Source organism: Bidens hawaiensis, unplaced genomic scaffold, assembly GCF_021521415.1.
Source record: "Bidens hawaiensis isolate Kalapana, Puna unplaced genomic scaffold, B.hawaiensis_p1.1 tig00022892_1, whole genome shotgun sequence".
NCBI classification, from domain to species: Eukaryota; Viridiplantae; Streptophyta; class Magnoliopsida; order Asterales; family Asteraceae; genus Bidens; species Bidens hawaiensis.
The window spans coordinates 24,778-96,866 of record NW_027505029.1 but is presented as its reverse complement, the minus strand read 5'-3'; the positions used below and the strand labels follow the sequence as shown (position 1 = coordinate 96,866).

Sequence of the window (72,089 nt, the reverse complement as noted above, 5' to 3'; positions counted from 1 at the left end):
ATATTAAATTTTACTCCAATTACACCTCTTGTACACCATACTGCGCCAAATCTTACACACTTAGAATCCTGAAAATTATAGCAACCTAAATAAGAGCTAATCCATAAAAGTGAGACTTTTAAAATTACCCAATAATCAACTTAGGAGGCCATCTCGGTTTTAAAACCTACTAAATTTGATGCTTATGTAACCTCCCTAACTAAAGTTGAATTGGATGTTGGAAAGTTTAATGATCATACCCCTTATAATTAAACCATTATCATCAATCATAATTGACTCCTTAAGTCGCTAACATTTTGAGATTTGGTTGAATCACCTAAAGGTGTTCATAACTAAACTAAATCCTAACACAAACGTTAAGACACTAAGAAGCATAATTGATTATTAAAGGTTAGATTCAAAAGAGAATAAATCATCAAAGAATCTTATAACCTATATTATAAAACATTTCTTTGAGGATCATCACTGTTCAAGTAGCTTATAATAGTTAAAGAGATACGTTAGAATAACATTAAAACAACTTTCCCTAATAACTAACTTACATATCTACATGCTCATAAAACAACCTAAATGTTATAAACTGAAGGTTAATGAATATTTAGTCAATAAAATCCATATATGGGTTAATGCAAACATCAAAATTTGATGAAATATTTATACAATTATTTTCATCAAAAACCAAGTGGATTAATGTACCTACCTAAAGATGAGTGGGAGCAACTAAAAACAAACTTGTCCTTATATAGATGACATTCTTCTGACAAGTATATGTTACATAAGTCAAAGCATTGTTCACACACTTTGATATGAAATATCTTAAAGATATCCCTTACATAATCGATATCACAACATTCTGAGATAGACCCAAAGGGACATTAGTTTTGTTCTATAAGTTTTATCTTAAATGGCTCCTTATACATGTAACAAACAATATTTCTCTATTTAGAGGATAATAGAATCATTAAGATTATTACCTTATGCTTCATTAAGTAGAAGCCTTATGTAGGTTCAAATATATACTCGTTCAGATATTACTTAAAATTGTAACACACTAGATATGCCTAGATTAATGTGAAACATCTAAAAGAGTATTAAATTATCTTTAAAATAAACGAAAGACTATAATTTAAAAGAAGAAGTGAGAATTGAAACCGGTATAGTACTCTAAACTTTGTCATATTCAGAGATAAGAAAATATAATTTTCGGGATATATTCTTATGTCAGTAGATAAATATATCTCATGGAGGAGTCATAATGAGCTGATAACAACAACCTAAGTCATAACAACATAATATGTTGATTAATTACAACGTTGTTGTCAATAAATGTTGTTGAATATTTATTAGTGGACTCATAAGTTTTATTAAACTCCAAATAACTTATATATTGAAGACTAATTGTGATAACGTCAGCTACCATGTTTTCTCAAACAGTAACAGTTTGATAGGTGCTGCATTAAATTTTGATATGAAATTAATTATTCGTTTATGAACGACTTTAGGAATCTAAATTTTCATATCGAATACATTCATGATATGCTTAAGGATCTTATAACTAAAGGTTTATTACCCATAAGTATTATGAAAGCGCTTATAATCATGATGGGTTTATTAATGACCACGTACAACTGCATATCGTACTATGAATAATTAACTATTAAATTTCCTCATCAGTTTTGATTTTGTACGTCTCTTAATATGTTCTGCATGCATAATGACGTATAGACGAATTTAATATACAAATTAAACATTCTGAAGGGCTTACTTGAAAATTTTGATCATAACTACTTAGGTTTTAAATAAGGACTGCAGTATGATTAATGGGGGTCTTGAGTTGATGTTCAATTTAATGACTGTATTTATTTGCTCCAGTTTGAGTTTAAAGCTAAAATGAGTGTTAACTCCTGATCAGGCTTATCTAATACTCATAATAAATGATTACTCGGCCAAGTGGGAGAATGTAATAATAAATATATTTTATATATTTATTTATATGGCAATCATTATCATTTATATAATAATATATCAAAATAATTAATTATACCTTATTATATATTAGCTTGGTAATTGTTGATGGACCCTATTACTCTTAATAGCTAATAAAGGGTTTCTCCTTGGGTGTAATATAGAGAGAATAAATTAACATCATAACCTAATCTCACACACATAAGTAAATCATGTGTCTCCTCTCTCTTCTAAACCGGGTTCCTCTCAAGAACCCTAACCATCCTTAACTATACATCCAAAAGTGAACTCGATCAAGATGACAAGCATGTCGACTACATCATACCCTGTTGCGGTTACTACTCTTCATGCTGTAACATGTTCATAGGTTTAATATATATAATGTTTTATATTACTTACATGAAGAACTGATCAACATAAAAAACCCGATTTGTGCACCTCTAACTACTAATGATAGTCTCACTACAAGAATTTGAACCTTCCTGACAACATCATGTTGTCGGAATATTAAAGTCTTTCCTAACGACATGGCTTCAGTATAAGTTGTCTGAAATTTTGTTGACCTAACATTCCATGTGTTTGTTTTTAAAACACCACAAAAACATTGACCACATGACTTTTAATATGTCCAAAAGACTTGTCATGTGAGACGATAACCCCCCCCCCCCCCCCCCCTCTTTATAAGCATCATACATAATAACTATATAATAATAAAAAATTACAGACTGTCCTGTCCTGATAATACGTCGTTGGGATAGATATGAACATTTCATTTTACTTTTTTCCCTATAAAAGCATAAGATAAAGTAATAAAAAAGGAAAACAAAAATTATTAAAACCATCCCGACGGCATTTCATTGGGAAATATATGCACATTTTAGTTTTCATTTTCTTAGAAAATGCAAAATATAATATTAAAAAGGTAAAACAAAAAAGGTAAATATTTAATCTATCCCGACAACATCTCGTTGGGATAAATATTTACACTTTATTTGTAGCTTTTTTTTCTATAACATAAAACATAGTAATAGTAAATAAAAGAAAAATAATATATATATATATATATATATATATATATATAGAAAAGAGTTAAAATAAAAATAAATAGTTTTGTAGAAAGAGTAGAAATAATACAAAATTTATAGTTAATAAACTATGTAGCATAAATCCTTAATCTTAGGAAATTATTGGGTAGTTTAAAAACTACCAATCTTAACCATTAGATCATAAATTCAACGGCCTAAATTGATTTTTACTCTTCCTAAAAAACTATTTCTTTTTATTATAACCCACCTATATATATATATATATAAGTTATCCAGATGTTGTCGGCATAAATATTCATAATTTATTTTTAGGTTATTTCAATATAATAATAATAATAATAATAATAATAATAATAATAATGATAGTAAGTAAAACAGAAATAGAAAATATACAAATTAGTCGTTTGCATAGAAATGCACGACTTATTTTTCACATTGTTTAAAACATAATATATAATAAACAAAAAACAATGAAAAATTGAAAAAACAATAAATATATATATATATATATATATTTAAGTTAAAGAGAGAAATGATCTTAATGTGATAGATGAGAGAAGTCATTTAAACCAATCATAATTTTTTTTTAGTTTTTTAATTAATTTAATAAAAAGGGCATATTAGTCAAATATTTTAGTTTTATATTTGGAAAGTTATACTAACTAACTAAAAGGTTATAAATCCGTTGTTGTTGCTTTAGCTGATTTTTTTTATTTCAAAATTATTCTTCATTAAATATCTTTTTAATAAAATTTCAACACATCTAGATTTAAGTTTTTCTATAATTTACGTCATGATAACTGTATAGGTTTAAAATAATGTATATGATTGTTTATTAAAATTTGTATGATATATATTCAAGTTACAAAAATCCCAATTATTTTAACTACTCATATGGAAGGTAATTATGCGGCCATATAACTTACAGAAAAACCAATATCTTAATTACAAGATATAGTTTGCCCAACAATTGTTTCCCTAAAGTATTAACAACTTACCCCAACAAATACACAACTGAAAATAACCTTTTACATAGTAAAACTAATTCCTACACAAGAAGTATGATAATTACATTCACAACAATGATGAAATGATCCTACACAACATATGTTATATCCTACACAACATACATTATATCCTTCACAACAAAGTTACCCTACACAACAATCATTATATACTACACAATATTATCATATATATACATTATGCATAAAAAAAGACAATTTGACATCCTACACAACAAACAAATAAAAACATGCAACCTACACAACACACATTAAATCCTCCGTATCATAATTCCCCTACACAACACCATTACTTAATAAAAGGTTTACATCGCCCAATGTACACCAAGCCTACACAATAGCAAGAACCCATACACATCCTAATAAAATTACATACATAAATCATATAGTCTACACAAACTTCTGCGCTATAATTGTACACATACACAATAACAATAATCCATCCTACACGATAACAATAACCCATACACATGCTCTAAAAAATAGCAATAGTGTAGCAAGCCTTTTTTCATAGAGAAAATCCAACCAGGTTGGAATTTAACCTGAAGCCTTAATTTAATTTTCCATGAAAATAACTTTGAGAAATAATATTATGAACAATATATGAACGTAGCAATTTTGAATAAGAAGCCGACAATGTTTCAAGAGTGTCAATTAAAAAAATTTAATGTTGGAAGTTTCTAGCTAATGAAATATAGAAACAAAATTTGCAAGTAAAAAAGGAACGAAATCATTAATGTATACATTTGATATTAATTGAATGTCTATCCTAAAAGTGACCAGATTACCCTTTCTTCTTAAAAACATGGACTTTTATCTTTCATAAAAATTACAACTTTTTCATATTCATTATAAACCATGGATTAAGATATTGAATGGTCCAGATCTATTTCTCTCATTTCTTGCATTAAAACGATTTCTCTCTTGAACTATCCCATATATATATATATATGTATGTATATATATGTATATATGTATGTATGTATGCATGTAATATTGTATGTAGTTCTTTGTATATGTATGTATGTAGGTATATAACAATGTATGGAAGTGTATGCATGTATCTGTGTATGTGTATGTGTATGCATGTAAGTATGTAATATATGTATGTATGTATGTATGGAAGTGTACATATGTGTATGCATGTATGTGTGTATGTATATGTGTATGTATGTATATATGTGTGTGTGTGTATGCATGTAACATTGTCTGTTGTTCTCTGTGTATGTGTATGTGTGTAAGTATGTATGTATGTGTGACACCCGGTAAATTCCCAATCCCTTAAAACAACCTAAATATTAGGTAATTATGTTATATGCGCCTTGCGCGAGCGCGCCATATTAGAATCAGCGCGTGCATTTGTTATGTGCGCCCTGCGCGAGCGCGCTATGTTAATCAGCGCGTGCATTTTGTTATGTGCGCCCTGCGCGAGCGCGCCATGTTAATCAGCGCGTGCATTTGTTATATGCGCCCTGCGCGAGCGCACCATGTTAGGAACCTACGTGGACATATGTTATATGCGCCATGCGCGAGTGTATTGGTTTTATGTATCCATAATGTTGTCTATTGAGTTGACCGTCTCGCATGTTGCTAAGGCGGGTGTATCCCAAATCATTTATGCGCGTGCGGAAGGGGAACTAACCTCCCCGCATGGCGGGAACATTGAGAGCTAGTTTGCCTGAAGCTCCAAGATGGAATTGACTTCAACATGACTGATCACTATGTTGAAATACCAAGACCACCTGGAGAACCCACAAATGAAACTCAATGTCCCTGACTGCGAGAAGGTTACGCACCTACCCGCAGCAAAGAAATGTCCTTCACGCAGAAAGCTATGCGCACAAAGTGATACGCGCAGAACACTTAGTCTATTCTCCAGTTGTAAGGGGATTACTCCCGCCCAAAAAGAAACGGTAGCGTGTTTCAGAGATTTTCCACTTTTTACTGTACACTGACAAAGTACCTGAAAAAGCACACTGTAACATGAAAAGTCAACTGTCAGCCACCCTACTCCCACCAACCACAGACCTGCATGTCCTGTCCAAATCAAATCAAAATCTTTTATCCACTACTCCACTCTTAAATAAATAATAATAATTTCCATACTTTATCATCATTACACCTAGATATGAAGAGATTTAAATCCCCTAAAGCAAGGGATTGTGTTCCCTTGAGTTTGCCTATAAATATGTAACCTAAAATATCACCCAAAACACACTTCAAACTTCTCTCTTAAGAACTGCAACTTGCACTAATCATCTCCCAAGCATCCGTTGCTTTCGTTTCCGATCCTGTTACTAGGTAAGCCGAGAATATAACCTTGAGATCTGCTTTCCAACCCTTATATTCTCCTAATTCTTGATCTTAATATATATACTTCTTGTTATTTAATCGTATTCTAGACCTTCAATTCCGAGGCCAACACCAAGAAAACCCGAATCTCGATTAATCCCTTAACAAGAACTACAGGTGAGTCTCACAGCCCCTATTCTCGCTGTTTTCACTGTTTTTAAACTGTTTTCGGGGCGAGGGACACGTACTTAAATAATTTTTTATCATGGTATACTTACAAGCTATGCAAGCGATTATGTGTTTAAATTATATTACATGATGAGCGATGCGAACGGTATCTAAGGTTTTCGATGTATGTGCGCTAGAACTCGAGTAAGTGATCACTTTACCATTGGAACTCTAAGGGTAGGGACTGCTGGTTTGATCCACCCACTCGTAGGGGTCGCACCTCTTTGCATGGACGAGTGCCTAGTATGGTCATGGGGCAGTACTATGGGTTTGAGCCCGCTCGTAGGGGTCGCGCCTCTTTGCATGGACGAGCGCCTTGTTTTCCGGCACAACGTCCGCGCGTAACCCGCGGGACGGAATTATTGATTAGCTCGTAGGGGCAGCGCCTCTTTGCATAGACGAGCACGGTTTTTCAGAAAGGTCCACGCGTAAACCGCGGGACGGCATTATATTATTTAGCTCGTAGTGGCAGCGCCACTTTGCATGGACGAGCACACTTCCAGTAATGATCGCGCGTAGCCCGCTGAACGACTTTTATCAGAAATATGTGTCAGATCTATGTTTTCATACGGATTATCAAGTATATGTTTAGACATGAAATCAGAAATGCGTTTCAATATGATTTTATCAAGACTATGATGCAATGCGATTTATAAAGTTACTAAAACTTGTGAACTCACTCAGTTTATACTGATTCAAATGTTTTACGTGTCTTTCAGGAGATAACTAAGTAGCGCATGGAGTCACACTTAGAGCACCTCACACTGAACATCTAAAACTAGCTTTTTGGAAGATTTTAGTTCTATCCCTTCGATGCGCGTGGTTGTTCCCGCCGCCCAAGGGGATATGGCGTGGAAATCTTCAACAGTTTTATACTTGGATGTTTTTATGTAATTTTTAAACAATGTAACGTATTTGTATTAAACATTTCATGCGCAATGAAAATCTTACTTTGAATGTTTGCAATGGCCCGTGCTTAATTATCAATCCCCACTCGCGCGCGCCCGGCTGTTTCCGCCGCTCAGGGCTGGGTGTGACAGATTGTTATCAGAGCACTGGTTATAGCGAACTAGGAAAAGAAGTTTTAACCTAGACTATAACCGTTGGGGGAAATCGCATGAAATATTTTTCAAAGAAAATATTTTCAAAAGAAACTATACACACACTTAGGAACACGGGTCACACAGTGTCTAGTAAATAATGATAACATTATGTGCTCAGAATACATGCGCTAAGATTGATATGTTTTCACTCTTTTAAAGCGAGAATGCCTCCAACTAAAGCCAAGGGAATTACCATGACACCCGAGGAACTCGCGGAAATAATCGCGCAAGCAATCGCAACACATGAGGCCAGCAAGGCCGAATCAAGTCAGGGTCGTCAGAATGAGACCCCAGAACCCGAATCAGGAGCCTTGGACAAAGGATGCTCCTACAAGACATTCATGGCCTGTAAGCCTTGGCCATTCAAGGGTACCGAAGGGGCCATTGGGCTCTACAACTGGATTGACAAGATGGAGACAGTTCTCTCCATTAGCGGATGTAGTGAGAACCAGAAGGTCCTTTACGCGACCTGCATGTTCCAAGAAGCAACTTCGTCTTGGTGGAAGCTTCAAGTGAAAACCTTGGGGCGAGAAGTTGCTCTTCACAAGACCTGGGAGGAACTGAAGGAAATGTTGATGAGAAAGTTCTGCTCTCGCGCAGAAATTCAGAACCTACAACAGGAATTCTGGAACCACACCATGGTAGGAACGGATATCGACGCCTACAACAACCGGTTCAACGAGCTTTGCCAGTTGGTGCCAGACATGGCAAACATGGAGGAAAAGAAGATCGAGAGGTATATCTTTGGGTTACCTCCTGTTGTTAGGGTTCCGCTCAACGCCGCAGCGCCTCCAACCTTTGATGAGGCGGTAGCGCGGGCCATCACCCTTACAAGGGATACGGTCCGTGCGGGTATGTTAACTACGCGCGGAATCGAGCAGCGAACCTCTGATCCCAAGAGGAAGTGGAACTCTCACCACCGAGGGTCCGACTCCAAGCAGCCACCGTTCAAGAAGCAGGAGAGCGCAAGGGCTTACGCGATCCAAGCCGCGGAGCCATCAAGGAAAGGATACAGCGGGCCTCGCCCATGGTGCAACAAATGCAAGTATCACCACGAGGGTGAATGCGCAAGAATCGAATGTGCCAAATGTGGCAGACCAGGGCACAAGACGATGAATTGCCGTGTCAGAGAAGCTGGAGCGAGCGACAACTGCTACGCATGCGGGAAGCCAGGGCATTTTAGTCGGGATTGCCCGCAAAAGGGAAACCAAGCTCGCGGGAGAGCTTTTGTGATCGGCGCAGGCGAAGCTAAAGAAGAGCCGAATGTGGTAACCGGTACGTTTTTGCTTAACGGACATTTTGCATCTGTCTTATTTGATACTGGCGCTGACCTAAGTTTTATATCCGCTGAGTTTAAAGACTCCCTAGGCCTAGCAACCAGTAGGCTAGACACACCTTATACTATAGAACTAGCCAATGGTAGGCAGTTATGCGCGAACGAAAGAACTGAACAATGTGTAATAGTCATGGGAGGTCACGGGTTCAACATTAACTTGTTGCCAATAGACTTGGGAAGTTTTGACATTGTGATAGGTATGGATTGGTTAGTCGAGAACCACGCGGAAGTTATTTGCCATGAGAAGCAGGTTCGGGTCCCACTGTTGAACGGAGAAACCTTGGTAATTCAAGGGGAAAGAAGGGGAGTTGCGACAAAACTGATTTCGTGCCTAAAGGCGCGCAAGTGCCTAAGGAAAGGGTGCTACGCCTTCCTGGCGCATGTAGTAGAGAAGAAAGGAGATGAGCGAAGAATTGAAGACTTACCAGTAGTGCGCGAATTTCCAGAAGTTTTTCCTGAAGATTTGCCCGGATTACCGCCACCGCGACAAGTCGAGTTTCGTATTGATTTAGTCCCAGGAGCTGCGCCAGTAGCTCGAGCGCCTTATCGACTAGCTCCATCTGAGATGCAAGAGCTATCCAATCAGTTACAGGAACTATTGGATAAGGGTTTCATACGCCCAAGCTTTTCACCTTGGGGAGCTCCAGTACTGTTTGTTAAGAAGAAGGATGGTTCGTTCAGAATGTGTATTGACTACAGGGAGCTGAATAAGCTGACAGTCAAAAATCGGTACCCCTTACCGAGGATTGACGACTTATTTGACCAGTTGCAAGGATCCAGTTATTATTCGAAGATAGATCTACGGTCCGGATACCACCAACTTAGGGTCCATGAGGAAGACGTGCCGAAAACAGCCTTCCGAACTAGATACGGCCATTATGAGTTCTTAGTGATGCCTTTCGGGCTAACTAATGCGCCGACTGTATTCATGGATCTGATGAACCGCGTGTGCAAACCATACTTGGACAAGTTTGTGATTGTATTTATAGATGATATTCTGATTTATTCTCGGACCAAGGCCGAGCATCAGCAACACCTGAGATTGATTTTGGAATTGTTGAGGAAAGAAAAGTTGTATGCGAAGTTTTCCAAGTGCGAGTTTTGGCTTAGAGAAGTTCACTTTCTCGGTCACGTTGTAAACGAGAAAGGAATACACGTTGATCCTTCCAAGGTCAAGGCCATCGAAAACTGGGAAGCGCCAAAAACCCCAACTGAGGTGAGGCAATTCCTAGGACTAGCTGGCTACTATCGACGCTTCATTGAGAACTTTTCCAAGATAGCTCTACCTCTGACCGCGCTAACTCAGAAAGACAAGAAGTTTGTTTGGGGCGAAAATCAGGAAGCAGCGTTTCAAATGTTGAAACAAAAGTTATGTAGTGCGCCAATTTTGTCTCTGCCCGAGGGGATGGATGACATCGTCGTTTACTGCGACGCTTCACATCAGGGACTCGGATGTGTCCTTATGCAGCGAGACAAAGTCATAGCGTATGCCTCGCGCCAACTCAAGACCAATGAAAAGAACTACACAACGCATGATCTGGAACTTGGAGCGGTTGTCTTCGCGCTAAAGATTTGGCGCCATTACCTCTATGGTACAAAGTGTATAATCTTTACGGATCACAAGAGCCTTCAACATATTTTTGATCAAAAGGATTTAAACATGAGGCAACGAAGATGGGTTGAATTGTTGAATGATTATGATTGTGAAATAAAGTATCACCCTGGAAAGGCGAATGTGGTAGCAGACGCGCTAAGCAGGAAGGAGCGAATAAAAACGCTACGAGTCAAGGCTCTAAGGCTGACCATTCGCGCAGATCTCTTTACCAGCATCCGAGACGCTCAGCAAGAAGCTTTGAAACCAGAGTTTGCTAAAAACGAATCCCTTGGGGGTATGATTAAGAGTTTGGAACTTAAGAACGGCAATCTATATTTCGCTGACCGCATATGGGTCACTCTCAAGGGAGGATTGCGCGAGCGAGTCTTAAACGAGGCTCACAAGACGCGGTATTCCGTACATCCTGGCGCAGACAAGATGTACCAAGATGTTAAAGCGCTGTATTGGTGGCCCAATCTTAAAGGCGCCATCGCGACGTATGTCAGTAAGTGCCTGACGTGTTCAAAAGTAAAGGCTGAATATCAGAAGCCGTCGGGGTTACTTCAGCAGCCAGAAATTCCTATGTGGAAGTGGGAACAAATCTCTATGGACTTCATCACCAAACTGCCAAGGACACCTGGGGGTTATGACACGATCTGGGTTATTGTAGATCGGCTAACTAAGTCAGCGCACTTCCTGCCGATCAAGGAAACCGATAAGATTGAAAAGTTAGCCCGACTGTATATTCGAGAAGTAGTTTCAAAACATGGAGTCCCAGTGTCCATCATTTCTGATAGAGATAGTCGGTTCACATCAAGGTTTTGGAGATCGTTACAAGGGGCTTTAGGTACTCGTCTTGACATGAGTACGGCATATCATCCCCAAACGGATGGGCAAAGCGAGCGAACAATCCAGACATTGGAAGATATGCTGCGCGCGTGCGCAATCGATTTCGGTGGTAGCTGGGATACTCATCTCCCTTTGGTTGAATTTTCTTACAACAACAGTTATCACACAAGCATCAAGGCTGCGTCGTTTGAAGCTTTGTATGGACGCAAGTGTAGATCCCCACTGTGCTGGGCTGAAGTGGGTGACAAGCAAATGACTGGTCCAGAATTGATCCAAGAAACAACAGACAAGACTTTTCAGATAAGGGATCGCCTTAAGACAGCGCGCGATAGACAGAAGAGCTACGCAGATGTGCGAAGGAAACCGTTGGAGTTTCAAGTAGGGGATAAAGTACTTTTGAAAGTCTCTCCATGGAAAGGAGTCCCCCGTTTCGGCAAGCGAGGAAAGCTGAATCCGCGCTACATTGGACCATTTGAGATCCTGGAAAGGATCGGTCCGGTTGCTTATAAACTCCGTTTACCCGCCGAACTCAGTGGAGTTCATGATACGTTTCATGTGTCCAACCTCAAAAAGTGTTTATCTGATGAAACGTTGATTTTACCGTTGGAAGAGATTCACATCGACAAACAACTGCACTTCGTAGAAGAGCCTATAGCCGTAACCGATTGGAAAGAACAAAAGTTGCGCAGAAGTCGAATCAAGTTAGTAAAGGTTCAATGGAACTCAAGGCGTGGGCCTGAATTCACTTGGGAAAGAGAAGATCAAATGCGCCAGAAATACCCACACCTCTTTCAGAACATGGCTTCTGCCAGCAACGTCTCCTAAATTTCGGGACGAAATTCGCTTAACAGGGGGAGAATGTGACACCCGGTAAATTCCCAATCCCTTAAAACAACCTAAATATTAGGTAATTATGTTATATGCGCCTTGCGCGAGCGCGCCATATTAGAATCAGCGCGTGCATTTGTTATGTGCGCCCTGCGCGAGCGCGCTATGTTAATCAGCGCGTGCATTTTGTTATGTGCGCCCTGCGCGAGCGCGCCATGTTAATCAGCGCGTGCATTTGTTATATGCGCCCTGCGCGAGCGCACCATGTTAGGAACCTGCGTGGACATATGTTATATGCGCCATGCGCGAGTGTATTGGTTTTATGTATCCACAATGTTGTCTATTGAGTTGACCGTCTCGCATGTTGCTAAGGCGGGTGTATCCCAAATCATTTATGCGCGTGCGGAAGGGGAACTAACCTCCCCGCATGGCGGGAACATTGAGAGCTAGTTTGCCTGAAGCTCCAAGATGTAATTGACTTCAACATGACTGATCACTATGTTGAAATACCAAGACCACCTGGAGAACCCACAAATGAAACTCAATGTCCCTGACTGCGAGAAGGTTACGCACCTACCCGCAGCAAAGAAATGTCCTTCACGCAGAAAGCTATGCGCACAAAGTGATACGCGCAGAACACTTAGTCTATTCTCCAGTTGTAAGGGGATTACTCCCGCCCAAAAAGAAACGGTAGCGTGTTTCAGAGATTTTCCACTTTTTACTGTACACTGACAAAGTACCTGAAAAAGCACACTGTAACATGAAAAGTCAACTGTCAGCCACCCTACTCCCACCAACCACAGACCTGCATGTCCTGTCCAAATCAAATCAAAATCTTTTATCCACTACTCCACTCTTAAATAAATAATAATAATTTCCATACTTTATCATCATTACACCTAGATATGAAGAGATTTCAATCCCCTAAAGCAAGGGATTGTGTTCCCTTGAGTTTGCCTATAAATATGTAACCTAAAATATCACCCAAAACACACTTCAAACTTCTCTCTTAAGAACTGCAACTTGCACTAATCATCTCCCAAGCATCCGTTGCTTTCGTTTCCGATCCTGTTACTAGGTAAGCCGAGAATATAACCTTGAGATCTGCTTTCCAACCCTTATATTCTCCTAATTCTTGATCTTAATATATATACTTCCTTCAATTCCGAGGCCAACACCAAGAAAACCCGAATCTCGATTAATCCCTTAACAAGAACCACAGGTGAGTCTCACAGCCCCTATTCTCGCTGTTTTCACTGTTTTTAAACTGTTTTCGGGGCGAGGGACACGTACTTAAATAATGTTTTATCATGGTATACTTACAAGCTATGCAAGCGATTATGTGTTTAAATTATATTTCATGATGAGCGATGCGAACGGTATCTAAGGTTTTCGATGTATGTGCGCTAGAACTCGAGTAAGTGATCACTTTACCATTGGAACTCTAAGGGTAGGGACTGCTGGTTTGATCCACCCACTCGTAGGGGTCGCACCTCTTTGCATGGACGAGTGCCTAGTATGGTCATGGGGCAGTACTATGGGTTTGAGCCCGCTCGTAGGGGTCGCGCCTCTTTGCATGGACGAGCGCCTTGTTTTCCGGCACAACGTCCGCGCGTAACCCGCGGGACGGAATTATTGATTAGCTCGTAGGGGCAGCGCCTCTTTGCATAGACGAGCATGGTTTTTCAGAAAGGTCCACGCGTAAACCGCGGGACGGCATTATATTATTTAGCTCGTAGTGGCAGCGCCACTTTGCATGGACGAGCACACTTCCAGTAATGATCGCGCGTAGCCCGCTGAACGACTTTTATCAGAAATATGTGTCAGATCTATGTTTTCATACGGATTATCAAGTATATGTTTAGACATGAAATCAGAAATGCGTTTCAATATGATTTTATCAAGACTATGATGCAATGCGATTTATAAAGTTACTAAAACTTGTGAACTCACTCAGTTTATACTGATTCAAATGTTTTACGTGTCTTTCAGGAGATAACTAAGTAGCGCATGGAGTCACACTTAGAGCACCTCACGCTGAACATCTAAAACTAGCTTTTTGGAAGATTTTAGTTCTATCCCTTCGATGCGGTGGTTGTTCCCGCCGCGCAAGGGGATATGGCGTGGAAATCTTCAACAGTTTTATACTTGGATGTTTTTATGTAATTTTTAAACAATGTAACGTATTTGTATTAAACATTTCATGCGCAATGAAAATCTTACTTTGAATGTTTGCAATGGCCCGTGCTTAATTATCAATCCCCACTCGCGCGCGCCCGGCTGTTTCCGCCGCTCAGTGCTGGGTGTGACAGTATGCGTGTATCTATGTATGTATGTATGTGTGTGCGTGTATGCATGTACCATTGTCCATTGTTCTATGTATATGTGTGTATGTGTATGTGTGTGTATGTATGTATGTATGTAAATGTGTGTGTGTGTACATGTATCATGTATGTATGTATATGTGTGTATGTACATGTATGTATGTAACGTTGTCCATTGTTCTATGTATATGTGTGAATGTAACCACGAATGAAAGTGTATGTATGTATATGCGAGCCATGTAAGTTATCTGTTTTTATTAAATACAGTATGTCTTAAAATTGAATATATTTTAATTTGCTAACTTTTCAAAGTTACACGAGGCAGATTCCATACCCATCGAGGGTAGGGGAAATTGTCGTTTGCCAAATGGAACCACTATTAAAGGGGTCTTACATGTATCGAAAATGCAATATTTTTTCCGTAAGCCATTTGTCTCGAAAACAACAATGCTCCATAACCCTTTTTCCAGAGTTTTGTTAAATGCAGAATTTAAATTCGAGGTAATCATCTTGAGTGGGTATATGCAAACACATGTTATATCAAATGGATATTGAAGAGAATAAATGAAATGCAATGATGTCGGCAACCAACGTATGTGAAGAAACACTAACCGGACCCCGGGCAGATTACGGATAACCTGGGGGTTAGATAGATGTTTCCCACGAGGGGTTAGACCCAGAGAAGATGGTTCTTCTGATAACCTGCAAAACAGACACCCGTGAGCTTGTCACTGAGAAGGGGGGGTTCCTCCTTGTGACCACCCTCCGGCGTGAGAATCAGACTAGATTGCTCTTTAAATATAAATGTATATTAAGAGATTGCTAGAGCAGATATCAGGTATAATATGATAATACAAGATAAGATGAGATGGTCATACCATTTGTGGTATTTATAGCCGAAGGTAGGTTTCCAAGGAGGTGTGGCCGGCTGCAACAGTGTTCCTGTTCAACCAACAGTAGCCTACGCACGTGCCCTGCTGGTAGTTGGTGGGTAGGCAGCGGCTGATAGTGACCAGGCCTGCTGTATACCATTCCTTTTCCACCAACTGCCGGCTACGCACGTGGTATGACAGGAGTTGGTGAGTAGGCAGCGGCTAATAGTGACATACAGTGCAGGAGCATGCTGCTCGCCATACTGTTGTCAATAAGCTGTCGTATCTTTAGTCAGATCTTTTTCCCATACCTCGTCAGGTACAGTACAGAAGATCTTCCCGTACCGTACGGACTGGCTTATTTGGGCGGGAGTATTCCCCCTCCCGCCCTTGTGCGGGATTGTTCCCGGCTTTGCTCATTCCTTCAGGTGACACTGAGTGATTGAGAGCTAAGTGCCTTGTGCGTGTAGCCTTGCTGCGCGGGTGGCCTTCCCTGATGGCTTGTATCCGAGGCTGCGGGGACAGGCGGAGTCCTTCACCATTGGGAGGCATTTCCTGCGGGAACAGCTTGCGTACTGCGCGTAAGGACGTCACGTCTCTGAGCATAGTTGGTCCTGCGGATCCAGTTGGTTTCTGCGCAGACGTCCCTGTTCAAGGTGAGTCTTGCGGGTCCAACTGGGCTCTGCTGGGACCTACCTCTTCAAGTCCCCCCAGTCCAATGTTCTTCTCATGCGTGTTTAATAAAGTGAGGTGAACTTTCGGACTTAAGCAAAGGGTTTTGAAAAGGGTTTTTTAAGGTTTTCCATGGGGATTCTTCCCGCGGAAGTCCATGTCACTTGCAGAAATTCCCGAGTTTCCTGCTTGGTCTTTGGGTATGATGCGGGTAGGTCTGTAACCTCCTCGCAAGTCAGGAGCGTTGAGTCCCACTTGTGTGGATTCTCCATGAGGTTTTGGTAGTTTTGAACATAGTGATCAATTATGTTAAAACCACCAATTCTATCCTGGAGCTTCAAACAACGTAGTTCTCGACGTTCCCGCTATGCGGGGATGTTATTTCCGTTTCCGCAAGCATTGCCCAGAAGATCCTTCTTGGTTTCAATTCCCAGCGGAGCGCTAGGTATGTGAAGGGTTTTGCCTTAACACTGTACCAGCTCTCGTCTTACGGTTACTTTACTTCCAAGGTATTCCTGGCGTCAATTCCCTGCGGGTGCTAGGTATGTGAAGGGTTTTGCCTTTACACTGTACCCGCACCCGTCTTATAGTTACTTGGTTGCCGAGGTATACTTGGCTTCAATTCCCTGCGGGTGCTAGGTATGTGAAGGGTTTTGCCTTAACAGTGTACCCGCATCCGTCTTACGGTTACTTGTTTGCCAAGGTTTACTTGGCTTCAATTCCCTGCGGGTGCTAGGTATGTGAAGGGTTTTGCCTTAACACTGTACCCGCGTCCGTCTTACGGTTACTTGTTTGCCAAGGTTTACTTGGCTTCAATTCCCTGCGGGTGCTAGGTATGTGAAGGGTTTTGCCTTAACACTGTACCCGCGTCCGTCTTACGGTTACTTGTTTGCCAAGGTTTACTTGGCTTCAATTCCCTGCGGGTGCTAGGTATGTGAAGGGTTTTGCCTTAACACTGTACCCGCATCCGTCTTACGGTTACTTGTTTGCCAAGGTTTACTTGGCTTCAATTCCCTGCGGGTGCTAGGTATGTAAAGGGTTTTGCCTTAACACTGTACCCGCGTCCGTCTTACGGTTACTTGTTTGCCAAGGTAAGGGGTATTTTCCCGCTTACTTTTTAATATTTTTAAATTTTGAATTTTGAAATTCGAAAGGTTGGTGAAAGGATAAGAACAGTCCAAACATCTGAAACGTCGTGCGACGGTTTCTTCTGACTGTGTCAGGACGTGCAGGAAGTTATGGTGACGTGAAAGTACATGGTCATTCCAGACGCTTTTTCAGGCGCGTGGGCCCGATTTTTCGGGCGCATGGCAGCGAAATTAATGGTATGCGTCCTGTCAACAGCTGTTGCCAGCTTGCTTTTTGCCACGTGTCATAGTTTCATTGCACCTTCGTTTTCTCTCTCTTCCGCATTAATTTCATCGCATTAATTGCGATTAGTATATAAAGGGGGGGAGGGTTCTTTGTAATCCACACTTTCACTCTTCTCTTCATCTCTTAAGCGATTTCCGGCGAATACTCCCCTTTTCAGGCAAGCATTCTCCCGAAATCGTTTTCTTCTTTCCTTTACAAGATGTCGTCTCGTGATGTTGAATCCACAGCCGATGACAAGAGTACTGCTGGCGAGTGCCAGTGTGCTCTGCCTGGCGATCTGTACCGGTATATCGTCAGGAAGTTCATGCTCGAGTCTCTCGAGCCTGAGTATCCTGAACCCCATCATACTGTGTACGATGCCCCCAGAGGCAAGATCGGGGTTTATGCAGCATTCTTTGTTTATGGGAATCTTAGGTTCCCATTGACAAAGTTTGTTTACCGTGTCCTTGAGAGGCACGGTGTTCATTTGACCGAGTTGCACCCCATGGCGATCGCCAAGATTCGCCACTTCGAGTGGGTGTGCCGGATTTTGGGCGTTGAGCCCTACGTTGACCGCCTGATGACCTTCTACACTTGGAGGTGCATCCAGGGGTGGTACACGTTGACAACCCGGATTAAGGGTTTGAAGATTTGCGCGACCGAGCGCAGCCTTCGCTCGTGGAAGCGGGAGTTCTTCTTCATATCCGCTCGCGCCATCCCCCTTGCCATGAAGTTTAAGAATGGGCAAGCTCTCCCAAGCCTTCACGCCTCCAACTACCAGGAGGCGGAATGGTTCTCGAAGATATCTCGGGTCCAATCTCCGGTTTACCGGTTTGCGGAGTCCAGGATGGTCATGTTGGGGATGAGCCGGGTGTGGAAGGCGGCGGATGCGCAAAAGGTCCCAATCGTCCTCGAATACGGTTCGAACTCTGTTCCTTACGGTATGCTTTGTTTCTTTTTGTTGATTCTGAATTGCTTCTAACTTTTTTCTTATTTATTTCAGAGGGGAACGACCTGCAGTCGCTCCTTAATCCGCGGGAGGCTGACGGTCCCGCCCGGATGGGTACTCGCGCTCTGGACGAGAACGAGTTGCCCATCCTCGAACAAACGGCGGATCGGTTCGTGGAGGTCTATCCGCAAGGCCATGAGATCCTGAGCGCCAGGCGGCCAGGTAAGGCGCTCTTCAACCCTCGACCCCTCAATGTTGAAACCTCTGCTGGAATTCCTTTAATCGTATTCTCTGATGAGGAATCCGCAGATGGTCCTCCGTTGGTGCGGAAGAAGAAGGCTGCCGGCGGGAAGGGGAAGGAGAAGGCCTCCACTGCCGATCAAGCGCCTCGGTCTGATTCGGAGACCGAGAGCGAAGAGGTGGCGGGGAATCCCGGTGGTGATAAGACCACTGCTCCGGAGGTTGCGACTGTCACCTCCGGAGAGCCCAAGAAGACGACGGTGACCGGCGCAAAGAGGCCGGCTCCATCGGGTTCGTCCCCGCCTCTCCGTACCTTCAGGCTCAAGAAAACCCGTAAGTACAAATTTCCTTTATCTTTAGCTTCATAGTTTAATGTCGTTAACACTTATCTTCTTTACGCAGGTGTGGATGTTGACGCATTCCAGGGTGGAGCGCAGAGGAGTACCTCTCCGCCAATGACGGTAGGCTTGGTCAGCCTACCTGAGGCGTCGACCCAGGCGCCTGCGCCTGCTTCCGCTGGTTCAGTTGCTCACTCCTTTGAGCCGACTGTTCCAGCTGAGATGACGTCACCGCCGGCTGTGAGTGCGATTTTTACAGCATCTTTCACTGAGCCGGCGGTCACTCTTGCTGCGGATTCCGCGGCGGCGACCGCGGCGGCTGCTACCATGCCCCCGCCATCGGCAACGACGGCCGATCCATCAGGTACGCATGGGGCTTCTCGCCAATCTTTGCCACCTTCCCATCTGCCTGACCTTTTGGATGGATTTCCTTTGGGTTCAGGTGATGGGTTCGGCGGCTATAGGCCTGTTATTGACCCTACAGGTACGTAGGGTTCCTTTGGCCCTTTTTTATATATATTTTTTATCATCTTTTCCTAACTGCGTTTTGTTTTTTGCAGTGTCGGATTCCAATGAAGTGTATGTTCCACGATGGAACATTCGCCAAGGAACAACCCTTTGCACCCCTGTGGAGTGCGTGGAATGGGCTCGTCACGCTGCTCCCAGTGGTGCGTTGGGGGAAGCCATGGCTAGCTACCAAGAGGGTAGGCTAAGCAATGAGCTTCGGGTTCTCCTGGCCCGGATGCAGCCGCGCGTCGAGCTGCTTTGTCGTGAAAACGACAAGTTAAAAGCAGCTCGCGCTAAAGAAGTAGCTCAGGCGCGGGCTGTCCGGGAGGAGAACCAAAAACTTACCGCAGTGGCTGCGGAGAAGGAGAAGGCCTTCAAGGCCCTCGAGGTTGAAGTTCAGGCTCGACTCGAGGCCCGTTCCAAGGCTGCCCAAGCTGTTAATGAACAGCTTCGGCTGGCTAAGGAAACTGCGAGGAACGCAACCGAGAGGGCCACCAAGGCTGAAGCTGTTGCTGAGCCTCTACGCGTGGAGAATGAAGAGCTTAAAGCCAAATTAGAGGCTCTCCAGCAGGCTCATGATGCCTTGGCGATGGAGGACGCTAAGAAGCTTCAAGAAATCCTGGACCAGAGGGGGGTGCTTGACCATACCGAGCGTAAGCTAAAGGGCGTCGAAGAGGCTGCGGCTAAAGAAGTGTTGCTTGCCAACCTCAATAAGAGTGAAGCCGAACGCGCCCGTAACGAAGCTCAAGCTGCCCTCCAAGATGCTCTGGCTGCCAAGGAATGGCTTCTTCGAGAAGCGTTGTCTCAGGTATGTTTTCATGTCTTCACGCTTTTCTTTGTAAATAGAAAAGGTTTTGACACTTGTATATTTTCTTTTGTAGGTTGTGCATCGGGTCTTCTCATAGACATCTTACGACGATGCTATGAGCGCAGCCCTCAACGCTTCTCACGAGGATGGGGAAAGGGTCGGCTTCCTGCTTGGTCTAGGGTTCGTTGAGAAAGGCATCCCGCCTTCCAACTTCCCTTTGTACAATGTTGATACTGAAGCTGTTTACGACCAAGCAGTGAATCAGTACGCCGCCTTCCCGCATCCGGTGGTGGAGAAGGTGAATGAAGTTGCTGCTGCTGATGATGGGCTCGCTATCCTTAAGGCTTTCCTTGAACGGCCACGCTCTACTGATGGGGCTGGTCCAAGTGGAAGTGGCCCTGAAGCTTGATCCTGAAGATACCTTCCCACTGCTAGGATAGATTTAGCTTGTATAGATTTATTTTCTTGTAGGCGGGTAGTTACCCGGCCATTCTTGTAATGAATATTTATGAAATATAAATCTTTGCGCGGGTAAGACCGCTTCTTTTATTGGATTCCTTGCTTTATAAACGTTATATGACTTGCATACTTAAGTTTAAATTAGCAATTTTCCAAGTGTAGAATAAGTTAACCTCTGAACGTGGTAGATAATAGGTTGAAGTTTTGCTTCCTCTTTCGTGATTGTGCGGGTAGGACCGTCACTTGCACTTAGTAGGATGGCTAAACTTTACCTGCGTCTAACCTGCGTGTAGGTTTTCCTCATCTTTTCTGAGGATAAGTTAACCTTTGAACGTGGTAGATATTAGGTGTGAAGTTTTGCTTCCTCTTTCGTGATTGTGCGGGTAGGACCGTCACTTGCACTTAGTAGGATGGCTAAACTTTACCTGCGTCTAACCTGCGTGTAGGTTTTCCTCATCTTTTCTGAGGATAAGTTAACCTTTGAACGTGGTAGATAATAGGTGTGAAGTTTTGCTTCCTCTTTCGTGATTGTGCGGGTAGGACCGTCACTTGCACTTAGTAGGATGGCTAAACTTTACCCATATCTGACCTGCGTGTAGGTTTTCTCATCCTTTTGTTTGAAATTCTGTTTTGAACCGTTCGACGCGCGGTTGTCAGTAGGTTAGTGTTCAGTTCCCTTTTTCATGATTCATGCGGATAGACCGGCACTTTCATTTAATGGGATAACTGAACTTTTCCCCTTCAACTGACCTGCGTGAAGGTTTGTCGTTTTTTGGGTTTATGCGGGTTATGCCGCCTTCCCCATGCAACGACTTTTCACGTAATTATGCGGTGAAAACAGGCATATCCGTGTTGAATAAGTTAACCGTTCGACGCTTGGTTGTTGATAGGTTAGTGTTCAGTTTCCTCTCATGATTCATGCGGATGGACCGGCACTTTCATTTAGTGGGATAACTGAACTTTTCCCCTTCAACTGACCTGCGTGAAGGTTTGTCGTTTTTTGGGTTTATGCGGGTTATGCCGCCTTCCCCATGCAACGACTTTTCACGTAATTATGCGGTGAAGACCGGCATATCCGTGTTGATAGTTCATAGAAGTATAAATGTAAAATCATCAGCGTCGCTGTTTTAAGGAGAATCATTTCCATTAGAAGTGGCTCTTGGCCTTTTCTTTACAAATTTGGAATTGATTTACATGCAAACTGTGTAAATAAGCTCCCTTCCATGTTGTTGGGATGGGAGTGCCATCGAGCCGATACGCACCTGGTTCGGGATCTTGTTCTTTACGCAGCATGTAGTCTCCATATCGAAGCTGGAATTTTATTCGTGTTTTCCCCAGCTGGGGTTCTACACGCATCAGCCTGCTCAGCGTTCATTGCGCCACGAGGTGCGCGAGCGTTCCATCTCTGACGAATGCTTCGACCATGTCCTTTACGTCTATGCATTCTTCAGTGTTGTGGCCTTTTGTCCTGTGAAAGTCACAGTATTTGCTCCGATCAGCATTGTGACGATGTCGGATTATTTGAGGCTTTGGCCATGGGAGCTCCTCGGTGGCGAATATCTCGGTGACGCTTTTTGTGAGCGGCGTCCATCTGGAGTTCTGGTTTGACCGTACGTTATCTTTTCCGCCTAACCGATGTTGTACGCCGGATGAGGTGTCAAAGTTTACCCTTGACTGCCAAATGCCTAGCTTTCTCTTTTTGTTTAATCGGGCGGTAAGGACGTTGTCTTCCCTTGTCTTCTGGGTGTAGAGGTTTGTGCTCTGTGGGAGATCTCTACCCAGTTGCTTCTCCGTTTCCGCAAAGCGTTTAGCTGCTGTCATGATGGCATCCCATGTGGATGGCATGCCATCTTTTCCTGTTAAGGTGCGGATGAGCTCTGGGTCGTTCGCGCCCTGAATAAAAGCAGCGCGAACAAGATCTTCGCTAATGTTACCCAGACTTAGCTTCTTCGAATTGAAGCGAGTGATGAAGTCTAGCAAAGATTCGTCTTTTTCTCGAATGCACTTGAGGATTGTCCATTGCTCCTCTGTATATTTTCTTTGCTGGCTGAAGTGTTGGCTAAAATTCTGTTGGAAGTCTGCCCAGTCGTAGATGTGGTTAACCGGTAGACGATCGAACCACGCTCTAGCAGCCCCCACAAGTGTCATTTGGAACATGTAACACCACGTAGGTTCCGTCCAACTACTGACGGTTGCCCCCGCTATGAATCTGTTCAAATGATCATCTGGATCAGATATACCATCATAAGTGCCGATGTTTGACATTTGTTTGGCACTTTTTGGGGCGATTGCTTCCGCAATGTCCCTTGCAAATTTGGACGTTCCCGCATTTGCAACGTTTGGTCTGAATGTTTTGGAGAAGTATCGTGGACTTCCACCTGTGCTTTTTGGTTTGAAGGCTTGTCCAAAATGCCTTCTCGGTTGGGAGTCCGTTTCCTTACGCTTCCCTTTTGCCTTATGGCGAGGGTTCGCGTCGGAGTCGGATTCCTCCGAGTCATCCTCCAAGTATTCGAATTCATCGGCCTGTTGTACGGAACGCAAGCGTTCGTCCAACTCAGCCTGGAATTCCTTTTGTCGTGCCTCCGCCCATGCCTTAACTTCATCGAGAGTTTGGCGGGGGAGTCTTCGTTTCTCAAACTGGGTATCGGTGAATCCCAGTGAGCGATTATTTACTGCACTTGCCCCAGCTGGAGTAGTTTTCGTAAAATTTACTTCACTTGCCCCGGCTTGGGTAACCGGGGTAGTGTTTGTAAAGACTGTGTTGCTGGTATTCCCCCAGTATCTGGGGTTGTGGTTACCGGAATTTCTCTAACCATCTTTCTAGAAGTTTGAAAAAACTGGAGAAAAATAAAGTTCTAGCTTTATGCACGGATGGCGCCAATGAAGAAACACTAACCGGACCCCGGGCAGATTACGGATAACCTGGGGGTTAGATAGATGTTTCCCACGAGGGGTTAGACCCAGAGAAGATGGTTCTTCTGATAACCTGCAAAACAGACACCCGTGAGCTTGTCACTGAGAAGGGGGGGGGGGTTCCTCCTTGTGACCACCCTCCGGCGTGAGAATCAGACTAGATTGCTTTTTAAATATAAATGTATATTAAGAGATTGCTAGAGCAGATATCAGGTATAATATGATAATACAAGATAAGATGAGATGGTCATACCATTTGTGGTATTTATAGCCGAAGGTAGGTTTCCAAGGAGGTGTGGCCGGCTGCAACAGTGTTCCTGTTCAACCAACAGTAGCCTACGCACGTGCCCTGCTGGTAGTTGGTGGGTAAGCAGCGGCTGATAGTGACCAGGCCTGCTGTATACCATTCATTTTCCACCAACTGCCGGCTACGCACGTGGTATGACAGGAGTTGGTGAGTAGGCAGCGGCTAATAGTGACATACAGTGCAGGAGCATGCTGCTCGCCATACTGTTGTCAATAAGCTGTCGTATCTTTAGTCAGATCTTTTTCCCATACCTCGTCAGGTACAGTACAGAAGATCTTCCTGTATCGTACGGACTGGCTTATTTGGGCGGGAGTATTCCCCCTCCCGCCCTTGTGCGGGATTGTTCCCGGCTTTGCTCATTCCTTCAGGTGACACTGAGTGATTGAGAGCTAAGTGCCTTGTGCGTGTAGCCTTGCTGCGCGGGTGGCCTTCCCTGATGGCTTGTATCCGAGGCTGCGGGGACAGGCGGAGTCCTTCACCATTGGGAGGCATTTCCTGCGGGAACAGCTTGCGTACTGCGCGTAAGGACGTCACGTCTCTGAGCATAGTTGGTCCTGCGGATCCAGTTGGTTTCTGCGCAGACGTCCCTGTTCAAGGTGAGTCTTGCGGGTCCAACTGGGCTCTGCTGGGACCTACCTCTTCAGTATGGCTTAAAAGGATAGGTCATACTTATAGTAACAAACTCTCTCATTTTGATTTTGTTAAGAATGTTTCCTTTAAAACTTTGGATTGTGAATTGTGTGAGAAGTCTAAACATACCCCACTTGCAATTTCAAATTAGTTGTATTAAAAGTAAGGAGTGTTTTGAATTGATACATTATGATACACAGAGAAGGTTTAGGAATCCATCACTTGGGGGGTGCTATTTTTAACTATCGTGGACGACTCTAGTCGGTCCGCTTGGATTTTTCTTTTCAAACATAAGTTTGAAATAGGTAACCGCATGATAAACTGTCACAAAATGATTAAGACCCAATTTGGAAAGTTAAATAAAGGGATTAGTTGTGACAATGAGGGAGAGTTTATTTCAACCTAATGAACAATTTTTTTGTTGAGCAAGGAATAACTGTTGAAACAACTTAGCCCCACATGCCACAAAATGGTTTTGTGAAACTCAAGCACATGCATCACCTGAGACCGCATGAGCCCTTAGATTTAAGGCAAGTTTCCAAAAAAAGAAAAAAAAATTGGGGTGAGTGAGTTATGACCACAGCCTAAATAATCAATCGTCTTCTTTCGAACACCATCGTTAACAAGACCCATTTGAAATCATATTCTAGCGAAACCCCGACTATGAGCACATAAGGTTTTTGAAGGTCTGGCGTATTTTCGAAACACAGATACATAGATAAATTAAAATTGAGGTTGTGACTCGAATTTTTCTTGGGTTACACACCAGGAACGAAATGGTACAAAATATATAACACAATTCATAATAAAATAAGATAGCATCAAAGGATGTAAGTTTTGCCGAAAATACATTTCCTTATGACAACTTTAAATCTTTTGACAAAGAAGAAAATAAATTTTTAATTTTTCTCCTTAGTATTACTATACAACTGTAGATGGAACTACTCACAATTTGGCAAACTAGAATGAAAGAACAAATACAAATGTAAGTGGGCCATAGATGTTGAGCCCCAGTAACAAAACCCTCTTTGGAAATGAATACGAGTCTCACCAAAGGAAAGTGGACATTCTGTTACCATTGAGATGCCCATACCACCAAACCAACAAACTAAAATGAAGCATATCAAAATAACAATGGGCTACGTGAGTTTAATGTTAACATTGAAATAGACACACAGCAAAATTTTCAAAATATTAACTGTAAAACATGTACATAATAAAATTTTCTAACCGATAACACGAGGTCCGAACTAGTCAGACCACAAATTGTTAATACTCAACCAAAACGATTAGGAGATTTAATCATTGATCTCATCATTCATCGATAATGTCTTACCCAGGGCCAATCAAGAACCCACAAACGGTAAATCCCATATCAAACTTTATTTCTTAAAAAGAGTTTTCTAATACTCATAAAGCCTTTTTGACGGCCATTGGCTTGATTGACAAGCCCTTGGGGTAAAGAAAGATTGTTTCATTTGTCAATTAGACGTCAATAACGCATTCTTTTACGGTGATCTCCATGAACATGCACATATGAAGATCCCTCAAGGGTTTGACAAAGGAAAGGAGAACAAAGTGTTTAGACTAAAAAGTCATTATACGGCTTGAAGCCAACCACATGAATCTGGAACCAAAAATTCACTTAAGTTTTATTGGAACTTGGATTCAAACAATCAAAGGCTCTCTTTTCATTAATAAGAAAGGGAATTCTTTCAGTCACTTTAATATATGTGGACCATGTTATCATTGTAGGAAACAACATGTCAAAAATCAATGAAATGAAAGCTCATGTTGGTGAAATGTTTAGCATAAGGACCTACTGAATTTGAAATAATTCTTAGGAATTGAGGTGGCTTGAACGAATAAATATTTGGTCCTCAGTCAAAGAAAGTACTCCATTGGCATAATAAAGCATAGTGGGGCTTTAGGGTCTCGACCTAGTGATTTTCCCATGGAGCAAAATGTAAAATTGGGAAAAGCCAATGAAGAACCAAGGTGAATGTGACTCAATATAGGCATCTTGTTGTAAGGTTGCTTTACCTACAAGCAACACGACCAGATATTTTTTAGTCAGCAAACATATTGAGCCAATTTGTGTCAGACCCATGTCAAAACTATATGGAAACTGCCACGAAAATTTTAAGGTATTTGAAAATAACCCCGGGACAAGGAATTTTGTTGCCAAAGGAAAGGGGAGCGAATCTCATAGAAAATAGTGAGTCTGATTAGCTTGGATGTCCTTACTTGAGGAGGTCAAGAACAAGCTACTTACTACTCCTAGGTGGAGCTCTCATATCATGGAAATCCAATAAGCAATCCTTCGTTTGTCGGTCCTTGACCGAAGCAAAAAACCTGGCGATGGTGCCCATGGAAGGTGAGGTTCTATGGATGTGTTGTTTGTTGAACGAGCTCAATCTACAGCAAAACAAACCAACACCTCTCTTTTGTGACGATAAATCCCCTAGACATATAACTAACAACCCGTTCAACCATGAGTGCACGAAACATGGCGAGATGAACTGCTTTTTCACGTGCGAACGAGTGAATTTCAAGAAATTCGACCATGGAACATTGACACTAAGGCCCAAATCGCAAACTTCTTCACCAAAGCTTTGGGCTTGCAACAACTTCTTTTTTTCCTTGCCAACTTAGGTGTTAATATCTTCATGCTCCAATTTGAGTAAAAGTGTAAAATTGACGGCTATTTCTCCTTTCAGCTAGTTGACCATCTTTTGGTCAAATTCTCATCCATTTATATTATTATTCCCTTTCCTTGGATATGTCTAAATATGTGGCACATCTATAGTTTCCTCTCTGTATTTATATCTCCTTCATGTAAATGGATGAACACGAAAATGCTTAATATCTAATTTTACAAAACGATGTTGATAAAGAAGCCTAGAGTTGTCGTAAAAGGTAGTCCTATCATGTTATTGTGTGGGTTTGAAATCAAATTCAAATTTAAATCTAAAACCTCTAAGTCACGAAGTATGAAGTATATGTTGGTTTCAGTATTTTTTTGGGATTCGGGTCTTTTCACCGTTCTATGGTCAATTCATTTTCAAAGAAAAAGTGCACACGAATGCTGAAGTATGACATGTTGAACAAACAAATACAAGTATTTTTTTTGTTTCCAATTTATTTTCGTACATTCCAAATACAAATAATGCAATTGTTTGTATATATTGTCATTTAAATTATTTAATTATGTTTTCACAACTTCACCTAGAAAAAAACCTAATATACTTAGGTGAATGGAAAATCAATCCTTTTTGAATATATTTATACGGATCTTTCGATAGGATCAATACAAAGACCATTTTTGTATCAAAGGGACTTGGCCTATATCATCATGTTAGACAAAATTTAATTTTTTAAATAATTAGAGTTCAAATTTCATGGGTAAAAAAAAATAGCCATAGTTCTCAATACAACCTATAAATCAAACAAAACAAATAATTAAATGCTAGATTATCTTAAACTTGAAAACAGTAAGAACATTACAACAAATGTCAAGTTTCTTAAATATTTTTTTTATAATAGATTTCCTTGAGAGAAATAAAACTTGATCATCATAAAAGGAAATTATGTAAAATTTATTATCCTTGTGTATTTTGTCAGTTTTTTAGTGTTAAGCATAAACTTTTTAAAATTGTAATAATTTAATTAATTATAAAAGCTGTTACCAACACATCCACTATTTTCCCGGTAAATAGATACCGACTATTTAAAATGAGAGTTCTATTAATAGAGAGTAATACTATCCTATTTTATGTTTTTATGTAATCTACCGGTTATATTTAACAATAAAAAATCTGAGTTTTTAACCGGGTTCATTTGAGTTATATACACCGTTCTTTTTCTTATCTTCTAAAAGTTGTTCACATTTATTTCTTAAGTGCAAGAAAATATAATATAATTCGTTAAAACTAAACTATAGTATGAGAGACAAATTCGCGTTGTTAGCAACAAACAATATTGTTTTGTTGGAGAAAATAGTGGTTCATAGGGTGTTTTAGCGAGAGTGAGTTTTAATCAAGAGGGGATGAAGAGCATGATGTTGATGGCTAGTCAAAGTCAACAGTGACGAAGCTTGGACTTAATCACATGGGTGACTGAATTCATGGACCCAAAAATTTTCGGGTCGACGATTCTGTTCTTGTTGCTGATTCGGGCCGGGTTGGATCAAACAATATGACATCTATATAGTACATAGAAGAAGAATTACAAAGCAGCTCGGCGACCTTTTAAGATATTTGAATTCCTTAATTATGGATTCCGAAGTAAATGCTTCAGCAATTTCTTTTTTTTATATATATATAATCCACCAAGCTATTCGCGAGATACTCATCTAAAATCTTTTTGTGAAGACGATTCTTGAATATTTTCATTGTTTTCCCATGATTTACCTAATTAAAAAGATTTAATATGGTTGACTTAAACTGAAATTTCACCATACAATACCAATTACAAGCTTAGTTGAACAATTTATCTAAATCCCCAATTCCACAATTACAAACCCTAATTTTTTAATCTTTAAACATTACTCAATATAAATGCAATACAATGTCTAACAACAAAACACAGGTGAATTATTACCTTGCAGACATCGACTGAGCAAAGGGCGCATAGATGAGAACGTGAGGTATCCGTTTGATTATTTTCCAAACCCTAATCAAAATTGCAATCTTCGTTCTTTTTTTAAACACGTTTTTATTTTTCATATAGCCCCTTCAATTTTGAGTTCTATAGAAACAAAGTTTTTACTATTCGACTACTATTTTGTAGCTTTGTTTATAAAAAATGCGATGTTCTATAAAAAAATCAAACAATGGAGTATTATATATAAAAAAAATAATCAGTGTTGACCGCTAGCTTTTTGAAAAAATACATCGGGTGACCGCGCTTAATACGCATAAAACTTTTAGGGAAAAATCATGAAATTTATCTTATTAAATGAAAACACGACATTGATGGGGTCACCCGGGTTCTCAAGAAGCTACGCCCCGAAAGTCAAGGCGAATATCTTTAAGGGAAAATAATTATTTTTTATTTATTTTGAACAACCAATTTTATTATGAACCAACAAAACGTTCAACAAGCAAGATTCTCATTAAACGAAACAGCCACCAAATTACAAAATATTAGAAAAGGAAAAGGAACACCTACTTTCCCAATCTAGCTCTGCTAATTTTCCCCTGTATTTAACCCAATGAAAACTATGTCTTTATATCCTCGTTGTGTCTATTGATTGAGACTCTTCGGGTATTATAAATGGTCTCATTTATTGTTTTTCAAATGCACCAACAAGCAATAAGTATCACCGGTTGCTTGGATAGCCTTTCACTTACAAATTACCAAATTATCCTTGCTACGAAGCACAAGGATAACTATGTTGCACAGATTCTGGATGATCATGACACAAAAGGTACCTATTCGATAACCTTTATCGTATATAAAGCATCCAATGTGACGATTCTATCCATCTCCGCCTTCCATGCAAGTAATAGCTACAGAGTTAAAAATCTACTGTCAAAGTAAAAACGTTAAAAATAAAATAATTTGTTACAATAAAAAAATGATCAACGTTATTGATATTAAATACTATTAACCTTAATATTAATATATATTTTTTTTGTAATTTTCAACCTATACAAAATCTACCGCTGCAATTAAATAATATGGTGTTAACTTTGTATTAAGAAGTTTAACAAGATATATATATATATATATATATATATATATATATATATATATATATATATATATATATATAGAGGATCAGGATTATGAGAGAACTTTTTTGAAATTGAGAACTATGAGAACTATTTTGGACCACAAAAAACCCAAAAAAAAAAAAATCATAAAATAAAAAAAACAACAAAAATCAAAAAAGTAAAAAAACCAAAATTATTATTTTAACATCCCGGTTTAAAAAAAAAACTCGGTTTAGCGAAATTATATACACATATGTATAATATATACATATATGTACATTTACATGATTTTTTTATACACACGTATATAATTTAAGATAAATGATAGCGTACATATGTGTATATTACGTAACTAATAATTAAATAAAATTATACATATGTGTATAATACAACGTTTTTTTTATTTTTTAATGAAATCGGAATGAAATATAAGAATTTTGGTTTTTTTACTTTTTAAAAATTTTTGTTATTTTTTATTTTATGATTTTTTTAAATATTTTTTTTAAATGTGTTTTTAGTGGTCCAAAATAATTCTCAAAGTTCTCAATTTGCAAAGAATTCTCTTAGGATCCTTACCCTAACGAACTCTAATATTGGTGAAATTAGAGATTAGCAAATTCGATATTGGTACGGTACCGGTATTTTCTGAATTTTACCTTCAATACCAGTACGATACCAAATATTTACGATTTTCAGGATCGAAATTTTCAGTACGAATATCGTTACGTTATGGTACCGATGTCATTCGTAGTGATATGGAATAGTTAACTAGCATGGAGTCTAGCATAGTTCAAGTGACCAACAAACTATTTATTTCATGCCACATGAGCAAAAGAAAACTCTCGACCAGATTCTGCTTTTTGCGCGTTAGCTGGAGAACATCTTCACATGTATGGTGACCCGCAAATCAATATCAACGACAAACGGTCCTGGGTGCCTATCCCCGTCCCCAATCCTGCGAATCGTGGTTGACGTTTCTTGACAAAATACTAGAAAACGCAAAAAGTTAACCCCATAATTAATGTGTTTGAATTAAAAGACAAACCAAAAATAAGACATACCTACCGTGTTACATTGTCAACTTATCGTTTTGGCATTTCTTCCCATCACATTTTGTTTTTGTCGACTCAAATTATCCACCACCATTTCAAAATGATCACATGCGTCACACACATTTTATATATATCTTTGAATTTATCTTCATAGATGTATATAATTAATTGGCGCTAAAACTTGATCCTTAATTAAGGGACGTATGTAATATAACTTTTTTAATAAGTTTATCATGACAATGTTCTTCGGTTGATTTGGATATCAAGAAATCAAATATGATAACATGTTTACTCACATCCAACCGTTTCACAGTTTCGATGCGGGCCGCAAGAGCGGTACCAAATCGAGGCAAACTCTGAATACTAGATATGACTTCAAGTGTTTAACATCCGGTTCAGTTAAAGTATATCTTAGTGTACCAAATGAATAATTATCATAAGTATGTTGTGTTGGGTTCCAGTGGTGATCAGTCAACGGTTTAACAATTAAACCCGGTTTTATTGGTTTCATAATTATTAATCAAATTAATAATAAATAAGAAAAACGCAGCGGAATATTAAATCAAGTAATCACCAAAAAACGGAACCGTACAGGATCCGGTTACAAACGATACGAGTACGAGTAAACAACCAAAGTAAATAAATAATATACATGACATTATTTAAGTTTTACCTCGGTTAATAAATAACCGGTTGAGACACCGAGGGCTAACGGACAACGCTAGGTGACCAAACGAGATGGACAAACAACGGTGGCGGTGCACGAGTGGACCGACAACGAGGATGACACGGCCAACGGGGACAGCGGGGTTGCGGCTCGGCTGCGGCTGGCTGTTCGGCGGCGGTGATAGGAGCCGAGAGAGAGAGGGAGGATGGTGGCTAGGGTTATGTTGTTACTTCAATAATAATAGCTAATGGCATATTAACTAGTTTAAATAACTAGTATAGTTAATCATGTCGGGCCACCAAGCCCATAGTAAGCCCAATCTCATTAAGGTCCATATCTCGTTTATTAGTCGTTACCGGTTAACTAGTGGTTAACTAGTGTAAGCGGTCCACGTCCGTTACCCAAGGTGTAACTCTTACGGGTCATAACCCGGTCGGCCGCGTTGACTTAAGCGGACCGGTCCATATTTCCAACATGCCGCGCATGCAAATACTAGAGATGCACCCTCGATATATGATGCCATCAACCCAACAAATCGAGAAGTGAATAATAAGATGGACTGAATGACAATACCTCAAAATGCCTAGCGTGTGTGAGAGTTCTGTACCGATCACCTCGTACGCTAGTTTAGTATGGCCACTAATAATGCAACGGCCCATAAGGACCAATGCTACAAATATCTTCTTCCAAAGAGTGGTTAGTATCATCGGATACGGACATTAATTATTGCTTTCATTAATACATTATTCTCTTTCACAAGTCACAACACATTATAATGGTTCTCTAAGTTGAAATGACTCCCTCCCTTAGCGGCATGACTTATGGTTATTTGTGCAGGAAGTTAGACTTGAAGACAAAACATATAGCTGAAGTGTTGAGATACTATTACAAGGTCTTTCAATGCAACAAGTCCGACAGTGATTGACGAAACATCACCAACGGAGATAATCCATCATTCAACATGAATCCAGAAAAAGAAAAATGAAGTGAATTAGCGTGACTAGCTAGGTATAGGATAAAATGGCCGGTGATAACCTAATGTGACTAGGTATAGTGTATAACAGCCTCATGACAGATTTAGGACATGACTAGGATCATGAAGAAAAAAAGCAGTGGACTCATAATCTAACCTACTGATACATGTTACATTATTACATGTGAAGCGATTTTAGTTAGTCTCGTCCGATATCGGTGGTTGTATCTCTACGAAATCCAAATTTTAGTTTCCTAGAAATATTACAAAAATCACTTATTTAATCACTTATGCATTTGAACACTTGATTATTAGAAAGCTTAGTTTATTTAGGAGAAAGATTAGATGCAAGGCTCACAAATGTAATGATACGATCCTATAATAAAATATTATTATTATTATTATTATTATTATTATTATTTAAGTTTATCTATTATTTAGTTTTCTTACTATAATCAAATTATGTTTCCTTATTGTTTATCTTTTTCTATTTTTATGTCTTTCTTTTCCTATATAATGTAATCTTGTTTATAAAAAAGAATAACAAAGAATTATTAGTTTGGTTTATTTTCTCTTCTTCTCTTGTGTTGTTGGAAGATTGACGGTTGTCTCGAATATGTTAAATTATATTAATCTAGACTTAGGATATTTGTATTATTATGTTTATTATTATAAATTTGAATTAAAGAGACGGTTATCTCCACCGCCTCCTACAAAACCTGTATATATACTTGGATATCTGTAACATTTATTTTTACCAAGTTATTCCATATACGATCATATAACCAATTCATCATTGTTCTGTATTGTGTTGTGTTCATCGGGTTTTGATTGCCAACAGAATAAACCGTAACATGTAACGTAGGCATAATTGTACGCCAAGAAAGTTTGTTCCCAATATTACTACTTGTTTGGGTACCGACTATCGACAAAGTATATTCAAGGTATTGTCTCATACATTATATTTAGAAGATCACAAAACAGAGAATGCTCACACATGAACACATGATCTGATGCTCATTAATGTTCACACATGTATCTTGTTAAAGTTGTTAAATTGTATAGGTATTACACATTTTCCTTGAACCTTTAGAGAAAGAATATGTTGTGGCTCCAACAATAGCAAAAAAGAAAGAAGCCAGAGAAGAAATTAGATGAAAACGAAGACTTTTAATTCATATTTTCATTCCTGCCTTAGAAACAAATATGTTTAAATTTTTTATAGCCTTGCAATTGGAAATAAACTATCCATGCAATAACAATTATATTTAGCTTTTAATACTATTTTTAATAAACAATCAACACTACCAATTCCAGATGGGCAATCCGTCGAGGATGACCAAACAAGTCGTTGGCACGACGATCAGTTATCACTCATGAAACTTGGGGTCATTATATATGTCTGTAAAGCACACAACAGCTTGTCCATGATCCTTTGGTGATATGTCAACAATGGTAACTTTCCAGTAAATAGTACACCAGTTCCGACACTAATTAGGTTTCACTCTAATTAAATGGTCCCACAATAACAATGACTGACCGGTGTGTTAAAAATTTTCATGATTCGTGGTTGAATATTTTCTGTTATCAATTAATAGGGATGTTATTTTAAGTTTTCATGATTGATTATAAGCTTTAGTATCTTACTTTGTTTTTCAAATTTCTGATTGCTAGATTGTTGGAACAGTATTATGATATATATATATAATGGACATGTTCGATAATAATGGAGCCCCAAAAGAAGTAAGGCCAGTCTATAAAAGATTTTAGTAGCTCAAGTATGGTTTTTGGAGTGGGTCTACTAGCACAAGGACAGAGAGCCTGTTGAGTGAAAAGTGAGAAACTAGGACTATGGCTGCTGCGGGTGGTGGCTTGAGAATTTACCTAGGTCCCTTTTCCTGACAACAGATTATAGATCTTACTCATACGTCTAGTTTTCACTTGCAGTGTGTAATCTAGTTGATTTGCCATGTTTGTGTTATTAGGTTTTGGCCCGTTAAATTCCAAAATTTTGATTTTATTTAAGATCCATTCAATTATTCATTTCAGGGTTATGGTCTTCATACACCCTTATGAGGAAAAAGACAAAGAAAATTAGTCTTCAACATACACGAACGTATGATTCCTAAAAGAGGGTGTATTTAAACCACCACCCCTTTTGTAAATCACCAAACTTATCGTTTTATAGCACATCTAACAGCGCGTTACAATTATTATAAGTTCATTCCTTTATCATCTTGTCTTACTGTTAAAATTTTGCAGATATTTAACGAGCCTTTAGTATGCCTTAAAACCATGCGTGATAGACGGAGGTGGCGTTGTGAAGGTAACCATATATTTTAACAAAATAACAGTTATAAATGTATAAATGATACAAATAGGACAAGTACAAAATGGTACAACACTGTTTCAGAAGAAACTAAGAAGATCTTTGTTTATCGGATCCCCTCGTCCAAATATGGGTATGTTATTGAATTGTTGTATTATGTCAGGGAGATATCCGTCTGTGTTTGTAATTAAACATAGATGATACAGTATTGATGGGTCCCATGAGTTTTCCGGTAACAACTCTTGTGGTTTCCAAAACATAATATACATAAAAGAGATAACTATATGCATTGGTACACTATAGTAACCTTCTGTAACACGCTGAACTTTCTTATACTTAACTTCACCAAGCAATCTAGCTCGGATTCTTTGAAAACCAAAGAACCGGCTAATATCAGTAGCCCTTTATAAAACTTGACAAGTAATAATCCAAACTAATGTTTTTACACATGTATTCTGAATATCTTAGAACATAATCCGAATTGTTACTGACTTTTGGAATGTAAGGACCACGAATCCAAAGCCTAAACCGCGTAGTATTTTTTCCGGGGAAACATTTTAAAAAAAGAAGCAATTATCAGATTATTTTCAACAAATCATGTACCCATCTTGGCATCTTGTGTCTCCTTGTCACAGCTTCATTTGCAGCCTGAAAATTAACAAACATCAGGTAAATACTTCAATTTTTGCATTCATGTTTTGCAAATCATAAAACTAGATATAGATGGTTAAATTATTGTTTAAAATGATATTATATATTTTGTGATGAGACAAGTTGCTATTTATAAAAAATGTTTGGACAACATACTAGAAAAACACAAATATATATCCACCTGAACTTGTTACTAATTACTCATGACCCAATTTACTAATTTTACCACCTTTCTTTAAAAAATAAACAAGAAGATTAATGAATTCTTACCAATAGTTTTCTTGCAGTGAAGAACTGCTTCATAGATTGAACTCTCAGAATCACAAGATCTTCGCCAATCATCCACAGCACACGCTTCACTTGTCGTAGGAGACAACGTGTAGTTTTTCGCACTCTCAAATACCCATGATCTTGACCAGTTATCTGAACCACACGAGTCCCAATTCTCGGCTGTCTTTACTTCAATAGCGTCGTGTCCTCTTTTCATTTTGAGCCAAATCAATCTAACCAACCGCACATACTTTTGTACAACTCTTTTTGGCAATCTTTTATACCTCCGATAGGAGCATGGCTTCGCAAGGGCGTTTGAGCACACCGACGTGTCCGGAGTACTGGAATTGGAATCATAAATTCCGATATCTAATGGCTTCAAAAAGAGGGGAAGCAGAATCCCATTAGAGATAAGTTGATCCGCATGAACACAAGGCTGCAGTGTTGGAAGATCAAAGTTGAAATCTTGATGAAAAACAAGAAATCTTTTGGAGGCAGAAAGTTTGGGGTCCATTTCAATGAAACTGGATTCATCAAATGCATCCAAAGAGGCTCTGAAGGAACCTTTTGGGCTTTCGAAAGACAGTTTTCGGTTCACTAACCAACTGTATGAGAAGCTCTCAATTGAGAGTGATTCTGAAGTTTCCATGGAGGATATGAAAGAGTTGAGATCAAGTGGAAATGTTTATCAAATTCCTTGTGGTGTGCGTACGTATATGTATATAAAACATACATGTGCATGTAAGGACATCTTTATTGTGGTCCTTCACTCCATAATAATATTATATATTATCAGTACAATATATAAGGGACGAAAATGATCATAGATGAGACAGCAATGTGAACCCCACATGATGTAATGTTGCATGCCACTTTAATAATAAAAAAGGGGTATTGATATTATTATATGGTAAAGCGCAAAATCACAAAATAAATAAATAAATAAATCATTCCCTTCCTGATCTTTCCAAAGGTATACATGTAGTCATCATCCATCATTTTTTACGGCAAAATGTATTTTAAGAGTCTTAACTGCAACTCATTAATAAATACTTAGAACTTCTTTTGCTTTCTTTGCTTTAAGATGGGTGAACTTTTAAAACTTGTTTATTTGTTTGTTAAAAAGCAAAATATGTTTGGCAAAGCTCCTCAAAAAGCTTTAAATTTTAACTTTTCAAAAGTTGCTTTTATTTTTCAAGAAACAAATAAGCAAAACAAAAAAAACATTTTTAAAAACTCACCCAAACACCCCCTAACCACACTCTTAACGGAAATGTAACATTGATCTCCCTAATAAGCAATTAGAGGTGCACAAACCGGTTTCGGCTAAAACATGTCCGGTTTGATCAACAAAAGTCAAAATCGGTTTATGATCGATTTTGGCTCGGGATGAAACCAGTTTCTTACCATGTTACGATTGGTTTTGGTTAGGATTTTGATCGGTTTCTGTTATGTTTTTTATTGGTTTTTGCCCGGTTTCGGTTCGGTTAACCGGTTTGACACTGGTTTTTGTGAATAAAATTACAAACCGGTTCCGAACCTACGGTTTCAAACCAGTTCGGTTGCGGTTCGATTTTCGAGTCGATTTGTTAACCGGTTTATTTTTCCACCTCAATAAACAATCTATAAGCAATTGACTTATCTCTTTTATCACAACCGTAGTTGTACATTATTTCGAAACAACATATATGAAAATTTGAGTTGGTAGAGTTGTTTTCTCCGTAAAAGTGTGATTGTCTATGGCAATGAAAATAAAAGTTGGGAAGTCTTATTGTTCACGACGTTAATATAAAATTATTATTGGCCGGCTTTAAGTTATTAAAATCCATTTTGTTTGTTATTTACATCCTTATAAAAATTGACTCAAAAATTACCGCATATTGTATGCAAGACCAAGTTTAAACTAAAAGTTGTTTTTAACGTTTAACAAAATGATACTGTAGAATAATAAATTCTTGTGAAGCTTTGCGACTGTGCATAATTAATTATTGATAGAAGTAGAATAAGAATAATTACAAATGAAATTAAATAAAAACATAGTCTAATTATGGTAATGATATATCAATAAGCCTTAACTAGGGGGTCAAGTTATTCTGTAAAAATAATTAAAAATGAGAAGGTTAGAAGAATTTATGGTCACAAAAAAACACTCGAAAACATTAATTAAAAAATAATAAAAAAATTTACTCAAAATTTAAAAAATAAAATATAAAAAGTAAAAAAAACAAAAATGGTTCTCCCATCTTTCTCGTTTAAAAAAAGACACGATTTTGAGAAAAAAAATATCATTACGTCTTTTTTTATTTAGAATTGTGTTTTTATTTATAATTGTGTCTTTTAATAATTTTCATCATTGTGTCTTTTCATAATTTCTTTTATGGGGAAATATTTTGGTTTTTGAAATTTTGTTGTTTTTATTTTTATTTTGAGTTATTATATTTTTTATAGTTTTTTGTGTAACCACAAATTTTTCTCATACTTTTTATTTTTGTCTTTCTTTGTATTTTAATTTTACCCCCTTAACTATATTTTATATTTAATAGTGCTGGAGTGGGAGTAAATCGAACACTAATCAGACTAATGTGAAAAACAAAGAATTTATAAGGATATACAATCTAGAAAAAATAAATAAAAACTTATAAATCTTAAACAATAAGAAAACCATATAAGTACAGAGTTACAGACAACAAAGGCTGATCAAAGACCATAGTTATGACAAAGGCACGTCGAAGACGGAAAGCATAAAGAGTAAGAACTTAATTATGTGGCAAAAAAGGTGGTGGCGACAAATCTAAGACCATAGCGGCAATGACAAGATACACACAATGACAAAGCTATGGAGATTGTTGCTACAACTACGACAAATAAGTTGTAATTACTTTTGGCGGTACCATGACGATAAGAGAAGAATCGTTTAAAACTAAACTATATATGTGTACAAGTGTCTCTCGGGCACGACATAAGCAATAAGAAGAGAAAAGAAGATCATCACACAATGAGGACGATGGGAAAGAAGACCCACAACCGATTTAGTAGTGCAATGAGGAATATAAGAAGACTAGTTTGAGCCCCGCGTGTTATACGGGAATTTATGAAAATTTTAAAATTTTGAACATTTATCAAAATACAATCGACAACACAATTATAAATAAAATTACAATTTATATTAAAAACATATAAATTACTACAGAAACATTACACAAATATTTACTACTAAGAGAGAATTTCCTTGTACACTATGTTTGAGGTTGTGTTGGTTAACGTACCTAGTTTATCAATAATCAAAATTTTAGCAAATGTCTGCCTGTAAATCTTGACAAAACGGCGTATAGATGCCCGTGTGAAAACGCATGTTCTTTCAAGTACAAGCCAACCATAAATACTAAAACAAGATTATGTTTAAAATCTTAATAAAATCTTAAATATATAAAAACGAAGTCTCCTTAAATACTCTCAAGCCACCAAATTGCTTCATTTGTAAATGAATGTTTCTTTTGCATTTAAATCGAATTCACAGGTTTGGGTCTCACCAAACCCAGAAAACCTTTTAAACGGGTTATAACACCTCATATATTAAAAATTAAACTCATCAATTACTTGATATGAAAATCATATAAAATAGGGATATGCTAGCAAATAGTATCCGTTTTTTAAAGATATTATCTATAATTAATAAACAATTTTATAGTAAAAAAAGCGGGTTGTGGGTCTCACCAAACTCATATAGCTTTTAAACCGGGTTATATCATCTCATTTATTTGTGAAACTCGTTCATCATCAAATCTTAAGTATATTAATAATTTCCTTGCAATAAATAAAATTAAAATCTAAAAATATATATTAATATTAGAAATGAATAATATAAAACAACTCCGTATTACAGGGAATAAAAGCTACTTATATATATGATAGCTAAGAAAAGAGCTTCATGATTCTATCTTATAAACAAATTTATGAGAATGTAGTAAAATGTATATAATGAAAATTTTCAAGGAAGAAAGCATTTTAATTGATTTTTGTTTTATGTACCTGAAAATACTAAAATATAATAATAATAAAGCAATATTTCGACCACTTCAATCCCATTTGACATATTCTTTTTCTATAGCTAAATTGTTTCATTTTATTACTTAAGGATTAACATGACGTTAAAATATAAAAAGAAGAAATAAATAAACATTAACACACTTGCTTTATATATATAAGAATAAGACTATTTTAGTTTAGTAATGACCCACATAGGATCCAAATAACAAAATGGGTTTAAAAATATGAGGATGGTTGAGATAGTTACAAGTGACACAAAATGGTATTCTTTTATTAGAGTAGTAGATTATTAGAAGAGCACTTCTTCGATACCATATAAAATAATAAAAACGCTATGAGTTATTGTCTATTATTAATCAACTTTATGCATGAATACATATAAGTATTATTACAAAAGAAATAGACAGGGGCGGCCCGGGGGGCGTGCGAGCCACACCTCCGGCTGAGGCACGTAATTTTTGGGGGCCAAAACTTTTATAAATGTTTATATATTTTTCAGTAAGAATCACGAGTCAATCGACATCGTCAATCAGTTGATTCGATCATTAACTTTGGTGTGTAAAACACACAGGAAATATACTCACCGGAAAATATTCGTCGGAAATCAAGTGACGTTGAACATGGAGAACCAGAGATGATGACTTAAGTTTTAGAGAATGGCAGAATAGCCCCTGCACTTTATTTATAATTAAACCTATTAATTACATATTCACTCCTTTAGTTTTGCTAATAACTTTTATTTCAACAACATACCAAATTCTTTATACAAGTTCAAAAAATTAAATTTATATTAAAATAACTATATTAATTCTCATAAATTTTGTATTAATAAATCATATATTTTCTATGTTTATTGTTATAACATTAATTGTCGTTTATAAAAATTATCTTGTATATTTTGTTATTCATTAAGGCTTGCGGACCTTTCTATTTAAGCTCGGCCTAGGTACTAAATTTCTTGGAGACGGCCCTGTAAATAGAATAGCTTTGAACTATGAGAAAGATCATTACAATAAGTTTTAGTTTGTATATTTTTGTGAAAGATGAAAGATTTAGCTTCAAGAAGCACTAAAGTACAACATTGATGATACTATATTCTATTTAATTAATTACTGTTATCAAGAAACAAAAGGGTATTCGGGCCCAAATTAAGGAGTCTTGCCTTTTAACAGTTCTACTATTAGTTAGACTCCTAAAATTAAACAAGTATTAAAAATGTGAATTGTCTAGGGGACAACTCAACAAAAATTGCATGAAACAGTATAACTTGTCACGTACATGAATTAAAGTAATATAAAGAAACGTGCATGCTCGTATTATATAATAAGTGTCGCAAATATTCCAGGAACTTGTCTGAGGGAACTCCCAACTTGTGTATTTAATTAAACATTGATTCTAGAAAACACGATGAACCGGAGGCTGGTCTTTAATCGCTAAAAGTAAATATTTTCTCTAGAATATTAATTTGCAAGTAGGTTTGCCCCATAACATATGACGTATGGGTCTTCCAATTGAGAATCTATCGTGGTAGGTTATACCCCATAAGCATATAGCATCCCATAAAATATCTAATCGGCGATGGTTCTTCGTGGAAGAAAAAATGTTGATCAGTTCTTCATGTAAGTAATAGAAAACATAATAAATATTAAACCTATGAACCTGTTACAACAGAGAGAGTAATAACCGCAGCAGGGTATGATTCAGTCGACATGTTTGTTATCTTGATCGAGTTTCCCTTTAGAATGAATAGTTAAGGATGTTGTTAGAGTTTTTGAGAGGAACCCGGTTTTAAGAGAGAGGAGACACACAAAATTGTTATATGTGTGTGATTAGGTTATGAAGTTATTATTCTTTCTCCATATATACAACCAAGGGGAAACCCTTTATTAGTTAACTAGTATAGTACCCGTGTTACACACGGGTTGATATTAGATATATAACAAAATGTATATAAACTACCATACAATATAATAATATATAACGATATATAAACATTCAAAAACATCCCAAAAAAGAAGTGCACCAAACCATTGTCTACATAATAACCTAATAGAAACAAATAATTCATTGTCTTATCAAACACATTAAATCATTAGATATTAACATGACTTGAACATGATGACCTTGAAAATTTCCGTCCAAAACAAAATCATCACCTTAAACATCTGAAAAATATAAACAAACCATGGAACGTTATTAAGTATTAAACCAAAAAGTTAATGTATATCATAATGAATGGGTGATATCTAAAATATGTAGCTACTTATGTTGAGGCAAAAAAAAAATAAATCAATTTTATAACCTACGTTTATAACCAGAAACAAAAAAATTTAATCAATTTGGTAATTACAAATCAAAGTATATTGAAACTATAATATTAGAGAGACGGACATATTAAAAGTAATCACTTATACCAAATAATTAAAATTCTAATACCGTTACTACAATCTTAATGCTAACATAAAAGGTATACTCTAAAAGAAAATATAAACATGTGGAAGTTAAGTTTACCAAAAAATGAACTTACATCACAACCCACCAAAAACCGCAAAGTGTCATAACAACCCGATAAAACAAAAACAAACTATTATAAGTGTGTATTGTACTTTTTAGAAGTCTATGTATATGAAGTAAACTACTAACATAAAGGAAAAAAGCAAAGTCAACAATAAAGTCAAAAATTATATTTATCAAAAATATAACTAACATGTTTCATTTGATTTACCTTAAACTTTTGAATCAGAACCAAAATAGCTTTGAAGATCATCAAAATCGGATTCATAATTTTGACAATCTAACAGCCATTTTACCTTCTCAGCCACCTCATTCTCCAAATCCAAATGTGCTCTTGCTTTAAAAACATTAGAAAGCTTCAAGAAATCTAAATCTCTTAAAAGAAAAATGTCATTGGATTGCAATATGGACTTAGGATTAACACTCTTTTGTTGCCCATTGACATAGTTTATAACCACATTATTTTGCAAAGGATAATAAAACCACTCCCTAACATTGACCAAAGGAAGTAGTTCTTGTTCATGTTGTAAAATCTCTTCATTTAGAACATTCAATAGTTCTCTCTCTTCTTCGTTAATAACTTGTTTGCGGTTTCCGAATCCTATTATTTGATACTTAAACAGAATGTTAAAAGACATAACCGATTCGATAGAAGGCTTATGGATTGTAGACAGATCGTTAAGAAGAAACTGATAATTATTGATTTCGGATGAAAATTTCCAAGAAACAAGTGTCGTCATTGTTGAAGATGATGGAAGAGATGAAAATTTCGAAGAAACTGATAATTATTTTGTAGAAGTTATGATTATTGTGTTTATCTTCCAAAGAGTCTTTTTTAATTATTAATAAAAATGATGGTTTATTCATTCAATAAAACTCTTGATTAACCCTATATTTATTAAACTATTGATGAACATTTAACCTATTATCCTATTTTTTTAATTTAGTAAATTGATAAGATATAAATGTATATAAGATATATTTCGGATATATATATATATATAAACCAGTGTAATATTAGCCAATAAATAAAAGTCTATAAAATTAAATTTCAAAAATATAAAAGATATACTACAAAAAACATAAAAAAACTAAACATAATTGAACATACAAACATGTACCTATAGTTAGACAAAATAAAATTATACAATCCTTTTATTAAAAAACCTTAAACATATTTAAAAAGATACAAACGTAAACAAAAAAGTATTGTCAAAAAATTCATAGAAGGTTTTCAAAAATTTCCTTATACAAAACATTTTTGGTTTCACTAATCAATTTGGATTCCTTATCTAATAAAACAATCTTAATACCTTCGCGAGTCTACCGGGTCTTTTAAATATAATCCAACACGCGCTAAAGATTGTCCTTGACTTTTATTTATAGTCATTGCAAAACAAACCGATATAGCAAATTGTCTCTTCTTTAGCTTGAATGGAAGCTTCTTATCAGACGGTGTAAGACTTATTCTGCTAATTAAAGTACGAAATCCAATATTAGTATGTAAGACCCCCCCGACTCCTGGTGGTCCCACAATTGGTACTCATACACGATATTTACAAAAATACTTAAACTTAAACAGCTCGTTCCATTAAAGTAATAATTCAGAGTATAGGTTCAGCGGAAAATTATTAAAACAAATTCCCAAAATCAAATTGAAATGTATTTAACAAAACATTAAAAGAGAATGTTTAATTTTATTGAAACTTCCGACTAAGTATGCCTTCAACCGATCGAGTAGTCTCGAGCATGTCTAAGCGGTAAGCATCCTCCTCTTAACCTGAAACTCACACTAACATGTACACAAAGTCAGCTTAAGCTGAGTGAGTTCAAGTTTAAATAAATAACATCTTTAATAATAATAGATTTTCATTCCTCAGAAGCCACAGTATGCTACGATGGCTACCGTAAGCTATGGTAGCCCCTGCAGAAAAAAAACCATATCGACAATAATAATAGGTAATCAATCTTATATATAAACATCTCTACACATGCTTTCCTATATATACATACATATATATATACATATATATATATATATATCTTTCCTATATATACATATATATATATATATATATATATATATATATATATATATATATATGTATATATAGGAAAGATATATATATATATATATATATATATATATATATATATATATATATAACATCCAATAGTAACATTCAGGGCAGAGAAAACGTACAACCCCAACACGTAACATTCCATCCACGCGTGCAAACACGAAGTAGGCATACGTAACATCCGTAGTCGACAACGACTACAAAATTCGCCAAATATTAGCCATTCAATAATATATATACATACACATCCATACATCATCCAATATTATCATCTCAAGGCCTATCCTATATAAGTAAGCCTATGCAAAAATAATTTAAACGGTTCTTCAAGCAAAATCGTTTAAGTGTACATGCTAGCCCAAAACTAAAAAAAAGGTAAAAAGGGCATCATGAACTCACCTGACACAAGGCACGAATTCACCACGAGCTAGAGAATCCCCAAGTATCCCCACAACTCAAACGCCTGTCGGTTTATAAACAATCATTACTAACGACACCGAAAGGACTCGTTTATCCAACGGGACGTTCTAACACGGTTCGAGTACCTAAGGCCTCGACCTCATCAATCTCATTTATAACAGCTCCCGCCCTTACTTATACCCACACGACTCTTAGATACTCCCGGGAACAAAGAATTCCCAATTTGCCCCCGGAAGCACTATGTGATACTAACACGCGCGTTTAAGAGTCGGTTAGGCTATTAACATCCAACTCAGCCCCATGTGGACCCAATATGATGAATTCACAGTCAACAAGTCCACACGATGCTACACGAGTCAAATGGGTCGGTAACTCATAAGTACAAAGTACCAACTATTCCATAAACGTGGATTAACGTTGTACCGACCTGTTTGATTAACCGACAACCAATTCCTCCCCATCACTTTAAGATCAATTTCTTACAGTCCACAATTTGTACCGAGGCTATAATATTCAAATTGGTTGTTGCTTTCTTCCTATTAACGCGTTAGACATCACAAATCACAAACTAGTCAATCGAATACTAGTTTTCAATTACAATTAGTTGACCAGTAAAACGAACACCAAAAGACATAATCTTAATGTATGATACACTAGCCATACTTAGGAAGATTATGGAGTAAAGGCCTCAATCACTTCAGTCCTGAAACTGCTCAAATGGACAGCCACCCGGCAAGACTAAATCAAGCAGTTTATGATCAATACGTGAGATATAAAGATGAATTATGGTGTAATAGACCTAGGGAAACATAGAACTCACCTCCAGTAGAAGTTTTATGCCCACACTCTGGCTGTAAACAAGATGATTGCAGGGGTGAGCTACATCTTTGCCGGCCGTTCAATTTAAGAGAGAAAAAAAGTGAAGCATGTGGGGAACATGATGAGTGGATGAGTAGTTCAATAATGGTGAGCTGCTCTTGGTGTCTTGGTCGGCTAAAGGAGGAAAAAGGTAAGAAGAGTAGTTGGGAGAACATGGTGAGTGCAAGAGTGGTTGAATGATTCAACCTGAATCATCTCTTCTGTATGATATAATATCAAAGTTACACCATGGCCCCTCCTACTTATAAAATATGGCATTTGAGAGGAAAGCTAAATAATTTAACGGACCGGAATAACGAGAAGTAAATTAACGGGTGCTACAAGTCTACCCCCTTACAATGGGATTCGTCCCTAAATCCCTATGCGACAGGAACAACTGCGGATACAATTTCATCATCTTATCTTCGGATTCCCAAGTAGCCTCGGAACCCTTACGGTGCTTCCACTGCACCTTAACCTGCCTAACTACTTTATTCCTCAAACGCCTTTCCTGACGGTCAAGTATAGCGATAGGTTCTTCAACATAGTTTAACTTACTATCAAGCTCGATATCATCAAGAGGCACATGGGCCTCCTCATCTGTTAAACATTTCCTCAAATGAGACACGTGGAAAGTAGGATGAATCCCCGCGAGTTCGTCGGGTAAATCCAGTCTATACGCTACCTCACCAACTCGTGACAAAATACGAAACAGACCAATGAATCTCGGACTGAGTTTCCCCCTTTTACGAAAACGAATAATACCCTTCCAAGGAGAAACTTTCAACATAACATGGTCACCAACCTCGAACTCAATAGGTCTCCGCCTTTTGTCCGCATAAGACTTTTGACGATCCTGAGCGGCCTTCATAAAAGCCTTTATCTTATCGAGTTTTTCAGTCGTGGCCTCAACCACTTCCAAACTACCCAACTGTTTTTGACCAATGGAGCCCCAACAGACCGGAGTCCTACACCTACGCACATACAACATCTCAAACGGTGGCATTCCAATCGTAGCGTGATAACTGTTATTATACGAGAACTCGACTAACGGTAAGTGATGATCCCAGCTACCACCAAAATCGATAACACAAGCCCGCAACATATCTTCCAGTGTTTGAATGGTCCTCTTGGATTGACCATCCGTCTGCGGGTGATAAGCGGTAGTAATAAGAAGTTTGGTACCCATCTCCTCATGGAATTTCTTCCAAAATCGGGAGGTAAAACGTGTATCCCTATCCGAAACAATAGATACGGGCACTCCGTGCCTCGAAACGATCTCACGAATGAACACATCGGCCAGCTGCTCAGAATTAAAAGTTTCTCTAATTGGCAAGAAATGAGCGCTCTTAGTCAATCTATCCACGATTACCCAAATTGTGTCATAACTACCCTCAGGAGTACGAGGCAACTTAGTCACAAAGTCCATCGTAAGATGCTCCCACTTCCACTCAGGTATATCTAGGGGTTGTAGCTTCCCGAAAGGCTTCTGGTGTTCAGCCTTAACTTGTAGACACGTCAAACACTTACTCACGTACTGAGCCACCTCATACTTCATCGCGGGCCACCAGAAATTCTTCTTCAGGTCTTGGTACATCTTGGTCGCGCCCGGATGAATGGAATAGCGCGACTTATGTGCTTCATCCAATATCTGGCTCCTGAATCCTCCATGCTTGGGTACCCATAAACGACCGTCCTTATACTTCACCCCGTCACTGACGTTTTCTAAAAATTTCTCCTGACCCTAAATACGTTATGACATAATCCATTCCACCTGTAAGGCCTCGTTCTGAACATTGGCTATCCGTTTTAAAATATCGGGTCTCAGGATAAGCTGGTAAGACATGCGAATAGGATTCGGTCTCTTATTCTGGCTTAACGCGTCGACTACCACGTTAGCCTTGCCAGGGTGATATATAATCTCCAGATCATAGTCCTTAATCAATTCTAACCACCGACGCTGACGCATATTCAGTTCCTTTTGTTCAAAGAAATACTTTAAGCTCTTATGATCGGTAAAGATAATACAAGGAACACCATACAAATAATGTCTCCATAACTTAAGCGCGAACACAACCGCCGCCAGTTCCAAATCGTGAGTAGGATAATTCTCCTCATGAGGCTTTAACTGCCATGAGGCATAAGCTATGACTCGACTCCGTTGCATCAGAACACATCCAAGCCCCTGATAAGAGGCGTCAGAGTAAACAACCAGATCCTCGGTGCCATCGGGTAGAGCTAAAACCGGAGCATGCGTCAACTTGTCCTTTAATTCAAGGAAAGCCTCCTCCTGCTTAGGACCCCACACAAACTTAACATTCTTCTTAGTCAACTTGGTTAACGACGAAGCGATTTTTGAGAAGTCGGGAATGAAGCGGCGGTAATACCCCGCCAATCCCAGAAAACTACGAATTTCAGACGCAGAATTAGGAGGTTCCCATTCGTTTACTTTTTCCACCTTTGCAGGGTCGACCAGAATACCGCTCGAGTTAATGACATGACCCAAGAATTGAACCTTGCGTAGCCAAAAAGAACACTTAGAAAATTTCGCATACAATTTATTCTTTCGCAAAGCTTCCAAAACTTCCGTGAGATGACCAGCATGATCGGACTCACTTTTGGAATACATAAGAATGTCATCGATGAACACAATAACAGAACAATAAAGCATCGGCCTACACACCCGGTTCATAAGATCCATGAACGCGGCCGATGTATTAGTCAAACCGAAAGACATCACGAGAAATTCATAATGCCCATAACGAGTGCGGAAGGCAGTCTTAGGGATATCTTCCTCACAAATTTTCAACTGGTGATACCCGGACCTAAGGTCGATTTTTGAAAACCAACTAGCTCCTTGGAGCTGATCAAATAAGTCGTCGATCCTTGGTAGAGGGTATCGATTTTTCACAGTAAGTTTATTCAATTCACAGTAGTCAATGCACATCCGCATGCTACCGTCTTTCTTTTTGACGACAAGACTGGGGCACCCCAAGGTGAGATGCTTAATCGAATGAAGCCCTTGTCAAGCAAGTCTTCCAATTGAGTCATAAGTTCTCTCATTTCATTTGGTGCTAGACGGTAAGGGGCTCGAGCAACAGGTTTTGCACCTGGAACAAGGTCTTCTCAGAACTCGACTTCGCGATCCGGCGGAATATCTGACAAATCATCAGGAAAAACATCCGGGAAATCCCGAACAATAGGAACATCACCGACAGTAGCATCCTCGGTTTTCACGTTTATAGCATACGCCAGATACGCTCCGCATCCCCGTTGCATCAATTTTCTCGCCTTAAGCATGGATATGATAGGTGGAGTTGCACCATTCCGATCACTGAAGACCATAATTTGGGTCCCATCAGGGGCCCTTAGAAGTACAAGTTTCTGACCACAAATGATCTGAGCATCAACACTCGCGAGCAGTCCATCCCAAGCACCACATCGAAATAGCCAAGCGGCATCAAGTACAGTCGCACCGGAAATCTATACCCAGACAACTCAATGGTACAACCCTGAATAGCCCTAGACACGAATACAGACTTTCCTACGGCGACCTCAACATCAAACACATCAACTAAGCGCTCGGGTAATTTATTCAACAAAGAATAGAAAGTGGTAGACACAAAACTTCTACTAGCACCCGAATCAAATAAAACGGTTGCCTGTATTTCATCAAGTAAATAGGTACCTAGTATAATATTACACTACTTACTTAGCTACTTGAACACACAAACGTTTCCAAAGGAAAAGAAATTCAAAATGGTAAATTATAATGACGTATTGGGAAAAGTACCGGAAACAACGTCCGCATCATCCTTTGCCTCTTTCTTGGCTTTTCTTCCAGTTTCCTCCTAAAGGAATTTCCCGGGTCGGGCCCCCAGTCTTGATAGTAGGGCAGTTTGATGACAAGTGGCCAGCTCCCTTACAGCGGAAACAAATCAACGTCGGACACTCGAAATGGGGGTGTCCAACCTTATCACAACGAAAACAGGAACTAGACCCATGCTTACATTCCCCTTTGTGCTGTTTCCCGCACTTCTTGCACTTTACAAACGCCACATCCTTCTTAAAATCCGAATTCTCAATCTTAACCCTCTTCTCATCCGAATTAAAGTTGTTTCCCCCGGGCCGTTTACCATACGAATTTGAATTCCACGTCTTCCTAGTCTTAGTTGGCGGTAACTTTTCCCTCTGATCGTATAACGTGCCGGCTAGGGTAACCACTGAATGAAACGAGTTCATGTTGGTGGTCATCACACCCCTTCGAATATCCGTCGGAAGACCCTTCACATACTTTTTAATCCTCTTGGCTTCAGGAGTAACCAAATCGAGACATAAGCGAGCCATCTTATTAAACTTCGTGGTGTACTCCCGATGCGTCATACTGCCAGCCTCCAAGGTCAAGAAATCTTGTTCAATCTTATCCAATTCGTGTGGAGGACAAAACTGATCAAGAACCAACTTCTTCAACTCAACCCAAGTCATCCTTCTAATAGAACGATCACCCATAGCCTGCACCAGATTATCCCACCAACATAGCGCTTCAGAACGAAACGAGGCGGTCGCGAAGGTCACCATGTCCTCCCCCTTACACTTACTAACCCTCAATACGACCTCCATTTCTCTCACCCACTGATGTGCTACCAACGCATCCTTAGTACCGTCAAAGGAAGGAGGGTCACACTTCTTAAAATCTCCATACGATCAACCTCGGGTAGATACACTAAAGGTGCCGACCTCGTCTTCATCCTCACTCGGCACAAAAACCTCTTCCTCCCCGGCTGGCATCTCCTTACCCATCCCTTCCTTATCCGAACTCTTACCCAGCAGTGATTTTTCCAAGGCCCTGACAGCCTCAGTAATGATTTCGGGAGTGGTGCTATGGAGAACCTGGTAAACCTCATCCGCGATAGCCACGCGCATAGCAGGATCTAGGGCAGGGTTACCCTCTTCCTCATGGATAGGGGTTTCTTCCTGTTGCGGGGCTGGATCACCTCTCTCGGCCTCGGCACGTGGCTTACGACCACGACCACGAACACTAGGACGTCGTCTCTTAGTTGCATGATTAATAACCATGTCTTATCCCTACAAATACAGAATTGTAACACGGTAATTGAACTTTAATGCTAACGCCGTGAGAGTTAGCCATATCCTATCCATATAAAGACAGAACCCTAACATAGTCAGACACAAGTAGTATTTAGGACATGGAAGGTAAAGGTAGACTGCTAATAACGTTGATCAAGTGTTATTAGTCGTTTACTTCACCGGCCCGTCCTGATAACCCCCTACTCCTAACCATATCCCATCTAACACTTAAATAATTAATCATATTTTGGAAACTTTAAAAATTCAAGGAATGACTAAACAATTAAAGTTACCTCTTAGCGTGCAGCTACTCGCGGTTGGCATAATAGTCTTTTCGCTTACAATTCGAGTCCATGCATTAGGGGACGCTCGGATCCCTCGAACCATGGCTCTGATACCAACTTGTAAGACCCCGACTCCCGGTGGTCCCACAGTTGGTACTCATACATGATATTTACAAAAATACTTAAACTTAAATAGCTCATTCCATTAAAGTAATAATTCAAAGTATAGGTTCAGCGGAAAATTATTAAAACCAAATTCCCAAAATCAAATTGAAATGTATTTAATAAAACATTAAAAGATAATGTTTAATTTTATTGAAACTTCCGACTAAGTATGCCTTTAACCGACCAAGTAGTCTCGAGCACGTCCAAGCGGTAAGCATCCTCCTCTAAACCTGAAACACACACTAACATGTACACAAAGTCAGCTTAAGCTGAGTGAGTTCAAGTTTAAATAAAAAACATCTTTAATAATAATAGATTTCCATTCCTCAGAAGCCACAGTATGCTACGGTGGCTACCGTAAGCTATGGTAGCCCCTGCAGAAAAAAAACCATATCGACAATAATAATAGGTAATAAATCTTATATATAAACATCTCTACACATGCTTTCCTATATATATATATATATATATATATATATATATATATATATATATATATATATATATAACATCCAATAGTAACATTCAGGGCAGAGAAAACGTACAACCCCAACACGTAACATTCCATCCACGCGTGCAAACACGAAGTAGGCATACTTAACATCCGTAGTCGACAACGACTACAAAATTCGCCAAATATAGGCCATTCAATAATATATATACATACACATCCATAAATCATCCAATATTATCATCTCAAGGCCTATCCTATATAAATAAGCCTATGCAAAAATAATTTAAACGGTTCTTCAAGCAAAATCGTTTAAGTGTACATGCTAGCCCAAAACTAAAAAAAAGGTAAAAAGGGCATCATGAACTCACCTGACACAAGGCACGAATTCACCACGAGCTAGAGAATCCCTAAGTATCCCCACAACTCAAACGCCTGTCGGTTTATAAACAATCATTACTAACGACACCGAAAGGACTCGTTTATCCAACGGGACGTTCTAACACGGTTCAAGTACCTAAGGCCTCGACCTCATCAATCTCATTCATAACAGCTCCCGGCCTTACTTATACCCACACGACTCTTAGATACTCCCGGGAACAAAGAATTCCCAATTTGCCCCCGGAAGCACTATGTGATACTAACACGCGCGTTTAAGAGTCGGTTAGGTTATTACATCCAACTCAGCCCCATGTGGACCCAATATGATGAATTCACAGTCAACAAGTCCACACGATGCTACACGAGTCAAATGGGTCGGTAACTCATAAGTACAAAGTACCAACTATTCCATAAACGTGGATTAACGTTGTACTGACCCGTTTGATTAACCGACAACCAATTCCTCCCCATCACTTTTAAGATCAATTTCTTATAGTCCACAATATGTACCGAGGCTATAATATTCGAATTGGTTATTGATTTCTTCCTATTAACGCGTTAGACATCACAAATCACAAACTAGTCAACCGAATACTAGTTTTCAATTACAATTAGTTGACCAGTCAAACGAACACCAAAATACATAATATTAAATTATGATACACTAGCCATACATAGGAAGATTATGGAGTAAAGGCCTCAATCACTTCAGTCCCGAAACTGCTCAAACGGACAGCCACCCGGTAAGACTAAAACAAGCAGTTTATGATCAATACGTGAGACATAAAGATGGATTATGGTGTAATAGATCTAGGGAAACATAGAACTCACATTCAATAGAAGTTTTATGCCCACACTCTGGCTGTAAACAAGATGATTGCAGGGGTGAGCTACATCTTTGCTGGCCATTCAATTTAAGATTGAAAAAAAAGTGAAGCATGTGGGGAACATGATGAGTGGATGAGTAGTTCAATAATGGTGAGCTGCTCTTGGTGTCTTGGTCGGCTAAGGAGGAAAAAGGTAAGAAGAGTAGTTGGGAGAACATGGTGAGTGCAAGAGTGGTTGAATGATTCAACCTGAATAATCTCTTCTGTATGATATAATATCAAAGTTACACCATGGCCCCTCCTACTTAAAGAATATGGCATTTGAGAGGAAAGCTAAATAATTTAACGGACCGGGATAACGAGAAGGAAATTAACGGGTGTTACATAGTACCAGAAACAACCTTAGCTTCAATGACGCATTTACCCAAACTAACAACTTCTAGTCGAGTTCCATTGCACAACCCTTTTTTCTGATTAATATTCCGTAGTAACATAATAGGAACTCCAACCTTAAGTAACAAACGATGGGTTGGCATTCCAAACATCTTTATACCATTAAGAAAATCAGGAGAGTACAACGTTGGATCAAAATCCTCAGATACACTTTCAACCTCGTCAATGCTATATGAACTTAAGTACTCCATTTCTTGACCAGGAAAATACGCTAACATATGATCATTAATCTCTTAAACCACATCATTTAAGGGAGCAAGCAACGCCCGTTCTTGAAAGTAAGTAAGATTATTAAACCTATCTAACATAGAAGGATAAACAAAGTCTATTAAATCAGACATAGGATCAAGGGAATCTTTTATTAGAAGATCCTCTAGAATTGATATAGTTGCTTCACCATCATTAGGACCTCTAAGATTACCTTCACCAATATCCAACAACCAATCAACGAATTGTTTAATCTCTAAAGTATTTGACATTTGAGAACCAACAGTCAACCTCATGTTCTTAGTTAGTTTCAAAACCTTACAATTTGACCATATGTAAGAAGAACTAATTGTGGCGTTCACACAATCGTTTCTTGTTCCATTCTGTACAACATGTACAATCTGTTTGAAATCACCACAAAGAACAACTACCTTACCTCTAAACAATGGTCCAGAAGTGTTGCCCAAATCAACGTTCATAACATCTTTTAGGGTTTTGTCCAACACTTCAAATGCATGTTTATGGATCATGGGAGCTTCATCCCAAATTATTAATGATGTTTTCTTCAATAAGTCAGAAACATCAGTATTTCTCTTAACCTGAAAATGTTGAATATGTAAACATTAGATTCAATAAAATAATTAAAAAACATAAATTTAAATGTGAAATAATCAAGACTTAATGAAATTTATAATAGTTACCTGACATTGGGAGTCCTCGATCAGATTGATTGGAATTAGGAATCTTGAATGAGCCATTCTACCGCCTTCTAATAATAAAGATGCTATTCCACTTGAAGCAACATTAAGAACAATTTCTCCCTTAGACCGAATTGAGGCCGATAAAGTTTTCCATAAGTATGTTTTGCCAGTATCGCCGTAACCATACACGAAAAAAACACCACCTTTTTTATGTTTCACGGAGTTGAATATTTCGTTGTAATCGCTTTTTTGTTCATCAGTTAGAGATGTGTACAAAAGCTTAAAATCATTTGATAAAGAATCCTTATCATAAGATAATTCTTCCATCATAAGAGAATTCATTGACGTAGACACAGATTCCTGATCTGGAAACGGCATATGTGAAAACCTACGTAGAGATGAATTGTTTGATACCAAAAACTCTTCAATCTGAAGTAATGCCAAGTTCTTTAGTTGCTCGTCACTAATAGACAAACCTGAAAAAAAATAATAAATCTACTTTAAACTAAACTACAAAAAGACAAGTTCACAAATATAACAAACTAACCTAGATTCTTGTGTTTCTTTTGTTGATGATATAGAATCCCGTCGACTAAGAAATGCCATGTATTATCCCAAACGTAATCAGGTCTTGATAAGGAGGATGTTATAAGCATTGTTGCAAACAAATTTCTTAGATAATATCCGTTTGTGGTATGGCTTGCTTCCTCAATTGCTTCTATGTACTCCTTATCATCGTCTAAAAGCCCTCTTCTTTAACATGCATCTCTAAAAGAATCACAAACAAAACCATCTACTGTTCGAATATCTTCAAAACATTTCGGTCCTTTAACCTTGTTTAAAAGTATTCTTAAGTAGTAGGCCTCGTCAAATGATGTGGGAACGACATTAATTCTACCAATAGCAAATCCACTTTGCCTTTCTACCCATTTTGGTGGTGATGTTTTTTTTCCATACAAACTGTGTTGGAAACTCAACATATGATAGCTTCCTTTCATACTCGTAGTTTCTATTTGCTTCCATCCAACCAGTAAACAATGAAACTGAATTGGAAGTCTTGGTAAGAACATCTTCAATATCTTCCTCAGGGCCATAAATTACTTGTTGTTGACCAGGTAAATGAAAAGGAAGTCTTGTATCAGCCGGGACCCTGTAATGAACATCAAAAGCAAATATTCTCCAAGCATCCTCACATGCAGAAAGATATCTACAATCGTAAAAAGCTTTAATCTCATCTACTTTAGGATCTTCATTGTCGGCGGTGTTATTTTGGACAAGGGAAATTGTAGCTCGATCTGGACCCTTATTTATATCTTTAAACAAATACTTGATTGATCCTTCTTGATTGCACCACTCGACATTTATATGGGCTTGATACTTTTGTAATAGAATTTTGTTGTAAGGCACAACCTTTCTATTATCTAGATTTATACATTTCTTAACGACATAACATCCATTGTCTCTTCTTTTATAAATCGGAAAACCTTTGGAATCTATACTTGTCTCACTTTGAAATCATTTTGGGAAATTCTTTGAACATTCTCTATCAATGATGCAGCTACAACTCGGATTAGCCTCACCACAAGGACCATGAAGCATATGATCTGACACAAGCTGGTATAGGTCTGGTTCAGTGACTTTGTCAGGAATTTCACTTGAAATAAAATTATCTATATGTGACGGATTGTGAATTTTATTCTCTGGAGCAATGAATAGGCGAATATGGGCATGAGGCAGACCACGTTTGGAATCAAACGGTAAACAAATAAATTAGCAAAATTAAATTAAATAAATATCTTTAACAAACAGTAAACAAAATATGAAAAAAAAATATTAAATACGAAACCGAACCTGCTTTAATTTTTCCAAACAAAGCCTTATCCTTCAACAACTTAATCATTGAATCAAGCTTCATTTTAAAAAAAATGACATAGTATATTGGCCTGTATTCAGAATTTAAATTGGTATCCTTTAAAAAACGTTTGACTTCTGGCCAAGCGAGATTGCACGTAATAGTTAAGAAAAAATCTGGATAACCGTACCATCTACAAAGACACATAGCGTCCAAGTAATTTTGCATCATATATCTACTTCCACCAGTAAAAGTTGACGGAAGAATTACACGCTGCCCAGATGTTGAAACATCTAAATTTCCTGCCGTCTTAAGGTTTCGAAGGCTTTCGTAGGTGTCAGACCTAAGTTCACTCTGTTTTCCACGTATAAAATGCAACCTTTGACTCTCAACCATGGTATATTTGTCAACCAAAAGCTGATGAAAAATCCTTCTTCCATTTAAGGGTAGTGAGAATTGGTTCGGCCTATCTTGTAACCTATATGCAAAGAACTCTCGCATCGTGCACTTCTTATGGGCAGCCGTAGATGAAGGATCGACATTTCTATGAGGAATGTCTACCTTATAACCATCCTCACCAAAAGGATACAGAAAAGGAAATTGTAGAGGAGTATAAGAAGGATGAAGTTCACTAATTAGTCGAAGACCACCAGACCTGGAGTTAACTATTATATCTCTCTTGTCCATTGCATCACCAATATCTCCAACAATACGAGCGGCAACCTCATAGGCCGTTGGTAAGTTATAAGTCATAGCATCGTATTTCCTTGTTCCAACAATGCGGAGTTTAAAATCAATCTGAGGATTTTCTTTAAAAGTATCATGTACCATACGATGCCTGAACCAATGGATTTTGTGAGTCTAACATTTCCTTGAGATAATTAATAATATAATTTTCGTAATTGTCGGCATCTGAAGATGATTCACTGTAAGACAAACAAATAAACTTTAACATTAATATAAAGGAAATATATGATAAAACAGTAATTGTTTTAAAAATGAAAAACATATAATGTTTAAAAGTAAGCCTTACCCAAAAACTCGTTGTCGGTTTGATATTTTGTTCTCCGTATCATAAATGTATAGTTGAGCAAACTGTGGTTTGTTACCATCTAATGGAAGAAGACTTCCTATAGAATGGTAGTTTTCTCCGCCAAGTCTAAACGTGAAAGGAGCGTTTCCTCTATTAATGGAATTGTCAATTTTTCCACCCATTGATGTAAAGGAGAACATAGAATTGAATCGTCTAATATTTTTCAAAAAATACTTGCTTATAGAATCTTCGGCACGAAATAACTTTACATAAGTTTCATGAGGTTGCTTTAAATCAGGAAGTTTAACATTTCCATTGCGACAAAATAAAGAGAACGTTGTATCGGCACTTTTTTTCCTCTCCTAGATTCAAGTTCCCACAAGCACGCGTTGCAAGACTTACATTTGAAACTTTGATCACCATGATCAACGTAATCTATATAATTAATGAGACATATAAGTTTATGACCAAGATTTATAATATTTAATGTAAAATTATATAATGTATTAAATAATAACTTGTTGATATGCCTTTAAAAACATTAACAAAAAACTCAAAATCGGCTGCATAGGTATAGGAGTAGTATTGATTGTTTTCCTTGGTCTTCCAACAAGCCTTTTTGATGACGTACTTCCAGAATTTATGTAGTTAGAGACAGAACCGCTAAAATTTGATGTTGGATTAGGGATGATGTTAGAGGAAATAACACAACCTGTTAAAAACAATATTTTATAACTAATAAAACAACAAATAGATTAAATATTATAAATGTATGACTAAGAGGAAAAAGGTTTTACTTGAAGAAGACGACATTGTTTGAGAAGCTTTGTTTAATGAGTGTTTTAATTTATCACGTTTACCGTCTACAATTTATTTTCATTGTTTCGATTTGAAGAATAAAAACCACCAAGTTGCGTAGAAGTATCATCTAGAAATATATTTATAATATAAATATAATCAAAAATGAATAATGAAAATAACAGTAGCTAGAGAATTAGAATACCTATGAATGACAAAAAGAGAAACAAACGTTGGTTATATAGGGAATTATTGTTTACGCTTGGTAGTGTTGATGGAGATAAGTTTTCCTTCCCTTTTTGAATTGTAGTAACACAACTCCTTTGAACTTCATAGGGAGTACGGGTTCTAATGTTAGAATCTGCGTTTATAATTTTAAAATAAGTCCAATAAAGTATTATAAATAAATTTACAAATATATTATAAATATAATACATATAAAACTTACTTGAACCGTTTTTTATGAATAGTTATTTGATGTGTAATTTTGAGATATAATAACTGGTGTATTGCTTAAAACGTTACCTAGCTGGCCGATTTGAGGTTGACCTTTATTTCAACAAACATAGGATACGAAAATAGATTAATTCAAAGTAAATGAAAACATTAATATTACCAAACAACCAAATTAAACATTGTTAAAATTAATATAAAAATGTTGACGCCTCGAGATTTTACCGTATTGATTGGAATGATATACTGGATCTGAGTATCCGTTAAAAAAACATGTGGTAAGTGGATTCGAATGAACATTTTGAACATTATTTGACTGGGTTGTGTTGGAAACATCAGACAATGGGTCTCTTGAAGGATTACCTACCTAAAACATAATGAATTCCGTTTAAATGAAAAAAAAATCGACTGAGTTGATACAAATATGAACAAAGACTGAAATACCAGTTGGATCGTAGTTCTTGCTGTTTGAAGTGGAGAGAACAATATTACGTTTCTTAGAAGATGAAGACATGATTATACGAATAATGGAAACAAATGGTGGAAGATATGTTGACAAATCATAGAAAATGGTTAATGGAGGAAAAAATTATGAATCAACATTTAAGGAATTTATAATATTAAAACTAAATTAAAATGTCATTAATGTAATAAAATGGAAAGAATCTTAAATTAGGGAATATGATATAAATTTCAATTATGAATATCTTTAGGAAATCGTCGTTAAGTTTAATGTAAGTTAATAGTTTAATATTAATCTATTTTGACCAGGTTTAAAAAAAAAGTACGAATAACATAAATTTTACATTTACATAGGTTATGGTTATAAAAAGATTTGGTTATCATGATTATGATTATGTTGACAAATATTTGGTATAAACATGAATGAATGAAAAAAATAACAATGCATAAACACATTATTTCTAAAGCAAACAAAACAAATAAAGATAATGGTTCTTACATTAAAGTTTTAATAAAGTCGAAATTAATAAAAAAAAAACGAAAAAAAAACATCATAACTAAATAACTTTAAGAACAACTAAAGCAACATCATTCTTATAATAACGAATAACTAAACTCTGGCCAAAACATAATCGATTATTGATTACGTAATCTTTCCATCCAATTAATGTAAAGCGTCTCGTTTTCTCCTCCATTTTTAACTATAAAGATTGTTTCATAGCCAGCCACACTCCTGAACTTAATTAAGCGCCTTCTTTTCAAATTCGCCAGTCTACCAACTTCAGCAGGTAAACCTTACATATTAAAAACAAAATAAATTAGAAACTTAATATGTTTAATTTAAATTTAAAGTAACAAACATATAACAAAATAGTTTTGAAACATATAACATTTATTACCATACGATATTTAATCTTCTTATGAAACTCTAAATAACAATTAGAGTTTTCAGCCTTATTATTATCACCATGATCTATAACGGGATTGTAAGAATAACCAACTACTGATTCACAATATGGAGAGTCCACGGTATGTTCACCATGTGTATTGAAATTTGATAATTGATGAAAAATAATTGGTGGTAAATGTGGAAACAATAAAGGAATACCGTTCTTGTCATACATTCTTAAATCAACAGTAGACATGTTGACATAGTTTAACCAAAGAACGTCACCATCTCTGAAAGCCAAATCTTGAACCAACTTTTTCCAACCGCCACCAAATAAATAGTGTTTTTTATAAAATTTAAAATTTATCTCCCATGAATGGTTATGATTAAAAATGAACTTATTACTCCGATTTGAAGCGCGTCTTGAAACTGGGATTCAATGTTCTTCTTTAAAACAACCTGTTAGGAAAACAGAAAAGCATAATATATGTTATAACCATTTTAATATACATGTTTCTAACACTGACTATTAATTAAAAACAAAGAAAGTGAATTCTACCAATTTCTCATTCATTCTATTATGATCGTATAAAACAAATGCCTGTCGATACCAGTAGAAGTTGCCTTCGTGGAAGGAGTTCTAACTAACCATTTACTTTCATCTTCAAATAAAATAAAAATAATCCTCTGATAAGGACGAATCTTCAAAGAACATATTAGATCAGTAACTCCATCACCCAAACAAACTCTTTTTTCATGCTTTTTTAACTCCACTATCGATGATCCTTTGTAATGTTCAATTTCAACTGTTTTAGGCAACATGTTAAACATCAAAGAATTTTGCAAGATAAATTCTTTTGGAATTTCCTAATAACAAAATTAAGAGTTACAACAATTAGATATTGAACGTTTAGACAAAAATATTATCATAGAATTTTAAGAATACCTGAATAGGAAATTTCGGATCTTCGATAAGCATAACAAAAGAAGTTGTCATTACAAAAATAATCTTTCTACATGAAACAAAATAATATAAATTTAAAATAGTAATTATTAACGGAATCTAAGAAATACAACTTCTATAAAAATAGTTAAAAGTAAATTATACATTATAAGTAGTAAATTAGAAATTAAGGGATGGATACATACATGAATGACGGTAGGGAGAATGATAAAGAATATGTTAAACCTAAAAGATGATTAGGGATTTATAACACTTTTAAAATATATTCTAACTTAGGTGATAGGCGGAAATTTTGTTAGAATGCAAATTAACATAAAATGAATATAAGAGGGGTAGTTATTGAAAATGAAAACTACATTCTAGAAGAATCAAAACAAATTAACAAAATAAAACACATTTATTTGTTAGTTATAATAAAACATTTAAACATAAACTCTTAATATGTAAAACATCTAGTAAACAAGTTAATTTAATATAAAATTAATATATATACTACTAAACATAAGATACTATAACATTTATGATACGTATTCAACCACATCAACATGTATGACGAATCTAAACATATGGTAAACATAGATTTTATAAAATCTGTTAAGTGTATTCCAAAACATAATAATTAACAAAAGATATTAAACTGAAAAAACATAAAGTGTCAATTGTAGCAGAACTTAAACAACCAAAACATAATATTCTTGAACCCAAACATGGATACCACAAAAGCTTGTTTAAAACCTATTCAAATACTTGTGACAGGATCAGAGAATGAGTGGGACGATTGTACTTGAGTAGACATTTCTTCCCCAAATCGAGTGAATTAAGACGAACAAATTCTGGCCAGTCATGAACTCTAAACTTGTAATTACCATGATTGTATTCAATGTGAATTCTAGTCATCACATCTTCACCATTTGGGTTTATCAACACCAACCTAGTCTCTTTATCTAATCCATTGTCACGTGCAAATTGAACAGGTAAACGCTGTAAAATATATAAACAAAAGTATTTAGTGTTTATAATAATACATACTTGAATACAAAAAACGCATGTATACCATAACCAATTTATGACATGGGAAAAGAACTTACCAAACGATCCCTAATAACTTCAAGAAAATTGTCACTGACATGCTCATCTTGAATCCAAACACGCTCACCTTCTATATCAACAACACCAAAGCTATCATCATCTAATTATAAAAACATAGAACAAAAGTTAACAAATAATTATATTTTGATACACAAATTATGTGAATATTGGGAAATTAACCTGAAACAGTAACTATATCAACATTGTCTGACCCACCAACAATATTATTTTGTTGAACAAACTGTGTCCGTTCAACACCACGACTATCAAAGACATATAACCTGAGAGTATTGCGATCAACCGGTAAAAACACAAGATAATCATTAACTAGTAAGTTAACATGCCTTGCTAAACTGGGCCATTCACCAACAAATGCGTATCCAGGAATACTGCTTTTGAAACTTTTAAACACAAGAGTCCATCTACTTCCATCAGCTACAGAAACATCCCAGTTGGCAGATGACCTTCCACGATTCAGATATGGAAGATAACGTACAAGATGATCGTCTCTTAATTGCTGACATACAAATTTATAAAACCTTGTTAAAAATACTGTAAAAGACAAACTTTAAGAAATAAACAAACAAATAAATAAAAATTTAAAACTGATATATAAGTAAGAATAATATACTTTAACTTGCCAACTTATTCATTGTTGGATAAGAGACATAGACATCAAAAACCTTATGCTCCCAATCCGGATATTCTGGAACATATAACAATCTCCATTCGTGTGCCTGAGTGGGAAAGAAAACAAAAACATCACCAAATCCGAAACCGTTGTCTTTTACAAATGGGAACCATCAATTGCCAAATACATACTTATCAATGCTTAGATCAATATGAACACTCCACTCTTGATTTAGATGTGTAATGCTAACGGTCTCATGGACAGACTCATGTGGAAAAAGAAGCTTAAAATAATTTTTGAGAATTTTCTATAAAATACAACAGAAACTCTATTAGCATACATTAACCTAAAAATTTGAAGTATATGATAATAACGACAACTTTTAACTGGTAGATACCGACCATATGTTCAACGAATGGTTGATTAAACACGGCTAATGCAGGATAATTCATCTGATTAGGAAATATTATTGGTAATTAGCTTTACAGTAAGAAAAACAAATATATGAAATTCAAGTAAATGATGAACAATATGTGTACTAATGAAGAAAAATCTAATAATATAGATTGTTTGGGAACAAAATTAAACACTAATTAGGGTTGAAGTAACCAACTTACGTTCAAAACACGGAAGAAGAAACAAATATTGATGTTGATATTGATCGGATTGTTGAAATAGAGTAAAAAGAGTTTAAAATTGGTTATAAATGATACCAAAAGTCGGTTTGACCCGGGTCATCAATTGGTAAACGGGTTTCTTGAAAATATAAACATCACATTTTATTATTGGAATATAATATTATAACCTATATAGGATATCTATGATATTTATATTCATCTTAAACTTTAATATTCATAAAAGGTAATTACATTTTTTATAGTCAATATTGAATTATGTAATCCCAAATTTAAAGAATTAAATTTTAAAAACATAACATAAAACAATTATACTAAAATTTATGAGTTGCAATAAACAAAAGAACCAAAATAATGTTAAGGATAATATAAAGAAATTAAAAACCACCATCATAAATAAGAAATGTACGTAAATAAAATAAAAACCCAACAATAAAGTCTTCAAAAACACCACCAAAATGAAGTCTTAAAACATAAATAACACCAAACACACTCAGGTGTATTTATTATTAATTATTAAAATGTAAATAAAATAAAAACCCAACAATCAAGTCTTCAAGTCACTTCTCGACCTTCGGAGTAAGAAATTTAACACTATCCTTGCTTGATCCAACAACGCTAACCAACTCAGAATCATTTTGAATGTCGCTTGTCTTCGACTTAGTAGAAGAAAATCCTGATGGTTGATCACCCTCAAAAACATCAACAAGCTTACGCTTCAGTTTGTCATCTGAATCACTACATGACAACTTGATCTCATTCACTTCATCATCAACTAAACGCTAAGAAACTGGAGTCTTGTTATCCCCATTCTCAGAAATCTGTCAAAAAAAAGGTGTAAACAATATAAAAACAAACCAAAAAAAAACAAAATAATGTAAAGTATATAGAAGTGGAAAAAACCTTTAAAGAAGCAGAACTTGTAGATTGAAGATCAGTTAAAGAATTTCCAAATGTTAGAGATCCGGAATCAGAAGGCTACAAATATAATACAAAAAATTAAAATATAAGGCAATAATGTAGTTGATACAAGTTAAAGGCAAATGAATTTACCACTATAAACTCAGGCATTAGTCTTTTCTCAATAGCAGAATTATTTGTTGATCGTCTGTTAGCTTTCGTATACCGTATACCTCAACATTATTCCTAAAATTGAAATCGGCAATCTCAACTTTAAAAGCAAAATTCTTTTCCAACAAACAGTTCAACTCACTGGGAAATCCACTACGCCCAACATCATCCTAAAAATTTATAATAAAAACATGTGTTACATAAAAAGTGTTTTATATAAATAAAAAATTAAGCAGTAGAATATGAATACATAATAACATAACCTCATCTTTAGTAACAAGCAATTTAGATGCTGTTTTGTTGATAATAAGTTTGGCATCCCGATCAAAAAGTGTCAACGAAACACTGCCATCTTGAACTCTTAGCTTAATCTTAAACCTGAAATAATTTTTTTAATCAACAACATAGCAACATTTATTATTAAAACATATTTACTTATACAATATACAATATACTTAGGAGTAGGTGTAACACCCAAAGTGTTACATCTCTGATTCTTGCATTCATAAACATCTTCGGCTTCCACCATAGTCACGCTCACCTTACGACTACAACTATTGCAACCGACATAGTACCATTCTGAATCCGGACAAACCGCCTTTATGGTCCCGAGTACTATAATACTCCTTGGCTGAAATAAATAAATTAAAAAAGATAACATAACCTTCTGGTAAATGTTATAAATTATAATTAGATGTTATTATTAATAAGTACATGCAATATAGTGCAAATTTCGAAAATGTTGAAAAATGATGTAGCCATCAGAAACTCTTCATCAAGAGTAGACATCAATTTTACAGGAATCGGCCTACGAACAGCACCATCAACCTTGAAGTCCAAAAATTCAAACAAACTGCAAAACAAATTTATAAGGAGTTAGAAATGCAAAGAAAATAATTATTGAATAAACAAATAAGGAGATATATTAATAATATTACCGTGTCTTATAATCTTCAATCTCAGAAATACTATCATTGATGAACACACGAGTAACATCAGAACCGTAGGAATTAAACACATAGGGTTTCTCTAAAAATTTAAACACAAGACAGTCATTATGATATTAAAATAAGAAAGTCTTAGAAAAAAGAAATTACATATTCAAAATAAAAAACAAACCTTTATGGTATTTAACTCTACCAAATTGCATGAGAATAATCATATGTGATTCATCAAAATGGTCAAAAACATACTTAGAGAACTGTGATACGTAATCTCCCCAAAGAGTAACGTAAACACTGTCACCACTGTAAAAAACTTATATTAGAACTAAAATTTTATAGTGTTCAATATTAAGAAATATTAATACAAACTCACATATAAATTAATGAAAAACATTTACCTGATATCAGAAACCTCCATAGTTAATCTTGCATTTCTTTTTACATCTCTCATATTATAATTGTTATCTTTAAAAACGTGAACAACATGTCCAATTATATCTGGAAGACATCGTATTAAAGAATTAGAAATACAAAATTTTTTGATAAAATAATAAAAAGAGTAAACTATTTAAATAATACCTATAGTAGCTTTCAGCGGGATCTCTTTATCAATAACTGACTTGAATGAGTAAAACTTAAAACCGAATGTAGGACCATCAAACTGGCTACAAGGATTAACATGTTGGGTTTTATACAAGATTATCAAAGTTCAAGTTAACCATATTTAACATGAAAACGCAACGGAAGCTTAGATTTTAAAACTTGTTATGAACATACCATTATGTTAAAACTAAAACCCAAAGAACAAGGATCAATATTACAAGAACAATATGCTTACAAAATGTAAATGGTACCTTCTTATACCTTATAAGAAGATGTAGATGGATGAAGAAGATGATGTCTTCAAATGGCAAGGTTGCAAAGAGAAACCCTCAAGCTTTGTATACCCCAAGCTTTGAGCAACAACACCAACTAGTTGCTAGGATTTTTGAACACTTGAACTAGCTCACAAAACTCCCTTTTTTCTGCTGCTGCTGCCGTGAGTATATTAGAGAGGAAGAGAGAGTTTTGTAGCTTGAATACACTTGAAAAATATCAAAGAACAAGACACAATTGCATGTATGGGGAATGGAGGATTAAAAGGAACCCAAGACAAGTTACAAAGAGCATCTTGTTTTTGATTGGGTAAAACCACCACCCCCACATGGGTGGCCGGTTTTGTTTTGTTTTTCCTTTTTTTTTTTTTTTTGTTTTGTTTTGTGTTTTAACATTTAAAACATCTCCATTCATTTTATAAAACTCATTTTCATAAAATGTACATACATCTATTTAATTATTTAACCAATTAAATAATTAGTTTATATAAACAAATTATCCAAATAATTTATTTGAATCCTCAAGTGTGTTTGTTTAGAAAACCAATTTTCTATACATGTAGTGTTCGGTATTCGTTTAAATGATCAAATTATTAAAAGAATACATTTGGTGTCGTCTAGCTTGTTATTGGGTATGACCCGACTTGGATCAAACACAGTTAGCCACATTAATATAAGTATGTGTCTCGGGCATACGTAATTTCAACAATCTCCCACTTGCACGAGATACATAGAAAATTAATGCAAGTGGTGAATACTGCCTAACAACAGTTCACCACCCCTAATGTGTTTGACGAAGTGCCATTCAATAACATCATCCCTTCAAGTCCCTTACTTGATATGATTTAGGTGAATCTATCATTATATCCCTTTGTTACTAGATGTCATGTTGGATCTAAGAGACATAGGCGATCATTCTCTTTACAATTCAACTTTATCAGGCCTTAGACATCTAAACTCTCAACACATAAGAGGAACAAATTCCATCTTGACTGTATATGCCTCTCACTATCACTTTATACTCCACCTGAGCTCATCCTTATGTACCATCTTTTACGAATAGCGAAGGGGAGAGTCAAAGTGTAATACTTGGTGAAAATCAAGACCCAGTATACATCTCAGGTCTAAGGATAATATGAAATTCTCCTTTACTCAAAATTACTAATGATCAGGTCCATTGACTCCATGTAGTAATATTGAGAGCGGGTCAGTCCAATATTCGTATCCCACAAATATCTATGAACCTTGGCAGCAAACCTATGCTCCATATTCATTCCTTATGAATATCCACCAATCCTAGTTCATAATAGTCTTGCTTCATATTTGTTCCCACAAATGTGATCGACTACGGACTTTTAGAATAAGATAACTTATTCATGGATTTAAACATGCAAAATTAGAATTTAACTCAAGATTCCATAATCATATAAAAGAGTTAAATTACAAAAGTCTTTTAAACTTTAATACAAAATAGATCAAATCCAATTACTAGAATATCGAAGTCCTAAGCCACTCGCATGACGCTCATGTTTCGGTCTTTCTAGGAGCTTCGTGAATGGATCCGCAAGATTTTGATCAGTTCCAACTTTGCGAATACATATCTTTCCTTTTTCAACTTCATCCCTTATGTAGTTGAATCTCCGCTCTATGTGCCTTGTCTTTTGGTGCGAACGAGGTTCCTTGATTTGTGCAATCGCACCCTCGTTGTCACAAAAGATTTCTAGGGGGTCTTGAATGGAAGAGACCACCCCTAGATCAGTAATGAATTTCTTCAACCATGCAGCTTCCTGAGCTGCCAATGAAGCGGCGATGTATTCTGATTCTGTAGTGGACAATGCTACCACTTCCTGTTTTGAGCTCTTCCAAGAGACAGCTCCTCCATTAAGAGTGAACACATACCCAGATTGTGATCGAGAATCATCTCGATCAGTTTGGAAGCTCGCATCCGTGTAACCTTTTATAGCGAGTTCCTCCTCACCAGATCCATATATCAGAAACATATCCTTAGTTCTCCTAAGGTATTTCAATATGCTCTTAACAGCCATCCAATGACTGTTTCCTGGATTCTGTTGGTATCTGCTTGTCATGCTCAAAGCGCATGACACATCCGGTCTAGTACATATCATCGCATACATGATGGATCCTATAGCAGAAGCATATGGGATTTGTTTCATCATCTCTTGCTCACCCTTTGAGTTTGGACATTGAGCTGAACTCAATATAGTCCCTCTTTGAATAGGTACAAAACCTTTCTTGGAGTTTTCCATCTTGAACCTTTTCAAGATTTTATCAATGTATGTACTTTGGTTCAAACCTATCAAGCGCCTTGACCTATCCCTATAGATCTTTATTCCCAAAATATAGGCAGCTTCACCAAGATCCTTGATGGAAAATCTACTTCCAAGCCAAGCCTTAACGCTTTCCATGGTTGGAATGTCATTTCCAAATAGTAGAATGTCATCGACATACAATACTAAGAAGGTAATTATACTCCCACTAGCTTTCTTATACACACAAGCCTCATCAGCGTTCTTGATGAATCCAAAACTTTTGATTTCTTCATCAAAACGATGATTCCAAGTTCTAGATGCTTGTTTCAATCCATAGATTGATTTCTTTAACTTGCATACTTTATTAGGATGTTTTGGATCGACAAAACCTTCAGGCTGAACCATATAGACATCTTCCTCAAGATATCCATTTAGGAAAGCGGTCTTGACATCCATTTGCCAAATTTCATAATCATAATGTGCAGCTATGGCAAATAATATCCTAATAGACTTTAGCATTGCCACAGGCGAAAAAGTTTCATCATAATCAACCCCTTGAGTTTGAGTGAAACCCTTAGCTACAAGTCTTGCTTTATAAGTATCCAAGTTTCCATGCATATCAGTTTTTCTTTTGAAAATCCACTTACTTCCAACAGCTTTGGAATTGAGTGGTGGTTCAACCAATTCCCAAACTTGGTTGTCATACATGGATTGCATCTCAACGTTCATGGCTTCAAGCCATTTGTCACAATCATTCTTGGACATTGCATCACGGTATGTGGTTGGTTCATCCGAATCTACCACGTAGCAACCTTCTACAAAAAATCCATATCTTTCGGGTGGATTGCTAACTCTACCAGATCTGCGAACGTTTTGTGTGTTTTGATCAACCACTTGATCACTTTCAACAACCTCTTGTTGAGTGCTAGTATCAACCAATTGTGTATCATCTTGTGATTCTTGATCCTCATCAAATTTCACTGTTCTACTATTAGTTCCTTCCTCAAGGAACTTAGTTTCCAAGAACTTACCCTTTCGAGCAATAATAACATTTTGCTCACTAGGGTCGTAAAAGTAATATCCTATATCATCTTTAGGATAACCTATAAAGATACATCTAGTGGATCGGACTTCTAATTTGTTTGGGGTGTATTGCTTTACATAAGCTTCACAACCCCAAACTTTTAAGAATGATAGCGATGGAGCCTTTCCATGCCATATTTCAAAAGGTGTCTTCTCCACTTTCTTGGTTGGAGCCATATTCAATATGCGAACAGCGGAAAGTAAAGCATAGCCCCAAAATGATAGAGGTAAAGTGCTTCTAGCCATCATCGATCGAACCATATCTAATAGGGTACGATTTCTCCTTTCAGACACACCATTATGTTGTGGTGTTCCAGGTGGAGTAAGTTGTGAAATAATTCCACAACTCTTAAGATGATCTTGAAAAACACCACTTAGGTATTCACCTCCTCTATCACTACGAAGTACTTTGATTGTGGTCTTGAGTTGTCTTTCTACTTCAGTTTTGAAGTCTTTGAACATTTCAAAAGCTTCATCTTTGTGTTTCATTAAGTACACATAACCATATCGACTATAATCGTCAATAAAGGTAATGAAGTATCTTTCACCATTCCTAGTCATTGGTCTAAAAGGACCACATACATCCGAATGTATGATACCCAATAATTCTTTTGACCTTTCAAAAGTTTTATTAAAGGGTTGCTTTGTCATTTTGCCTTGTAAACAAGATTCACATACATCAAATGAATCATACTCATTTGTTTCTAGAATACCACTCTTGCGAAGAGTTTGCATGCGATTCTTGCTTATATGTCCAAGGCGACAATGCCAAAGATAGGAATCACCCAAGTCCTTCTTGAGTTTCTTGGTGTTGACATTGTATATTGAACTACTATGTGACATACCACTTTGATCTATTTCATATATACCATTCATGGGTATAGCTTTAAAATAAAACATGCCTTTCAACAAAACATGAATATCATAATCAATAAACTTAAGATCAAAGCCACATTGTTTTAAAAGAGACACGGAAATAATGTTTCTCCTTAACTTAGGAGCATACAAAACATTCTTCAAAATTACTTCCAAACCACTTGGAAGCTTTAACAAGTAGTCTCCTTGGGCTTGGACTTCAACTCTTGCTCCATTGCCCATAAAGAGACTAATGTCCCCTTTGTTGAGTTGTTTACTTCTTTTGAACCCCTGCAACAAATTGCAAATGTGAGTTCCACATCCGGTATCAAGTACCCATGTATTTGAAGAAATAACATTTAGTTCAATATGTATAGTAAAGATAATACCTGAGGTATGCCCCGCATCCTCTTATCTTTTACCCTAACGCATTGAGATAGGTCGGACAATTCCTTTTCCAATGACCTATCTCTCCACACTCAAAGCATGGATCTTGCGCCGCAACCTTTTGCTTCTTTTCCTTCGGTTTGGTGGGCGTGATGGCTTTCCTCTTTCCCTTTCCTTGGACGTGGCCCTTGCCCTTAGCAACACTTGCTTTGGGGGTTGGAGTTATGTCCCCTTTTTCCCTTCATTGATTGTTTAGAACGGTAAAACCCTTTTACCCATTCCCGCTTCGGCCGTTCTTAGCATTGCGTGAAGCTCACCAATGCTTTTTGTCCCATCCATTCATGTTATAATTCATGACAAGGTTTCAAACCTTTTGGTCAAAGAGTTGAGGATCAAATCCGTAGCCAACTCATTAGACACGGGACAATTCAACCTACGAAGCTTTTCGATGTAGCTTTTCATTTTTAGGACATAAGATGAGACGCTTTGGGTTTCCTCCATACGACATGCATGAAACGCTCGAACCGTTTCGAAACGTTCCGCTCTAGCTTGTTGAAGGAACATTTCCTTCAATTGAGTTATCATGTCGTATGCCCCATGATGCTCGAAATCCTTTTGGATTTCGGGAATCATAGTCCCTAACATGAGGCAAGAGGCTTGCACCGAATCTTTGGTGTACTTGACCCAATCGTTATACGCCTCCTCATCTTCCACGTTAGGCTCATCGGGAATGGGATCGTCTAAGACATATGATATCTCTTCTTGTTTGAGAACTATTCTCAAGTTGCGATACCAATCCATAAAGTTATTATGGTTTAGACGATCCTTTTCAAGGATGGTTCTTAAGGATAGGTTACGGGTGTTATGGGTAGAGGTGTTTGCATTGTTAGCGGCCATCTACAAAATTTAACAAAGTTTTATTTTAGTATTATAAACAATTTAATTATTAATACCCTTTTATTCCAAATTTTAAAATAATAATTAAATTCTAGAATCCAACGATAAATTAAATTTCGGTTAG

The 72,089-nt window shown here is 37.1% G+C and overlaps 2 protein-coding genes across 2 annotated transcripts; both read right to left on the bottom strand.

Annotated features, from left to right (window-relative positions):
• Window positions 1-35,756: 35,756 nt before the first annotated feature.
• Window positions 35,757-36,963, bottom strand: LOC143609984 (putative membrane-associated kinase regulator 6). Its single transcript, XM_077084589.1, has 2 exons — window positions 36,301-36,963; window positions 35,757-36,027 (listed from the first exon to the last, which is right to left on the bottom strand). Exons 1-2 carry the CDS (start codon window positions 36,947-36,949, stop codon window positions 36,017-36,019), a joined length of 660 nt encoding a protein of 219 aa, XP_076940704.1. The 5' UTR covers window positions 36,950-36,963; the 3' UTR covers window positions 35,757-36,016.
• Window positions 36,964-54,102: 17,139 nt separating this feature from the next.
• LOC143609981 (uncharacterized) lies at window positions 54,103-57,382 on the bottom strand. The gene is made up of 6 exons (XM_077084585.1): window positions 56,820-57,382; window positions 56,629-56,720; window positions 55,739-56,198; window positions 55,325-55,530; window positions 54,778-55,253; window positions 54,103-54,675 (listed from the first exon to the last, which is right to left on the bottom strand). Exons 1-6 carry the CDS (start codon window positions 57,380-57,382, stop codon window positions 54,103-54,105), a joined length of 2,370 nt encoding a protein of 789 aa, XP_076940700.1.
• Between the last annotated feature and the right edge of the window lie 14,707 nt (window positions 57,383-72,089).

Excerpts from the sequence above, each read along its gene's own strand:
- LOC143609981 (XM_077084585.1), bottom strand. The coding sequence starts at position 57,382 with ATGACTTATAACTTACCAACGGCCTATGAGGTTGCCGCTCGTATTGTT. Across the intron at positions 56,199-56,628 it reads GTTTGGAAAAATTAAAGCAG|ATAATAGAAAGGTTGTGCCT; the intron begins GTTCGGTTTCGT and ends GTATAAATCTAG. Across the intron at positions 54,676-54,777 it reads TCGAGGACTCCCAATGTCAG|GTTAAGAGAAATACTGATGT; the intron begins GTAACTATTATA and ends CAACATTTTCAG.
- LOC143609984 (XM_077084589.1), bottom strand. The coding sequence starts at position 36,949 with ATGGAAACTTCAGAATCACTCTCAATTGAGAGCTTCTCATACAGTTGG.